This window comes from Salvelinus fontinalis, chromosome 13 (genome assembly GCF_029448725.1).
Source record: "Salvelinus fontinalis isolate EN_2023a chromosome 13, ASM2944872v1, whole genome shotgun sequence".
NCBI lineage: Eukaryota > Metazoa > Chordata > Actinopteri > Salmoniformes > Salmonidae > Salvelinus > Salvelinus fontinalis.
The window spans coordinates 12976128-13037075 of NC_074677.1; the positions used below are offsets into that span (position 1 = coordinate 12976128).

At 43.6% G+C, this 60948-nt stretch overlaps 1 protein-coding gene across 2 annotated transcripts; it reads right to left on the minus strand.

Annotated features, from left to right (window-relative positions):
• Window positions 1–2279: 2279 nt before the first annotated feature.
• Window positions 2280–57495, minus strand: tecta (tectorin alpha). Of its 2 annotated transcripts, none has more exons than XM_055941752.1 (26): window positions 56952–57495; window positions 56364–56637; window positions 47665–47729; window positions 47223–47362; window positions 46776–47063; window positions 46220–46357; window positions 45762–45927; window positions 45248–45660; window positions 44524–45094; window positions 43617–44227; window positions 41010–41580; window positions 40105–40775; window positions 30873–31557; window positions 30275–30474; window positions 23437–23817; window positions 23027–23188; window positions 22766–22890; window positions 21690–21970; window positions 14502–14612; window positions 13229–13431; window positions 10803–10966; window positions 9606–9854; window positions 9276–9438; window positions 8913–8997; window positions 8658–8777; window positions 2280–2972 (listed from the first exon to the last, which is right to left on the minus strand). In XM_055941752.1, exons 3-26 carry the CDS (start codon window positions 47726–47728, stop codon window positions 2809–2811), a joined length of 6726 nt encoding a protein of 2241 aa, XP_055797727.1. In that variant the 5' UTR covers window position 47729; window positions 56364–56637; window positions 56952–57495; the 3' UTR covers window positions 2280–2808. The 2 variants fall into 2 exon arrangements, with proteins under 2 accessions (XP_055797727.1, XP_055797728.1); XM_055941753.1 differs by lacking the exon at window positions 2280–2972 and adding an exon at window positions 4102–6961 and having other exon boundaries at window positions 56952–57494.
• Between the last annotated feature and the right edge of the window lie 3453 nt (window positions 57496–60948).

Genomic DNA, 60948 nt, shown 5'->3' on the forward strand with positions numbered 1-60948 from the left:
TTATCCACTGTGTGTAGTGATCCATTTTGTCTTTCCCACTCCTTATCGGTCCACATCAGCTTATCTTTGTATACCAAGCTGTCATATCGCTTTAGCCCACTATGGGATCTTCCATATCATTGTTAGTAACCAATATCTGCTGTTTGTTTGTTATGCATTTCTGTGATTATTTAGTTAGTAAATAAATGATAAAGCCAATTGGTGTATGGAGGATTCATAGTCTAGACTGGGTTCGTGCAGATAACCAACAATTTACGACGTTTGGAATGAGACTGATGTAAGGTAAAGAATAATTCATTAATAGAAGACTAGTTGATCAGATATTAAAATATCTGAAGAGTTATATTCGGAAAATTATAACTTTGTAATCTGAAGATTTTCCTTGCTGCCCCTACTTCCTAGTTAATTACATTTACATTATTATTTTAATCATATAATAATAACTACAGAGAATTGATTTGATAAAATAACAGTCTTCACATTTAATGATACTAAAGACACGACACCACCAAGACTCTTCCTAGAGCTGGCCGCCTGGCCAAACTGAGCAATCGGGGGAGAAGGGCCTCGGTCAGGGAGGTGACTAAAAACCCGATGGTCACTCTGATAGAGCTCCAGAGTTCCTCTGTGGATATGGGAGAACCTTCCAGAAGGACAACCATCTCTGCAGCACTCCACCAATCAGGCCTTTATGGTAGAATGGCCAGATGACAGTCCGCTTGGAGTTTGCCAAAAGGGACCTAAAGACTCTCCGACCATAAGAAACAAGATTCTCTGGTCTGATGAAACCAACATTGAACTCTTTGGCCTGAATGCCAAGTGTCACGTCTGAAGGAAACCTGGCACCATCCTTTCTGTGAAGCATGGTGGTGGCAGCATCATGTTGTGGGTATGTTTTTCAGCGGCAGGGACTGGGAGTCTAGTCAGGATCGAGGGAAAGATGAACGGAGCAAAGATTCACCTTCTAACCGGACAACGACACTAAGCACACAGCCAAGGCAATGTAGGAGTGGCTTCGGCACAAGTCTCTGGATGTCCCTGAGTGGCCCAGCCAGAGCCTGGACTTGAACCCAATCGAACATCTTTGGAGAGACCTGGAAATAGCTGTGCAGCAACGCTCCCCATCCAACCTGATAGAGCTTGAGAGGATCTGCAGAGAAGAATGGAAGAAACTCCCCCAAATACAGATGTGCCAAGCTTGTAGCGTCATACCCAAGAGGACTTGAGGCTGTAATCGCTGCCAAAGGTGCTTCATCAAAGTACTGAGTAAAGGGTGTGAATACTTATGTAAATGTAATATTTCAGTTTTTTTTACATTCTAAAAACCTGGTTTTGCTTTGCCATTTCGGGTTATTGTTTGTAGATTGATGAGGGGGAAATGTTTTTTATCCATTTTAAAATAAGGCTGTAACGTAACAAAATGTAGAAAAAGTTAAGGGGCTGAATACTTTCTGAAGGCACTGTATTTTTATGAATATCGCTATCAGTATCTCTCTCACTCACCCACCCACTATCACAAATGTGCAATGAGATGGCGGAAGTAGGGCTGTGGCAGATGCGGCCGAACACCCTGGTCTGCTCACTTTGATGTTCAGATTAGGAATAGTGGCCTAACTGAAATCTGTACATGTACTGTAGGCCTATAACCTCTCACATGTATTCTAATATAATAATAACTCCTGCAGAAGTAAGTATATCCTTGTGTAACGGATGTGAAATGGTTAGCTAGTTAGCGGGTAGCGTTTCAATCAGTTACGTCACTTGCTCTGAAACCTAGATGTAGTGTTGCCCCTTGCTCTGCAAGGGCCGTGGCCTTTGTGGAGCGATGGGTAACGATGCTTCGTGGGCGACCGTTGTTGATGTGTGCAGAAGGTCCCTGGTTCGCGCCCGTGTCGGGGCGAGGGGACGGTTTAAAGTTATACTGTTACATTGATGCTGTTGACCCGGATCACTGGTTGCTGCGGAAAAGGAGGAGGTTGAAAGGGGGGTGAGTGTAACGGATGTGAAATGGCTAGCTAGTTAGCGGGTACGCGCTAGTAGCGTTTCAATCAGTTACGTCACTTGCTCTGAAACCTAGATGTAGGGTTTCCCCTTGCTCTGCAAGGGCCGCGGCTTTTGTGGAGCGATGGGTAACGCTGCTTCGTGGGTGTCAGTTGTTGATGTGTGCAGAGGGTCCCTGGTTCGCGCCCATGTCGGGGTGAGGGGACGGTTTAAAGTTATACTGTTACACTTGCAGTAAAATTATACACCAAATGTACATTTTGTCTCAGGAACAGGAGTGGAGAAATATGATTTCTTTATTTCTGCATCCAAGACAAAATGAAATCTTATCAGAAACATGTTTTATCATCTTCACAGCTTTTCATTTCCTTAAAACCGGTCAAACTGATGTAATTTGGACATTTTGCACAGAAAAAATATTTCTGCTGTTATTGCATTTTCACCCCGGTCCCTAAACGTCCTCCCTCAATGAGAGAAGCAGAAATGAAAGAAAACTTTATCAATGTCAACTAGATCCTACTGAGCACCGCTTTATTTAGTATTCTAGGGCAACAAGTTAGATCAGAAAATAAGCTGCATGAAACTAATTATAGGAAAATTGACTAAGAAATAGGCTGCCAAATGTTGGAAACTATATGGCGAAAAATATAAAAACTAGGCAACAAAAAAACGATTCTCCTGCACATCCTGTAGGTCCTGTAGTCATCCGACTGGATGACCAAGTGATGCCGGCTGGACAGGGGAAAGGTGGACACCGTGAGGTACGCCAGACAGGACGGCAAGAGAACTCTACTTTCCCCGTTGGCGTTAACACGCGCCCCCACCAAAGCTCTGGTCCCCGTAGGGGGTAGCCCACAGTGGGCTCGTAGGCACTGTAATGGCCCAGGAGGCTGGAGCCAGGGCTGTACCTGGGGGTGGAGGACACTTGAGACATCCTGGAGAGGAGAGGTCAGCAGGGAGGGATATGCAGACTGGAAGGGAGGAAGGAAACAAGAGCGTCAGTGTATTGGTCCGAGCAAAAGGAGCTGGACCCCCCCTAAAATGTAGACAATAGAGCTGTCAGTTACATTCTAAATCAGATCTGCTGTGTTCAACAAGATGTGTGTAGGATGGACAGAAGGAACACATGCACACTTTACATGCTACACACACACAAATACAAACACATGTGAGGTTGAAGCTCACAGCAGTGTAACTCCTCTCAGCTTACACACACACACAATACCAATTGAAAGAGGAAGTAGAACACAGGCACACTAATGGAGAATGGAACACCTGATCCATTTTTGTGGTAGTCACAAACGTGCACATTTGATAGGCTACATAACTACACGGCTGACAAGGAAATCCATTTGCTGCCAATGGAATTTTTGCTAATGCATAAATCAAAATCAACTCAAACAAACCCCTGTTGTTGTAGTTATGTAATTGCTATAAACATAGTCTGCAGGTTGGGAAGACAGCTGGCCTAGTAGGTGCAATACATTGGAGGGGGTTAAAAAGTATCATAGCATCAGTAGTCTTGTCCACCCATGCTCTTTTACATGGAACCGGGCTTATAGACAGTCGGTAACCAACGTTAGATTTACGCTTAGCCAGTTTCATCATTGCAATAAGCTATTACTGTACAGTAGACTACATAAAGTAGGTTCTCTCTCACCTTCGAAGTCTTCACTTTTCTGCAGTGTCCAAAACGCAAATGCAGCTTCTGCGTCGATGTCAAACCAATATTTATTTTGCGCTTATCTGTATCTGCACATTATATATAACATATTCCACCTTCCATCAAGATATCGGTAAAGTTGCCGTATCCTTAAACTGTGTACATTTCATGCATTTACAGTAGCTAGGTCTAATTTCGTTTTTAAAGTATTTTAGACTTGCTGACGGGATACTCATGCACACGCTCGTCTATAGTCCAAATTCGCGCCTATTTATTGCACAACTATACAACCCCAAATTAGCATGTTAACATTTGTAGCTCTTTCACATTGCCTACGTTTAGCATATTAATTACGTTTATGGTTTTATAAAATCATTGAGGCATGAATGCATGTAGGCTTATATGGAACTTTTGAAGAGACAAAACAGACACAATGGTCAATTATGAGAGCTGTTCAGTTTATTCTTGAAATTGTATTGCTTTTCTAAAATGGGATAATTGCCTCGTCTTGCTGCCTTTTTGGGTCAATTAATTATGAAACTCAATATTGAAATGCCAATTGAAAGTCATACAATATCACAACAAAAAAGCCTGTACTAACAATATGTATACTAAACAAAAACATAAATGCAACATGCAACAATTTAAAATATTTAGAGTTACAGTTCATTAAAGAAAATTTGTCAATTATAGTACATTCATTAGGCTTAATCTATGGATTTCAAATGACTGGGAATACAGATATGCAGCTGTTTGTCACAGATACCTTAATAAATAAATAAAGTAGGGGCGAGGATCAGAAAACCAGTCAGTTTCTGGTGTGACCACCATTTGCCTCATGCAGCGTGAGTTGATCAGGCTGTTGATTGTGGCCTGTGGAATGGTGTCCCACTCCTCTTCAATGGCTGTGCGAAGTAGCTGGACATTGGTAGCTGGACAATGGCTGTGCAAAGTAGCTGGACATTGGCGTGAACTGGAACACACTGTCTTACACGTTGATCCAGAGCATCCCAAACAAGCTCAATGGGTGACAGGTCTGGTGAGTATGCAGGCTATGTAAGAACTGGGACACTTTCAGCGTCCAGAAATTGTGTACAGATCCTTGCAACATTATCATGTTGAAACATGAGGTGATGGCAACAGATGAATGGCACAACAATGGGCCTCAGGATCTCATTTCGCTGTGCATTCCAATTGCCATTGATAAAATGTAATTGTGTTCGTTGTCCATAGCTTATGCCTGCCCATACCCTAACCACACCATGGGGCACTCTGTTCACAACATTGACATCAGCAAACCGCTCGATCACACGATGCCATAGACGTGGTCTGCGGTTGTGAGGCCGGTTGGATATACTGCCAAATTCTCTAAAACGACGTTGGAGGCGGCTTATGGTAGAGAAATTAACATGAAAGTCACTGGCAACACCTCTGGTGGACATTCCTGCAGTCAGCATGCCAATTGCACTCTCCCTCAAAACTTGAGACATCTGTGACATTGTGTTGTGTGACAAAACTGCACATTTTAGAGTGGCCTTTTACTGTCCCCAGCACAAGGTGCACATGTGTAATGATGTTTAATCAGCTTCTTGATATGCCACACCTGTCAGGTGGATGGATTATCTTGGTAAAGGAGAAAAGATCAGTAACAGGGATGTAAACAAATTTGTGCACAAAATTGGAAAGAAATAAGCTTTTTGTGCATATGGAACATTTCTGGGATCTTTTATTTCAGCTCATGAAACACGGGACCGACACTTTACATGTTGCGTTTATATTTTTGTTCAGTATACATTTGTACATAATGAAAATGTTATGAGATACTCCAATATTTTCTAACATAAATTGTTGTTGCTAGCTATATGGAGTGGGATGAGCTTCTTTCTGTGTCATTGTACAAAAACATTGCTTATTTCACATGCTGATAACAGTAGCCTAGGTAGGCGCATTTTGACACAGGTCACATTGCTTTTTTGCTCATAATGATATCGGTCTGGAGAACTGGACCTACATCGGTTTTTACAAAATGTATGTTGTGCACAAAATAAAAACTTTTTGAGAAGTAATTTAACTTCCACAATATTCATTATTTTTCAATCAAATGTTTCTAGGAGTATCATTTTGAACATACAAATTATTTTAGAACTGTTTCTGATTGAGGCTGGTCCATGAGTAGGCAAGCAGAATGGCAGTGTGACATGACCAGTCAAGGCACATCTACCAGCACATTGTATGTTATTGAGGCTCATTCAATATTTTCATAGTAGGGGATAAGGGGCTGAGTGGGGAACAGGTAATCGATTCACATACACAGCCTTATACTTCACACATAAATAATGATAAAATATATTTTTTAATCATTTTGGAAACCAAGCTTTGCCATCAAAGATAAATGTAGGGCAAACTATGCCCTCACCTCTCATAAAAAAAACGCTTTATCTAATACTAACTCACTAAGCTGTTTTTTAAATGAAATATACTGACTTTCTTCTGTCTAGCTAAAGTTTATGTGAGTAAAAATATTCTTTGGGGGGTCTTTTTTCATTGTGATCAAGGGCCTTGTGAGTTGTTGTTGTTGTGATCCAGGGCCTTGTGAGTTGTTGTTGTTGTTGTGATCCAGGGCCTTGTGGTTGTTGTGATCCAGGGCCTTGTGAGTTGTTGTTGTTGTGATCCAGGGCCTTGTGAGTTGTTGTTGTTGTTGTTGTTTTGATCCAGGGCCTTGTGGTTGTTGTTGTTGTGATCCAGGGCCTTGTGAGTTGTTGTTGTTGTGATCCAGGGCCTTGTGAGTTGTTGTTGTTGTTGTTGTGATCCAGGGCCTTGTGGTTGTTGTTGTTGTTGTGATCCAGGGCCTTGTGGTTGTTGTTGTTGTTGTGATCCAGGGCCTTGTGAGTTGTTGTTGTTGTTGTGATCCAGGGCCTTGTGGTTGTTGTTGTTGTTGTTGTGATCCAGGGCCTTGTGAGTTGTTGTTGTTGTTGTGATCCAGGGCCTTGAGTTGTTGTTAAGTCCATCCAGAGGGAAGGGCTTCTTGTCTCTGTGATTGGTTGCTGTGGATGTCTCTGTGACAGTGAGCACGAAGTGTAGCTGTCTGTTCTATATTTGGCTGTTATTTCGTGTTACATTGCTCTCCTCTCCTCTTTTCTTTTTATCTGTCTCTCTCTCTCTCCCTCCTCTCTCTCTGACTGTCCTTCCAGTGTTAGGAGAAGAGAGAAGTGTGTGAGTGAGCATGGAGCACGGAGACCACCGTGCTAAGGGCCAGAGGGAGAATGAGGGGTCGTAGGTCAACGCTGGAGCTGACAGCTGGATGGAGGGAATAAAAAAGAAATGAAGAAGGATGTCTTATGAAGGACAGAATAAAGGGTCAGATGCAGGGGTGAAAGTAAGGTGGTCCAGTACGGCGTCCCAGCAAAATAAATACTGGGGGTACGCCGTACTGGTAAAACATGAGCCTAGCACAATAATTAAAACCAAATGGCAAGAAAACTGGAGGCTATTACACCACTATTTATCATTAGGCTACCACATGTCAGAGGCATGAAAAATGAGTGAATGGACAAGTAAACGGTTGGTATAGTCTACGCCCTAACATGCAATGTGGTTAGACGAGCACACTGACATTTTGCCAAGGAAGAGATGAATTGCCGACACCGAGACGCACGCGGACAGTAGTGGATACATAAATTCTGGCCTAATGACAAAATGTCATTACACTTTGTGGTGTTTGAGTAACAGATGTCTCTTTCCATTCACCACTGCTTGGAGGTTGGATAAATGTTCCTAGTGAATGAACGTGCACGGGTAGCCTAGTAAAGGAGCCTCTTTGAAGTGACAAAAAACATCAAGACTGGTTGTGTTAATGCCACAATAAAATGTAATACATTTAAAGAGTTAAATTATAAATCTTTACGACTAGGCCCACAGAGATCCTACTGAGTTAATAGGGATTCTAAATGTAATTCTATGATTAAGCATGTGCACACATAGGAGGTCCCGTACTTTCACCCCTGGTCAGATGAGAAAGAAGAGAACCCCAGTGCGCCTTTGGACGTAAACATAATGTTTTGGTAGCACTTACTTTACGGTACTGAAATGACCAGGTATTACTTAAAAATAGACGGTAAAATGTTAATAACACAGTATTAATGATTTACGTGCTCGTTTGTTGAGGATTGATTAAAACAAGCACAACTGGTTATCTTTAGGTAACAAGTAGTTACCAATTGTGTTGAATAAGTACCAGAAAGTAACCATTGATACCACATATTTTTCCTAGTAAACACCAAGGTAATACCAGAGGAAAAAGTACTGTAAATACTGTAAAAAAAAAAACGATTGTAAAATATTGAACGAGGAAGTCACGTGCATACTCTTTGTGCTTGTCACACTCAACGTTTACATTTGACATTTTAGTCATTTAGCAGACACAACTTACAGTACTGAGTGCATACATTTTCATATATTTTTTTCTCCCTATACTGGTGCCCCGTGGGAATCAAACCCACAACCCTGGCGTTGCAAGTGCCATGCTCTTCCAACTGAGCTACACAGGACTTCCTCTACACATCACTTACTTGCAAGTACAGTACCTTCAAAATGAAGACAGAGTGTGTGCCCACAGTACAGTGCGTGGGATAAATTCCATTTCAATTCAGTCAACTATAATGGAATTGACCCCAACCTTCGAAGAGTGTATGTGCATTTTTGTTTGCACAATTCCCAAGTTATTCCCAAGTTAGATTTGAGGATTCCCAATTTTGTCGCTTATTCCCTTCTGATTCCAGGAATCTTACAACTGGGATTTCTGGCAAACTTGGGAATTTTGGGAAAGTTACCGGAATTTTGCAACTCCGGTCACACTGTTGAGATGGGATAATATTGTTACGAAGAAGGTTAAAATGATGTGAAATAGTATTTTTTTTTAAACAAAATTACAATACTTAAAAGGCACTTTATTCATAGAATGACCCATATAGCAATGTAAAGGATGTGTGTTTACCTCTACAGCTCTTTCCGTCCCTCTGCAGCATCCCAGTCACACAGCTACACACAGCTCCCATCCCTTTACTGGTGCAGATCTGCTCACAGCCCCCGTTCCCCACCTCACACCAGTCCGACTCTAATATACACAAGTACACACAAAATTGTGAATCGCACACATACTGGTATTTACACAAGTGCATGCATACACTAAGGCGACATGTCTGCATCACATACATGCACGCACACACACTAGGGCAACACTGATCTGTACCTCTCCTTCTGATGGGTCCTACAGTGAGGATCTGCTCCTTGTGATTGCTGTAGTCCGTGTACATCCTCCTGTTGTGGGGACAGTTCTACACACGCACACGCACACACACACACACACACACACACACACACACACACACACACACACACACACACACACACACACACACACACACACACACACACACACACACACACACTTGTATTAAGCTGGCATAACATAGCCATTGTAAGCTTAGCTATTCTAAGCATGCTTCACAACATGTTAGATTTGTTATCATTTGCCGCTTATAAAAACTGGACAAAAATGAAACTGGTTCCGGATTTAATTCAGTGTTCATCTCCATGTTCAGGGTCTCCTCACCACTTTGCAGGCATTGATCTCGTGGTCACACAGTGACACGTCACAGTGGAGGTGGACCTCGTCATAGTCCCCAATGAACTTGAAGACTGTGACGTGGAAGCGGCAGGTGAGGGACACCCCGTTCTCAGCCATGCCTATGGTGTTATCCTTGATGTTGGGACAACTTCATAGATAAAGAAAGAGAAGTTAGTGTGGTCCTTTGTTTTCGTACAATACAACCTAATGTCTGTTCCTAACGTCTGTTCATCCGTTTGTCTGTCATTTGTGCAATTTATAGGGGATAGGGTGCTATTTTGGCTGGAGACATGTGGTATGTTATTTTGAGCCTACCCTCTTTCTATGATGATGTAGCGGAGCCGGTCGCTGCTGTAGCGGGACGGTGTGGCCCAGCACATATTGACGATAAGGATGAGCTGGTTCTCGTCGGCCCCCTCCACAAACACCCCCACGAAGAGGATGTCCCGTGTACTCAGCACCACCTCGCCCTCGCGGTACGGCTGGTGGTACGACGAGTTCTTGTACAGTGCCATCTTAGTGATGAAGTTACCCTCCTGGGTGGGGAGGGTGAGGTTGATCACACTGGGGAAAGGTTTAGGGAGAGAGAGATATAGGAAGGGGGAGAGAAGGTGAGGGATATCATTGAGGGATATCATTGAATAAACTCTATAACAAGTCAGGCAATGGAAAACATTGGTCTTGTGTGGAGCAGTACTTTTCTGTACACGCATGCACGGGCTACACGGAGAAGTATCGCTTGAGACCAACGGAATGCTATAACGTTGCGGATAAAGTTGTAATGACACAATTTCATGTGTACAACATGAACATACAACGAGCATGAGAAAGTATATCACTGGTGGGCAAGTTTCTCCAAACCAAGTGAAATCGTAAAAAAAAAGTGTTTGGACATTTCTATAACATGCCAAATACATTTTTGGGAAAAAAAAGGGGAAAAAAGTGAACTTGTCCTTTAAAGGCCTAGTGCAGTCAAAAACTTGATTTCTAGTGTTTTATATACATTTCCACACTATGAGGTTGGAATAATACTGTGAAATTGTGAAAATGATAATGCCCTTTTAGTATAAAAGCTGTTTAAAAAGACTGTTTAAAAAATTTCAGCCTGTTTTGGTGTGATGGAGTTTTGAGCTACCTGGTGACATCACCAGGTGGTAAATTAGTTAATAGACCAATAAGAAAAAGGGTTCCAAACCTCTCTGCCAATAACAGGTAGTTTTCAGTTTTCCCCTTCCCACTCAGACCACTCCCAGACAGTCCTAGTAAAATTCTTCCTTGAGAAATTAGTCTTTGCCAAGAAGCTATTTTAGTTTTGTTTGACCATTTTAATTGAAAACAATCACAGTAGGGTTGAAAAATTCCGCTAACTCTCCCAAAATTCCCAGGAAGTTATGATTTGAGGATTCCAGATTTCCTGCTTAGATTTCCCTTCTGATTCTTGGAATCTTCCAACTGGGATTTTTGGAAAACCTGGGAATTTGGGGAAAGTTGAGAAAGAGTAGGTCCTCTAACCTGAGCATGGGCCTAAGCACGGTCTCCAGAGATATCTTGAGGTCCAGCTCGTAGGCGCAGGAAAACTCCACGTTGATGGTCTTGTCCCGGGTAATGATGTTGCCAGTGTTGTTCACGCTCTCAATCCACACCGTGTTCTTGTACATGATGTGTGTGCTGTTGGACTGGTAGAAAATATAAATGGCAGATATGCAGGACAATAAACATCACTACAGTAAGTATAGTATGCCTATTGGTCGGGGAAGAGAGTTCATCAGTAACATGGAGCCCTACTGGCCCTTGCGATAGGAGATGACAGGTCTACCCTATTGGCTATACAGTTTCTCACCAATAAAATTAAGTCCTATTGCCCCTTGGGGATGAGTCACAAGCCTACGGCATGTGTTTGCCACCCGTAGGTGGAAGTAGCACTAACCACTGCTCCAGGATCAGATATTTTTCAATCCCCATAATGACTAGTTATGATTAAAGGTAAAATAATCTGACTACAGATCTGTGGCAACCTTTACGATACAGCCACGTGGCCCCTGGTGTTGTTAATGTCCCGTGTGGCTCAGTTGGTAGAGCATGGCGCTTGCAACGCCAGGGTTGTGGGTTCAATTCCCACGGGGGGACCAGGGTTCAATTCCCATGGGGGGACCAGGATGAATATGTATGAACTTTCCCATTTGTAAGTCGCTCTGGATAAGAGCGTCTGCTAAATGACTTAAATGTAAATGTAATGTAGAAGGAGATCACTGATATAGGGTCAGATATACAGTTGAAGTCGGAAGTTTACATACACCTTAGCCAAATACATTTAAACTCAGTTTTTCACAATTCCTGACTTTTAATCCGAGTAAAAATACCCTGTCGTAAGTCAGTTAGGATCACCACTTTATTTTAAGAATGTGAAATGTCAGAATAATAGTAGAGAGAATGACATATTTCAGCTTTTATTTATTTCATCACATTCCCAGTGGGTCCGAAGTTTACATACACTCAATTAGTATTTGTTAGCATTGCCTTTAAATTGTTTAACTTCGGTCAAACATTTCAGGTAGCCTTCCACAAGCTTCCCACAAAAAGTTGGGTGAATTTTGGCCCATTCATCCTGACAGAGCTGGTGTAACTGAGTCAAGTTTATAGGCCTCCTTGCTCGCAAACGCTTTTTCAGTTCTGCCCACAAATTTTCTATAGGATTGAGGTCAGGGCTTTGTGATGGCCACTCCAATACCTTGACTTTGTTCTCCTTATGCCATTTTGCCACAACTTTGGAAGTATGCTTGGGGTCATTGTCCATTTGGAAGACCCATTTGCAACCAAGCTTTAACTTCCTGACTGATGTCTTGAGATGTTGCTTCAATATATCCACATAATTTTCCCGCCTCATGATGCCATCTATTTTGTGAAGTGCACCAGTCCCTCCTGCAGCAAAGCCATCCCACAACATGATGCTGCCACCCCCGTGCTTCACGGTTGGGATGGTGTTCTTCAGCTTGCAAGCCTCCCCCTTTTTCTTCCAAACATAACGATGGTCATTATGGCCAAACAGTTCTATTTCTGTTTCATCAGGACAGAGGACATTTCTCCAAAAAAGTACAATCTTTGTCCCCAGGTGCAGTTGCAAACTGTAGTCTGGCTTTTTTTATGGTGGTTTTGGAGCAGTGGCTTCTTCCTTGCTGAGCGGCCTTTCAGGTTATGTCGATATAGGACTTGCTTTACTGTGGATATAGATACTTTTTGTTTTGCACTTTTCGCACCAAAGTACGTTCATCTCTAGGAGACAGAACGCATCTCCTTTCTGAGCAGTGTGACAGCTGCGTGGTCCCATGGTGTTTATACTTGCGTACTATTGTTTGTACAGATGAACGTGGTACCTTCAGGCCTTTGGAAATTGCTCCCAAGGATGAACCAGACTTGTGGAGGTCTACAATTTCTTTTCTGAGATCTTGGCTGATTTATTTTGATTTTCCCATGATGTCAAGCAAAGAGGCACTGAGTTTGAAGGTAGGCCTTGAAATACATCCACAGGTACACCTCCAATTGACACAAATGATGTCAATTAGCCTATCAGAAGCCTCTAAAGCAATGACATCATTTTAGGGAATTTTCCAAGCTGTTTAAAGGCACAGTCAACTGAGTGTATGTTAACTTCTGACACACTAGAATTGTGATACAGTGAATTATGAGTGAAATAATCTGTCTGTAAACATTTGTTGGAAAAATGACTTGTGTCATGCACAAAGTAGATGTCCTAACCGACTTGCAAAAACTATAGTTTGTTAACAAGTAATTTGTGGAGTGGTTGAAAAACGAGTTTTAATGACTCCAACCTAAGTGTATGTAAACTTCCGACTTCAACTGTATTATCACACCCCTAAAAGGTGTGTGATAAGGTCAGGTTTTAATAATTATCCACTGATCCTAGATCTGTGGTTAATTACCTGTACGATGGAGCCGCAATGGCCCTTGGTGTTGTTGATGTGAAAGGATATGAAGTCCTCTCCCTCAATGCCGGGGCAGTGCTGGTCGTTGATCCTCACGTCCTCGCGCTCAAAGCCCAGCTGGAAGAGCTTACACTTGGAGATGGACACCTCCATCTGGGCGTGCTTACACGTCACCTCTGCCTGGATGATGTCATCCTCGTCTAGTGGGAAAACACAGGGGTTGAGAATCATAAGACTACGGTAGCTAACTTGAATACAGTTGCTAGACTTTGGCTTGGGTCGTGTTCAAACTTGAATCAAATCAAAACTTATTTGTCACATGCGCCGAATACAACAGGTATAGATAGATCTTACAGTGAAATGCTTACTTACAAAACCTTAACCAACAATGCAGTTTTAAGAAAATACCCCCCCAAAAAGTAAGAGATAAGAATAACAAATAATTAAAGAGCAGTAGTAAATAACAATAGCGGGGCTTTATACATGGGGTACCGGTACAGAGTCAATGTACGGGGGCAACGAGTCGAGGTAATTGAGGTAATATGTACATGTAGGTAGAGTTATTAAAGTGACTATGCATAGATAATAACAGAGAGTATCAGCAGCGTAGAATGGGGGGGGGGGGCAATGCAAATAGTTTGGGTAGACATTTGATTAGATGTTCAGGAGTCTTATGGCTTGGGGGTAGAAGCTGTTTAGAAGCGTCTTTGGACCTATACTTGGCGCTCCGGTACTGCTTGCCGTGCGGTAGCAGAGAGAACAGTCTATGACTAGGGTGGCTGGAGTCTGACAATTTTTAGGGCCTTCCTCTTACACCGCCTGGTATAGAGGTCCTGGATGGCAGGAAGCTTGGCCCCGGTGATGTACTGGGCCGTATGTACTACCCTCTGTAGTGTTTTGTGGTCAGAGGCCGAGCAGTTGCCATACCAGGCAGTGATGCAACCGGTCAGGATTCAAGTAGTTCTGTCCTTGAGCTGTTCTTGTCTATTAATATTCTGTATTATGCAGTGTCTCATGTTTTGCGTGGACCCGAGGAAGTGTAGCTGCTGCTTTCCCAACAGCTAATGGGGATCCTAATAAAATACCAAATAGTACTCCCATTTCATGCCTAATGAACACGACCAATGTATTCTTGTAAAAGGTTTGATCAAAATAAGACTGAGCTGGATAAATAAATTATTAAGATTAAAAATAAACAGAGATAAAATATATATTTATCCTGTATAGCCTAACGATTACCACCACCCCCTCCCTCCCTCCACACACTCACCCCCAGCGTTGTTGGGCAGCTCGGGGCAGCCACACAGGTCTCCCCCGTTTTCCTGCTCACACGTGTTGTTGGTGCAGATCTCTCCTGCACACGGGTCGTAGATCCATTCTGCTAAAGATAGATCCAGGCAAAATGTTAGCTGTCACACCACCTCATCCAACCAAGTGTACTGACTGTTAGTCTTGAACATAGGCGGAAATCCCAGGGGGGGCGGGGGGGACACGACCCCCCCATCCTGGAAAAAATATGATTTGTCCCCCCCAATATATCACTGTAAAGATAACTATGTAATTTCAATAATATTAATAATACGCAATGAAAGCACTTGTGCTGATTATAGACACTTAATAGCGCGTTTTTAAGTTTCACAAGATTGCGACCCCCCCACCCTTTGCCTCACAATGGTTTGATCCACTGCCAGTTCTTTAGCTGGCAAGGTAATAGAGGGTTCGTATCTACTGTCCGAAAGGCACTCAATGTACGTAACTGACGTGAGGTAATCCAGTCAATCGCGCCATAGCAATGTATATATTTTTTTAATGTTGCAGGGTTCACACACTAGCTGAATTTGCAGAGCTAGCGCGCAAACTAAAGCAAACATTAACTATCAAGCTAGCTAGTACCTATTCCATTCATGTGGCGTCGTCAAAAATGAAATATTTGCTATCGTCAGTTTATTCCAAGATTAGCATGCAGCTGTAGTGCTTCAAAGTCCCTGTGATAAGGTTAGCGATAAACTGAAGTCCAAACTGAACAGAACTACACTCTCTTATACCATTGTCTTAAATATATTTAATGGTCTCGTTGCAAAAGCTAAATTGTCGCTAGTGAATTTTTTTTTTTCACCTTTATTTAACCAGGTAGCAAAGATTATAGCAAACACCACAGAAACGGAATTGGTGCTCGCTAGCTTTGCAAATTCAGCTTTTGTTGGAAACCTGCCAATATGAAACAAACTATGTTAAAATTTCAAAACGTTGCAGCATGTGTTGTGTAAATGTGTGTGTGTGCAGCTAGACCGGCCAGCCAGCCAGCCAGCCAGGTAGAAACATGTCAGAAAAAAGTTAAAAGACGGACATCAGAGTATTTTTCAGTACACCAAAACGCAAAGTAAGAACTCTAGTAGCCTAATATCTCAAAGACGAGTTGATAAAATGTTCATAAGAAAGAAGTGAAATGCTAATGGAAATGTTTCACAAGGATGTCATTCGGCAGAGCAGGCAACAGATGGCACACAGACAGCAGAGCTGGGGACAGATATGCAGGGACAGATTGGCAGAGACAGGGAGTCTCAGGTAAGTTTGTTGAGTCTTTGTTTGGCAACATTATGAAAGGTTCTCAATTTTTTTGATTTGTAAAATAGGGACATAATTGGAAAATGCCATGGATACCCCCACTCAACTTAAACTGGTGACTAAACTAAGATTTGTTTAAGGTAATGGTATTGCTGTTGTGATTAATTGTGTAGTTTTGGGTACCGGTAGTTAGGAGTACAGCAAACACCTTATTTCTTTTCTAGGAGACAGACTGTGAGTCAGTGAGGGTGGTGAAAGGGAAAGAGCCAAGGAGAGAGACTTCAGAGGACCGTGTCACAGCCACGGCAGGACCAGGTGTCACCCTTGTTGCCAGCAGCACCAGTATAGGGGACAGTGGCACAGCATCGTCCAGTTACCTCAGTGATGGCACAAAACCATATCAGCCACACCCACAATTTATAGAACCGCAAACTCTTGCCAACAGATTGTTGACGTTTCAAGAGAGATGGTTTTGCGATTTTCCCTGGCTACATTATAATCCATCAATAAAAGGAGTGTTGTGTTTTCACTGTAGCCAAGGGTTTTCAAGCCAGCCATCTTTTGGCCGAAGAGCAGATGCTGCCTTCATTAGTGCAGGATTTAGGAACTGGAGAAAAGCCATTGAAAAATTCACAGCACATCAAAACTGCCAAACCCACCACCACTTTGTAACTGTAACAGCACATCAGCTAAATCCAATCAGTGTCCAGTTATCCAGCGCGTGGGGTAAACAGCAGGAGGACGCAAGGCATTGCTTGATGAAAATTGTTAGTTCGGTGCGGCATGTAGTAAGACAGGGACAAGCCTTTAGAGGCCACACGGATGACAGTGGGAATTTATACCAGCTTTTGAAACTCAGGGCAGAAGAGGATGAACCCATTTTACTGAAGTGTTTAACAGAGCGTACCACAATGTACACAGGCCCCAAAGCACAGAATGAAATTCTGAACATCATGGCCAATACAGTCATTCGAGGCATTGCAGCTGAGATTAGGTCTCTTCCGATTGTACAATTTTCAGTAATTTTTGATGGTACTCAAGATGTCTCTGGTGCTGAACAGGAGAGTGTCTGTCTGCGTTATGTTGACCATGACCGTGTCCCTCACAAGGAGTTTATTGGGCTATACAGGGTGTCGGAGACAACAGGCGAGGGCATTGCGAAAGTGGCAACTGATGTGTTGTTGAGGCTCAATTTGCCCATGTCTGGCTTATGTGGGCAGAGTTACGATGGTGCCTCAAACATGGCAGGAAAATACACAGGTGCAAAGGCAATTGTGAAGAGGCAGCAGCCATTAGCCCTCTATGTCCATTGTGGAGCACACTGTGTAAATCTGATTACACAGGCTGCTCAGCCTCCCCACTAGTCCGGGATTCCCTTTCTTGGGTCCATCAGTTAGGTGTCCTATATGGCCAGTCAGGAAAGTTTAAGAGCATGTTTGAATCAATTGCCACGTCCAAAGATACAAATCTGACCACCCTGAAACCCCTATGTCCAACAAAGTGGACTGTGCGGAATACTGCTATTAGAGCTGTGCTAGGGCAGTATGAGCGGGTACTCAGCAGCCTAGAGGAGATGGCAAAAACTGCATCCAAGACAGCTTCAACTGCCGGTGGCTTATTCGAGCACTTCAGCAAAGACAAGACTGTGTTGGGCCTCACACTTGCCTCTGCTGTTCTTGGAGAGCTTGAATGTCTAAACATTTCACTGCAGAAGAAAACTCAGACTGTCTCTGGTATGCAGGCTGCAGTCGAGTGTGTGCGGTCATCTCTTAGGGGCAAGAGAAATGACGAAAGCTACCTTGCACTGTATGAGAAAGCAAAAACTTTGATTGACTCTATTGAATCCATTGAATCCATTGAGACGCACTCAAGATGATTTGCTGGCAAAGCAGTGGATCACTATAGGGCAGAATTTCTTTAAGTGTTGGATGGTGTGGAGGTTCAGTTTGGCGACCGTTTTGACCAGGACAGTCTAAACGTCCTGCAAAAGTTGGAAAGAGCGCTTCTCACGGGGGAGTTGGATGAGTCTCTAGATCAGTACCCTGAGCTGAACATAGATTCTCTTTCAGTGCAGATCCCTCTCTTTCACAACAAATACCCCTGTAGCAGCAGTGGAGAGGCAGCAGAGGTCCTTAGGAGGCTTCCAGTGGAGGTACGGGGGTTGTTTGACCAAGTTGAGGTGCTGATCAGAATTTTGTTTGTGGTGCCAGTGTCTTCATGTGAGGCTGAGAGGAGTTTCAGTGCACTCCGCAGGTTAAAGACTTGGCCACGGGCTAGCATGGGCCAAGAGAGACTTAACGGTGTAGTTGTCTGTAATGTACATAGAGACAGGCTGGACAGTCTCAAGAGGGAAAATATCTGCCAGCAATTTGTTGGATCCATTGAAACCCGCAAACATATGTTCGGTTCTTTTGTTCAGTAGTGTGTATAGCAGTGGTTCTCAACCTTTTTTGGGTACTGGAACCCCTGCATATTTTGAGGCAAGGCAGGCAAGGTTTTCAGCGGTCCTCAGGGACCACCACCCCCTCTATATTATATGTAAACTTACTGGAAACCTTGTGGTACTGACTACATTCATTACACTTTTTTATTTCACGGACACCTTGCAATTAGTCCATGGATCCCTGTTTGAGAACCCCTGGTGTAATTGATAATTGTTCTTTTGTTTAGTAGTTTTCAGTTTTTAGTACATGACAGTACACTTACAAATTATTTATTTCATGTTATTTTATTTAAAATTGCATAATTTGTGTGACATACTTGTCCATAGCTGCTGTTTGAAGAGTTGAGACACTGACTGAAGGATATTTAGTTTGATTTATTTGGGTTTTTCATTGAAGTAGTTATTTTGCTTTTAGAACTGTACTTATTTTAAGCTTTTTGTTCTTGTAAAGATATTGTAGTAGACTCAGGCCAGGTGCACATATTTAATGACTATATAAATGTATCACAAAGTCAAATTAAAAGGTCAATTCTATACGGAGACCAACTTTGTGATGGTTCTCAATGGAGATTCTTTACGATGAGATCACACCATGTTCATTGTATTTATGAAAACTGCTCCCATACAGTGTACAGTACCATTGCCGCCTACTGGCCTTTCTTGATATTGCTGGTTGTAAGTACGAATACCTGCATACATACTGGACTGATAAGGAACACTGCTATAACTATTATTAGTAGTAGTATTATAATGATTTAAACAAGTTGGGACAACCCTTCAGTTAACTACTGTACCTATCAATTATCCAGTAGTAGTAATTATGGTTCCTCAATATACATTTAACATATTACAACGTAGGCTATGTGTTACAGCACTACTTTTGCTGTCCCCCTCAGGAATTGCTCCTGAGAAAATTTCATGTAATTGTCCCCTCCAAGGTTGATATCAGATTTTCGCCCCTGGTCTTGAAGAGCCTAATGCTATGTTTTATAAATGTAACAAACATTTTCCTGCAAACCCCCCAGACATTAACACATGCTCCAAGCTCAAGTTACCTGTATATAAAGTGCCTTCAGTATTAATACCCCTTGACTTATTGCACATTTTGTTGTGTTACAGACGGAATTTAAAATAGATCAAATGTATTTTTATCTCACCCATCTAGACATTATACCCCCATAATGACAAAGTAATTTTTTGACATTTTTGCAAATGTATTGAAAATGAAATAAAGTATTAACACCACTTGGCTATGATGTTCCAAATTGAGCTCAGGTGCATCCAATTTCCTTTGATCGCCTATAGTATGCAAAAAGTCATGTGAAAGACAGACCATAAGGCAAAAGATTCTGTGGTCTGAGGAGAAAAAAATGTTCCTTAACTGTGCACAACTCATTACCTGTCTAACAGTCTAACACCATCCCTACTGTGAAGCGTGGTGGTGGCAGCATCATGCTATGGGGATGCTTTTCAGCAGCAGGGACTGGGAGACTGGTAAGGATAGAGGGTACAATGAATGGAACCAAATACATGCAAATTATTGATGAGATGATGATTCAGAGTGCAAATGACCTTAGACTGGGGCGAAGATTTACACTGAACAAAAAATAAAAAATATAAATACCATGTTTCATGAGATGAAATAAAAGATATCAGAAATGTTCCATATGCACAAAAAAGATTTCTCTCAAATTTTGTGCACAAATATGTTTACATCCCTGTTAGTGAGCATTTCTCCTTTGCCAAGATAATCCATCCACCTGACAGGTGTGGTATATCAAGAACATGATTAAACAGCATGCTCATTACACAGGTGCACCTTGTGCTGGGGACAATAAAAGGCCAATTTAAAATGTGCAGTTTTGTCACACAACACATTCTTTGTTGCCAGAGAATTTTATGTTAATTTCTATACCATAAGCCTCCTCCAAAGTTTTTTTAGAGAATTTGACAGTACATCCAACTCGCCTCACAGCCGCAGACCACTTGTATGGCGTCGTGTGGGCGAGCAGTTTGCTGATGCCAATGTTGAGAACAGAGTGCTCCATGGTTATGGTATGGGCAGGCATAAACTACAGATAATGAACACAATTGCATTTTATTGATGGCAGTTTGAATGCACAGAACTACCGTAACGAGATCCTGAGACCCATTGTCATGCCATTCATCCGCTACCATCACCTCATGTTTGAGCATGAGAATGCATGGCCCCATGTCGCAAGGATCTATATACAATTCCTGGCTGCTGAAAATTTCCCAGTTCTTTCTTGGCCTGCATACTCACCAGACATGTCATCCATTGAGCAGGTTTGGGATTCTCTGGATCGACGTGTACAACAGTGTGTTTCACTGCTACAACAGTACACAGGCCACAATCAACAGCCTGATCAACTCTATTTGAAGGAGATGTAAATGGTGGTCATGCTAGACTGCATGAGGTAAATGGTGGTCACGCTAGATACTGACCGGTTTTCTGATCCACGCTCCTACTTTTTTTACAGGCATCTGTGATCAACAAATGCATATCTGTATTCCCAGTCATGTGAAATCCATAGATTAGGGCCTAATGAATTCATTTCAATAGACTGATTTCCTTATATGAACTGTAACTCTGTAAAAAAAATGAAATTGTTGCATGTTGCATTTATATTTTTGTTTGGTATATGTTCCAACAGGACATTGACCCCAAGCATACAGCCAAAGCAGTCCTAGAGTGGCCCAGCCAAAGCCCAGACTTGAATCCCATTGAATATCTGTGGAAAGACTTGAAGATTGCTGTTCACTGCCGCTCCCCATCTAATTTAACAGAGTTTGAGAAAATCTACAAGGAAGAATGGGAGAAAATCCCTAAATCCAGATGTGCAAAGCTGATACAGACATACCCAAGACGACTCAAAGCCGTAATCGCTGCCAAAGGTGCTTCTACAAAGTATTGTCTCAGGGGTGTGAATACCTATGGAAATTAGATTTTTCTATATTTTATTTTAAATACATTTGCTAACATTTCTAAAAACATGTTTTCAATTTGCTATTTGTGTAGGTGGGTGAGATTCATTTTGAATTCAGGCTGTAACAACAAAATGTAGAATAAGTTAAGGGGTTTGAATAGCTTCTGAAGGCACTGTAGCTCAAGTTTGAAACAATGAAAGCCATTGCACAATATGTTTGTCTGTTACATCGCCCATTGGTAGCATGTACAGTTTAGTAGGAACAATAATGGTCCAAGGACTTACCCCTGCAGAACTCTTAGAGGGAAAACATTTTTTCAAAGCTATAGAACTGTCTTCAAGGTCCACATTTTAATTTTAGTTTCTTAGAGTGTTCTAAATATTATTTTATCAAACTGCACAAATTGGTACCTATTCACCCTCGTGCCTCCCTTTGTAACCCTCCTCCAGAAAGCCATTCTTTCACCATGCCCCCATGACCGTCCCCATCCCGTGCCCTTACAGCAGTTCTCCTGCGCAATCCATTTTGTGGTGAGCGTGCCCAGGGAGCGGCAGGCCTCGCCGTAGGCAGCGAGTGAGCCGCACACCTGGGCCTTGCGGTGGTTGTAGCAGCCGTCCAGGTAGCAGGACTGGTAGAATGGCCTGGGGTCCAGCAGGCCGTGGCAGGGCTGGAAGAAGCCCTTCATTTGGGTGAGCTTCTGGCACCCCTCCTCGCCCTGGAGGCCAAGCACGGCCGTGTTCTCACACGACTGGGCCAGTGCCACGTACTGGGTCTCGTCACAGCTGGGGAGAGGGAGAAGAGATGGGAGGTAGAGGTTGAGATGGGAAGGTCCATCCACGCTTTTGAATGCACAAATCTGTTTCAACTAGCACCACAAGGGGCCTCCCGGGTGGCGCAGTGGTCTAGGGCACTGCATCGCAGTGCTAACTGCGCCACCAGAGTCTCTGGGTTCGCGCCCAGGCTCTGTCGCAGCCGGCCGCGACCGGGAGGTCCGTGGGGCGACGCACAATTGGCATAGCGTCGTCCGGGGTAGGGAGGGTTTGGCCGGTAGGGATATCCTTGTCTCATCGCGCTCCAGCGATTCCTGTGGTGGGCCGGGCGCAGTGTGCGCCAATCAAGGGGGCCAGGTACACGGTGTTTCCTCCGACACATTGGTGCGGCTGGCTTCCGGGTTGGAGGCGCGCTGTGTTAAGAAGCAGTACGGCTGGTTGGGTTGTGCTTCGGAGGACGCATGGCTTTCGACCTTCGCCTCTCCCGTGCCCGTACGGGAGTTGTAGCGATGAGACAAGGTAGTAATTACTAGCGATTGGATACCACGAAAATTGGGGAGAAAATGGGATAAAATTTAAAATAATAAAAAAATAATAATAAAAAAACTAGCACCACAACATTCTCCAGAAATCCTAGAAGATTCTGGACACTGCCAAATAACCAGCAAACAAGTTTATAAACAGCTTGGAGGAAGCAACAAAAACCTAGGTGTGATGAGCAAAAACATTTTTAAAAATGTTACTGTCAATTTAACGACTGTCTATCTCTTCCATGTCACCACTTCCCATGCCTCCTCTCCTATTCACCTGTTCTGCATGCCATTGGTCTTCCAGCTCTGGGCCAGCTCCAGGGCGCTGATGGCTGGCTTCCCGCGGGAGGTGATGTAGTCGTCAGTGGGGTCTCCGTTGAAGTTGCCACAAAGGCCACACACCTGAATAATAATAATACGTTGCTCTTTTATAGCTCTCACAGTTATTTTCTTAAACCAAAAGACGCTTTACAATAACCATATAATGCATTACATAAAGCTTATATAATGCTCTACAACCATAAGGAAAACAACAAACCTTGTTTTGCAGCCGCTGGCCCATGGTGATACTAAGCGTGTTGAAGCGGTTGTAGCGCACCTGGATGTCCTGTGGTGTGTCGATGACCAGGAAGCCCTCCGACGTGGAGACGCGTGTCATTAAACCCGTGACGAATGGCACCGATACGGGCGTGCCGTTCACCTGGTTAGGAGGAGGATGAAAAAGCGGAGATTCATGCGCGCATTGACGTGGTGAGACTTTAAGTACACATACAAAAATAACTATACACATAACTCACCATCTAACTTCAAACTAATACAAACACACACATTTCACATGCATTCTTTTCATAATAAACATTATCAAGTGATGCTAATACTCATCCATCCATTTATTAATTAATCTATTAATCTATCCACCATCCATCTCCATCACTCTTTTCTCCTCACTTTCACAGTGCTCCCGGAGATCAGTATATTCTCCTCGTTGATATAGAGGTATGCGTGGGAGATGGTGGTGAGGTTGGGCGTGCTCCACTTGTCGAAGTTTGCGATGAGCTGGAAGGAGAGGTCAGGTAACTTGTGGCAGTTGGTGGACAGCACGAAGGAGCAGGAGGCAGGCAGGCGCAAGGACGCCCCGTCAAAGGTCCTGAAAACGCCACCGCCGGATGCCACGCAGTGCTGTGAGCGCCGGGCAAAGCAGCCGCGCACACCGTGGTGCAGGGCACACTCCTCCTCGGCCTTGCAGCGGCGCGGGTCGCACTGGATGAGGTTGCGGCCGATGCACTGGCAGCGCTTGGTGCAGTCGCCATTCCAGAACAGTTGTTTGGGCTGGCGAAGAGAAACACAAGTTATGACAATACAGTGCCTTCAGAAAGTATTCATACCCCTTGACTTTTCCTAAATGTTTTGTGTTACAACCTGAATTTAAAATGGATTACTTTAAAAATGTATATATATCTACACATAATACCCCATAATGACAAAGTGAAAACATGTTTTTAGAAATGTTTTCAAATGTATTGAATATGAAATACAGAAATATCTCATTTACCCCTGAGTCAATACTTTGTAGAAGCACCTTTGGCAGCGATTACAGCTGTGAGTCTTTATGGGTAAGTCTCCAAGAGCTTTCCACACCTGGATTGTGCAACAGTTGCCCATTATTCTTTTCAAAATTCTTCAAGCTCTGTCAAATTGGTTGTTAATCATTGCTAGACAACCATTTTCAGGTCTTGCCATAGATTATGAAGTAGATTTAAGTCAAAACTGTAACTTGGTCATGCAGGAACATTCACTGTCTTCTTGGTAAGCAACTACAGCGTAGATTTGGTCTTGTGTTTTATGTTATTGTCCTGCTGGAAGATGAATTTATCTCCCAGTGTCTGGTGGAAAGCAGACTGAACCAGGTTTTCCTCTAGGATTTTGACTGTGCTTAGTTCCATTCTGTTTCTTTATCCTGAAAAACTCCCCAGTCCTTAATGATTACAAGCATACCCATAACATGATGCAGCCACCACTATGCTTGAAAATATGGAGAGTGGTACTCAGTAATGCGGCAGGTAGCCTAGTGGTTAGAGCATTGGACTAGTAAACAAAAGGTTTCAAGATCAAATCTTCAAGCTAACAAGGTACAAATATGTCGTTCTGCCCCTGAACAGGGCAGTTAACCTACTGTTCCTTGGCCATCATTGAAAATAAGAATTTGTTCTTAACTAACTTGTCTAGTTAAATAAAGGTAAAATAAAAATAAAAAAATGCTTTTTATTGTATTTGCCCCAAACATAACACTTTGTATTCAGGACAAAAAGTGAATTGCTTTGCCACATTTATTTGCATTATTAGTGCCTTGCTGCAAACAGGATACATGTTTTGGAATATTTGTATTCTGTACAGCCTTCCTTATTTTCAATTAGGTTAGTATTGTGGAGTAACTACAATGTTGTTGGTCCATCCTCAGTTTTCTCCTATCACAGGCATTAAACTCTGTAACTATTTTAAAGTCACCATTGGCCTCATGGTGAAATCCTTGAACGGTTTCCATCCTCTCCGGCAACTGAGTTAGGAAGGACGCCTGTGTTTTTGTAGTGACTGGGTTTATTGATACACCATCCAAAGTGTAATTAATAAATTCACCATGCTCAAACGGATATTCAATGTCTGCTTTTTTTTTACCCATCTACCAATAGGTGCCCTTCTTTGTGAGGCATTGGAAAACCTCCCTTGTCTTGTGGTTGAATCTGTGTTTGAAATTTACTGCTCGACTGAGGGACCTTATAGATAATTGTATGTGTAGGGTACAGAGATGAAGGAGTCATTCAAAAATCATGTTAGACATTATTATTATTGCACACAGAGTGAGTCCATGCAAATTATTATGTGAGTTGTTAAGCACATTTTTACTCCTGAACTTATTTAGGCTTGCCATAACAAAGGGGTTGAATACTTATTGACTCAAGAAATTCAGCTTTTAATTTTTAATAAAGGTATAAACACTCAACTTTGACATTATGGAGTATTGCATGTAGGTCAGTGACACAAAATCTAAATGTAATCAATTTTAAATTCAGGCTGTAACACAAAAATATTTGGTAAAAGGCAAGGGATGTGAATAGTTTCTGAAAGCAGTGTATGTGCAGTTTTAATGTTTCAATATTTAAACCTCTAGGTGAGGATTTCAAAGGCCATTCCATTCCATAATGTTCAGTTCACACAACAGACGATTAATTGCATTAAGTAGTGTCTGTGTACTCTCACCAAACATAATTGAAATCTCAAGCTAACTACCCAGCATACTGGGAGCGTTCCCAGAACATTAGCTAAGATTCCCATTAAGCTCTAGTTGGGGTTTTATCTAACATTAAGATGATAACATCCCCAAAACATTCTAATGTTTTTGATGAAAAAACAAAATAAAAATGTTTTAAATAAGATATCCTTGAAATGTTCTCCTGACATTCACTAAAATGTTGTGCACATCTGTAACAACTACCACAGAACCTTGCCCCAAAGTTCTCATTAGGTTTCCAAGAAGTGTAAAAACAATCTACCAGTAACATTTTCCCAGCCAACCAAAATTTGTTCTGTGAAAGTTTCCAGCAAATTTTCTCAAAACACAAAAACTGTTTAGTCATGATGATGATCATAATGTTTTTATAAAACATTCTCCTTATGTTGCAATAACTTTCCCAGAACACATTTAGTCTGTTCCTTAAAGGTTCCTGATTTTTCATTAGGTTGTGGGAAGAGTCTGTTGGGAACATTGTGGGGACATCACAAAAGATATGTTCCCAAAACACAAAAAACTGTTGAGTTGTGCAGATTATACAATGTTTTGTTTAGGGTGCAAAAAAACATTCACGTGGTGTTAAAAGAATGTTCCAAGACCAAATGTTTTATGTTCTTTAAAAGTTCGTAAAACATTTCTTTAGGTTGTGGGAACATTGTGGGGATATGACAAGAGATAGTTTTAGTGTTATGGGAACCTATCCAGATGTGCTGACATAAACATTATGTTTGTATCAGTGTGCACAAAATACGAATTTAATGTTGCAAAAATGTTGACAGAAAAGCCTTTGAGTTATTTAAAGGTTCTCAAAACATTTAATAACAGTGTGTTATAAGAGATTTACAGTTTGGGAACAGTACATTATAAGAGATGTGCTTTGTTGTGGTAACATTCCTAAAAATTAAAGCTAGGGTACACAGAACATTCCTATAAGAATGATGACATAACACCTAGTCTGGACCAAATAAAGACATCCTCTCTTTCAGTAGAGTATATCTGTGCCTCAACTTCACTGTTGTTTTGTTTTTAAAGAAACATGGCTAAAAAAATATGTGGGATTGGACCTGCAATGTTAGGATCTCCAACCAGATCATTAACCCTCTTCACCACCAGTGGCCTTGCAGGATTTTTTCAGTCTATCAGGACACAGAACACATTTTATGAGTTATTCAAATGTTCCCATTCTCTTCATATGCTGTGTACTGTAACACTGCATAGTATGCTTTTTCTCTTTACTATTGTATATTATTTTTTATTTATTTATTTTTTATTTTAATTTTACCCCCTATTTCGTAGTATCCAATTGTTAGTAGTTACTATCTTGTCTCATCGCTACAACTCCCGTATGGGCTCGGGAGAGACGAAGGTCGAAAGCCACGCGTCCTCCGAAACACAACCCAACCAAGCCGCACTGCTGATTAACACAGCGCGCATCCAACCCGGAAGCCAGCCCCACAGACAAGGATATCCCTACCGGCCAAACCCTCCCTAACCCGGACGACGCTAGGCCAATTGTGTGTCGCCCCATGGACCTCCCGGTCGCGGCCGGCTGCGACAGAGCCTGGGCTCGAACCCAGAGTCTCTGGTGGCACAGCTAGCACTGGGGTGCAGTGCCCAAACCACTGCACCACCCGGGAGGCCCTGCTATTGTATTTTTTGTTGTGTTCACAATTTAAATTGAAAACATTAACAGTATAGTACACTGCTCAAAAAAATAAAGGGAACACTTAAACAACACAATGTAACTCCAAGTCAATCACACTTCTGTGAAATCAAACTGTCCACTTAGGAAGCAACACTGATTGACAAAAAATTTCACATGCTGTTGTGCAAATGGAATAGACAAAAGGTGGAAATTATAGGCAATTAGCAAGACACCCCCAAAAAAGGAGTGATTCTGCAGGTGGTGATCACAGACCACTTCTCAGTTCCTATGCTTCCTGGCTGATGTTTTGGTCACTTTTGAATGCTGGCGGTGCTCTCACTCTAGTGGTAGCATGAGACGGAGTCTACAACCCACACAAGTGGCTCAGGTAGTGCAGTTCATCCAGGATGGCACATCAATGCGAGCTGTGGCAAAAAGGTTTGCTGTGTCTGTCAGCGTAGTGTCCAGAGCATGGAGGCGCTACCAGGAGACAGGCCAGTACATCAGGAGACGTGGAGGAGGCTGTAGGAGGGCAACAACCCAGCAGCAGGACCACTACCTCCGCCTTTGTGCAAGGAGGTGCACTGCCAGCGCCCTGCAAAATGACCTCCAGCAGGCCACAAATGTGCATGTGTCTGCTCAAACGGTCAGAAACAGACTCCATGAGGGTGGTATGAGGGCCCGACGTCCACAGGTGGGGGTTGTGCTTACAGCCCAACACCGTGCACGACATTTGGCATTTGCCAGAGAACACCAAGATTGGCAAATTCGCCACTGGCGCCCTGTGCTCTTCACAGATGAAAGCAGGTTCACACTGAGCACATGTGACAGACGTGACAGAGTCTGGAGACGCCGTGGAGAACGTTCTGCTGCCTGCAACATCCTCCAGCATGACCGGTTTGGCGATGGGTCAGTCATGGTGTGGGGTGGCATTTCTTTGTGGGGCCGCACAGCCTTCCATGTGCTCGCCAGAGGTAGCCTGACTGCCAATAGGTACCGAGATGAGATCCTCAGACCCCTTGTGAGACCATATGCTGACACATGCATATTTGTGGCCTGCTGGAGGTCATTTTGCAGGGCGCTGGTAGTGCTCCTCCTTGCACAAAGGCGGAGATAGCAGTCCTGCTGCTGGGTTGTTGCCCTCCTACAGCCTCCTCCACGTCTCCTGATGTACTGGCCTGTCTCCTGGTAGCGTTTCCATGCTCTGGACACTACGCTGACAGACACAGCAATCCTTTTTGCCACAGCTCGCATTGATGTGCCATCCTGGATGAACTGCACTATGCTACCACTAGAGTGAGAGCACCGCAAGCATTCAAAAGTGACCAAAACATCAGCCAGGAAGCATAGGAACTGAGAAGTGATCTGTGATTACCACCTGCAGAATCACTCCTTTTTTGGGGGTGTCTTGCTAATTGCCTATAATTTCCACCTTTTGTCTATTCCATTTGCACAACAGCATGTGAAATTTATTGTCAATCAGTGTTGCTTCCTAAGTGGACAGTTTGATTTCACAGAAGTGTGATTGACTTGGAGTTACATTGTGTTGTTTAAGTGTTCCCTTTATTTTTTTGAGCAGTGTACTTAATTGTTACCCAAAAATTATTTGATATTGAGATTAACACAGCTGCATTGGACCTTTAAATCAATAAAAGATTATTGAATTGAACATCGATATGTTTTTATATATTTCAGAATGGCTATTGCTTTTATAAGAAAAGGTCCAATTATTTTCTTATTTAGTTTGATGGTTTGGAGCCTGTATTTAAGAAGCATATGAATTCACAATAATTCAAGTTACTTAAAGGAAGCTCAATCAAACTCAAATCCAATTTTATAATACTTTCAACACGGGATGAAGAAAGAAAATCATCAAATACAGTGTTACAAGTACACAGCATGTGAAGAGGATGGGAACATTTTAATAACAAAAAAATGATGTTCTATGTCCCGATTGACCATATTAGACTGAAAGAACACTGCAATACAGATATCCAAGTGGTGCAGAGAGTTAACCCAATGAGTCCCACTATAATGCCAGCATGATTTAGGACTTCTAACCCCTTTTATACATTGTGTATACTACAGACTACAGACGATCGTGTGTACTACAGTTTGAGCTACAGACTTCTGGGTTATACTATTGGATTTGTCTATTTTGTCTGCATCCGTAGATATCAACCATTAGTCTGTGTGATTAACAGGGGCTGCTAGAGTGGTCTTTGTGACACAAGGGCAGATACCGAAGGGGCCAGGCCAGGTCTTTTACTTTTACAAAAACATCTGTAGAGTCCGAATGGTTTGAGATACAAACTATTAAAAGCTATCTAGGAAAAGTTGAGACTCTCACGAACATGTATAGAAATACAGCCGGTATGATGCATTTTGCGTCATATGATGTGGTAGTTTTCGTCATATGATGCAAAATGCATCATACGGCTGAATTTCTGTATTTTGAAAGTTATGTCTTGAAAACTTGGTTGCTGGCATGCAAAACATGTTGGGACTATATCAAGGAAACAAATACCAAAATACAGTTTTGGGGTGGAATTTTTCTTTAAACATTGTATGAATCCCATCACAACTGAGCATATTTTGTTTTTTTAGTAACCTCTCTCTTGTAATATACCCACACTGTTCCCATAAACAAATTAAATGTTCTGGGAACACTTAAAAGAAACATTCTATAAACATCCGCACAACTGGACAGGTTTTGTGTTATGAGAACATTTGCCGTGACCTAACGTATGTTCTGGGAACATTCACAGAACCAATTTTTGTTTGCTGTTACCATGTCAGGTGAACTGTATATGATTGTCTGTGGAGAGAGACTACTGTCTGTGTGATTGACTCACCTCATAGTACTTGCCGTCCGTGTAGCAGCCACAGTTCTGGGGCAGGATGCAGCCTTTGCCGTTGAGGACGTAGCCCTGGTCACACTGACAGCCCTCCACACAGTCCTGGGTGCACTCCCTCTGGCCTCGTGCTGGGGCACACTGCGGCTGGCACACTGACATGCAGCCAGAGTAGTGGCTGTTGGCTGGGCACGTCAGCACTGAGGAAGGAGACAAATAATCATGTCCTCAGCGAAGATGTGGGTTAAGTCCAAAATGGCACCCTATTTCTTATGTACAGTAGTGCACTAGACAGACATGATAAACCTTTTTCAATTACCTGGCACTGGTACTCTGGACAAATTACAAGTCTGGGTGCATTTAGTGGATGGTAGACGCAGAATAGATATGAACAAAATATTAGTTAGCTGTTCATGTGACAATGTATGTCATTGTATAGGAGGGGTTACATAAAGCTCCTGCTTGTGATTCATCTCTTCCTTAATAATATGACTGAAAACTCCATGTAACATTTGTGAAAGTATAAGTTATTATTATCTAGTAGGCTATTTCTATTGAAGTGTAGTCCCATGTGAGCCTCAATTATTATTGTGCTCACCACAGGGCGTGTCACTTCTCCAGCCTAACACGCGCACCCCCTGGGTCTGGCATGTGCTGGTGTAGATCTGCAGCCAGTTGCAAATAGTTTCTGGGGCGCCCTGGTCCAGGCACGTGTCCTGCAGACAGCTCTGGTAAAAGAACGCTGGCGACACCTTGCTGTGACAGCGTGCAAACACACCACCGCGGTCCGCGATCAGCCCGCACAGACGCACTGCCTCGGGCTCCACAAATACGTACAGCCCGTCACCCAGGTGGAATCGGATTCCCGTGTAGCCCCCGCCTTCAACATTGATGCCTCCTCCCTCGACATTTTGTGCCCCACCTTCCACGTTGACATCCGTGACAAGGAGAGGGGCGTCGACGGCGCCGAGGCCTCTCTCGACCAATCCGCAACGTGGGCACGAGTCGCCGCAGCCTACCTGGCAGAAGGTGTCCCGATCGGCCCAGGCCATGCCCCAGTCGTTGGTGGTGAAGGTGGGCGGAGACGAGAGTGGCATGCCCTGGCACAGGCCACAGGTTGCGTTGTAGAGGCGTCTGGGCAGCGTGAGCAGGAGCAGGGTGTTCCAGTCAAAGGCTACCTTCAGGCCAAAGTCCGTCTCCAACACCAGCTGCATGCCGAAGGTGAAGATGTGGACCTTCCCTGGTCCCAGCTTCAGAGGCAGGTATAGACGCTCCTTATTCACCTAGGAGATAACATGAGAGAGAGTCATGGCTGTGTGTCTGTGTGTGCAGGGACGCTGTATAGGGGGGGAAAGTTAAGATGATTCTAAGGGCCTGTGACTGACAGGGGCCCTGAAAAATTATTAGAACATGAGGTTAATAATTTAATATAGATTTTTTTTTACCTATCATCATTAATATAATATTTTATTTACAATGTACTAATAAAACGAACGGTTTCTTTTTCTTTTCTTGTTTTTGGCTAAAAGTAAACATCCAGAGAGCCTCTGTTTACATGAAGTGGTTGGGTCCTGCCACCAAACCGGGCGGGAACGGTACTTGCTAGCAGTGAGCTGCGAGTGAGGAATATCATGTCTCGCTTCCGAAAGAAAAATCTGGCTTCCAAAAACAAAAAGAAAGACAGGAGAGAGAAAAGGGCGACAACATGTTTAGTTTTTTATTTTATTTTATTTATTTTTACAGGGACAGTGCACATTAATCAACGTTTCAGTAAAAATTCCGGTTTTAGCCAGCCAGCTCATTTTCAACCGCAGTCTATGGGCAGGTTATAATGTGTCACCCAATTTTTCACAAAGGAAGGTGGGTGTAGTCCGTGAGTGGTGGAAATTAACCTGTTAGCTTAGTCCATAGTGAAATATGCTACTTTTGCTCCCCTAACATTAGTTACTTAATATTTTCACAGAAAAGTGAATGTTTACATATCGCTCCTCTTTTAGTCACATTTAAACAATGCAGGCAAACCTTTAGCAAGCTAGTCATACTAAATCAGGAATGCTGGCCTTCTAGGCAGAGTTCCTCTGTCCAGTGTCTGTGTTCTTTTGCCCATCTTAATCTTTACTTTTTATTGGCCAGTCTGAGATATGGCTTTTTCTTTGCAACTCTGCCTAGAATGCCAGCATCCCAGAGTCGGCTCTTCGCTGTAGACGTTGAGACTGGTGTTTTGGGGGTACTATTTAATGAAGCTGCCAGTTGAGCACTTGTGAGGCGTCTGTTTCTCAAACTAGACACTCTAATGTATTTGTCCTCTTGCTCAGTTCTGCACCGGGGCCTCCCACTCCTCTTTCTATTCTGGTTAAAGCCAGTTCGCGCTGTTCTGTGAAGGGAGTAGTACATAGCGTTGTACTTGATCTTCAGTTTCTTGGAAATTTCTCGCATGGAATAGCCTTCAATTCATAGAACAAGAATAGACTGAAGAGTTTCAGAAGAAAGTCTTTGTTCCTAGCCATTTTGAGCCTGTTATCGAACACACAAATGGTGATGCTGCAGATACACAACTAGTCTAAAGAAGGCCAGTTTTATTGCTTCTTTAATCAGCAGAACAGTTTTCAGCTGTGCTAACATAATTGCAAAACAGTTTTCTAATGATCAATAAGCCTTTTAAAATGATAAACTTGGAATAGCTAACACAACTTGCCATTGGAAAACAGGAGTGATGGTTGCTGATAATGGGCCTCTGTACGCTTATGTAGATTTTCCATTAATAATCTGGCGTTTCTACCTACAATAGTCATTTACAACATTAAAAATGTCTACACTGTATTTCTGATCAATTTGATGTTATTTTAATGGATAAAAAAAATTTGCTTTTCAAAAACAAGGACATTTCTAAGTGACTCCAAACTTTTGAACGGTAGTGTACACACACACACACACACACACACACACACACACACACACACACACACACACACACACACACACACACACACACACACACACACACACACACACACACACACACACACACACACACAGTCAAAAGTTTGGACACACCTACTCTTTCAAGGGTTTTTATTTATTTGTACTATTTTCTACATTAACAGTGAAGACATAAAAACTATGAAATAACACATATAGAATCATGTAGTAACCAAACAAGTGTTAAACAATCAAAATATATTTCATATTTGAGATTCTTCAAATAGCCACCCTTTGCCTTGATGACAGCTTTGCACACTCTTGCCATTCTCTCAACCAGCTTCACTTATTATAATTTTCCAACAGTCTCGAAGGAGTTCACAAATATGCTGAGCACTTGTTGGCTGCTTTTGCTTCATCTGCGGTCCAAATCATCCCAAACCATCTCAATTGGGTTGAGGTCGGGGGATTGTGGAGGCCAGGTCCTCTGATGCAGCACTCCATCACTCTCCTTCTTGGTCAAATAGCCTTTACACAGCCTGGAGGTGTGTTGGGTTATTGTCCTGTTGAAAAACAAATGATAGTCCCACTAAGCGCAAGCCAGATGGAATGAAGTACATTTGAAGTCAGAGGTTTACATACACCATAGCCAAATACATTTAAACCAGAGTTTTTCACAATTCCTGATATTTAATCATAGTAAAAATTCCCTGTCTTAGGTCAGTTAGGATCACCACTTTATTTTAAGAATGTGAAATTGTCACGACTTCTCCCGAAGTCGTTGCCTCTCCTTATTCGGGCGGTGTTCGGCGGTCGACGTCACCGGTCTTCTAGCCATCATCGATCCATTTTTCATTTTCCATTGGTTTTGTCTTGTCTTCCCACACACCTGTTTTCAATCCCATCCATTACCTCTTGTGTATTTAACCCTCTGTTTCCCCTCATGTCTTTGTCAGAGATTGTTTTATGTCAAGTGTTGTTTCTTGATGTATAGGTGCGCGACGGGTCCTCGTACCCATGTTTATTTTATGTATGTACATTTTCGTGTTTGGAGCATGTTAAGTGGACATTTATTAAAAGTCTCAATTTAAACTCCGTTTAACTCTCCTGCGCCTGACTTCCCTGCCACCTATACACACGACTCTGACAGAAATGTCAGAATAATATTTATTTCAGCTTTTATTTCTTTCATCACATTCCCAGTGGGTCAGAAGTGTACATGTACTCAATTAGTATTTTGTAGCATTGCCTTTAAATTGTTTAACTTGGGTCAAACATGTCGGGTAGCCTTCCACAAGCTTCCCACAATAAGTTGGGTGAATTTTGGACCATTCCCCCTGACAGAGCTGGTGTAACTGAGTCCGGTTTGTAAGCCTCCTTGCTCGCACACGCTTTTTCAGTTCTGCCCATACTTTTTCTATAGGATTGAGGTCAGGGCTTTGTGATGGCCATTCCAATACCTTGACGTTGTTGTCCTTAAGTCATTTTGCCACAACTTTGGAAGTATTTGCTTGGGGTCATTGTCCATTTGGAAGACCCATTTGCAACCAAGCTTTAACTTCCTGACGGATGTCTTGAGATGTTGCTTCTATATATCTACATAATTTTCCTGCCTCATGATGCCATCTATTTTGTGAAGTGCACCAGTCCCTCCTGCAGCAAAGCACCCCCACAACATGATGCTTCATGTTTGGGATGGTGTTCTTCGGCATTCAAGCCTCCCACTTTTTCCTCCAAATATAACGATGGTCATTACGGCCAAACAGTTCTATTTTTGTTTCATCAGACCAGAGAACATTTCTCCAAAAAGTACAATCTTTGTCCCCATGTGCAGTTTCAAACCGTAGTCTGGCTTTTTGTTTATGGCGGTTTTGGAGCAGTGGCTTCTTCCTTGCTCAGCGGCCTTTCAGGTTATGTCGATATAGGACTTATTTACTGTGGATATAGATACTTTTGTACTTGTTTCCTAAAGTATCTTCACAAGGTCCTTTGCTGTTGTTCTGCACTTTTCACACCAAAGTACATTCATTTCTAGGAGACAGAACGCGTCTCCTTCCTGAGCGGTATGACGGCTGCGTGGTCCCATGGTGTTAATACTTGCATACTATTGTTTGTACAGATGAACGTGGTACCTTCAGGCGTTTGGAAATTGATCCCAAGGATGAACCAGACATGTGGAGGTCTACAATTATTTTCTGAGGTCTTGACTGATTTCTTTTCATTTTCCCATGATGTCAAGCAAAGAGGCACTTAGTTTGAAGGTAGGCCTTGAAATATATCCACAGGTACACCTCCAATTGACTCAAATCATGTCAATTTGCCTATTAGAAGCATCTAAAGCCATGACCTAATTTTCTGGAATTTTTCCAAGCTGTTTAAAGGCACAGTCAACTTAGTGTATGTTAACTTCTGACCCACTGGAATTGTGATACAGTGAAATAATCTGTTCGTAAACAATTGTTGGAAAAAGTACTTGTGTCATGCACAAAGTAGATGTCCTAACCGGCTTGCCAAAACTATAGTTTGTTCCCAAGAAATTGTGGAATGGCTGAAAAACGAGTTTTAATGACTCCAACCTAAGTGTATGTAAACTTCCGACTTCAGCTGCATCACTGCAGAATGCTGTGGTAGCCATGCGGTTAAGCTTGCCTTGAATTCTAAATAAGTCACTGACAGTGTTACCAGCAAAGCACACTCACACCTCCTCCTCCATGCAGAGATCATCCGTTCACCAACTCTGCGTCTCACAAAGACACAGCGGAAATTTGGACTCAGACCAAATGGACAGAATTCCACCGGTCAAATATTCATTGCTCATGTTTCTTGGCCCAAGCAAATCTCTTATTATTGGTGTCCTTTAGTAGAGGGTTCTTTGCACCAATTCGACCATGAAGGCCTGATTCACAGTCTCTTCTGAACAGTTAATGTTGAGATGTGTCTGTTACTGGAACTTTGTAAAGCATTTATTTGGGCTGCAAGTTCTGAGGCTGGTAACTCTAATGAACTTATCCTCTGCAGCAGAGGTAATTCTGGGTCTTCCTTTTCCTGTGATGGTCCTCATGACAGCCAGTTTTATTTTTTATATTTATTTCACCTTTATATAACCAGGTAGGCTAGTTGATAACAAGTTCTCATTTACAACTGCGACCTGGCCAAGATAAAGCACAGCAGATTGACACATACAACAACACAGAGTTACACATGGAATAAACAAACATACAGTCAATAATACAGTAGATTTTTTTTTTTTATAAATAAATAAATACATTTTAAAAAGTCTATATACAGTGTGTGCAAATTAGGTAAGATAAGGGAGGTAAGGCAATAAATAGGCCATGGTGGCGAAGTAATTACAATATAGCAATTAAACACTGGAATGGTAGATGTGCAAAGGAGCAAGATAAATAAATAAATACAGTATGGGGGTGAGGTAGTTGGATGGGCTGTTTACAGATGGGCTATGTAAAGGTGCAGTGATCTGTGATCTGCTCTGACAGCTGATGCTTAAAGCTAGTAAAGGAAATATGAGTCTCCAGCTTCAGTGATTTTTGCAGTTCGTTCCAGTCATTGGCAGCAGAGAACTGGAAGGAAAGACGGCCAAAGGAGGAATTGGCTTTGGGGGTGACCAGTGAGATATACCTGCTGGAGCGCGTGCTACAGGTGGGTGCTGCTATGGTGACCAGTGAGCTGAGATAAGGCGGGCTTTACCTAGCAGAGACTTGTAGATGACCTGGAGCCAGTGGGTTGGCGACGGGTATGAAGCGAGGGCCAGCGAACGAGAGCGTACAGGTCGCAGTGGTGGGTAGTATGTGGGGCTTTGGTGACAAAACAGATGGCACTGTGATAGACTGCATCCAATTTGTTGAGTAGAGTGTTAGAGGCTATTTTATAAATGACATCGCCGAAGTCGAGGATCGGTAGGACGGTCAGTTTTACGAGGGTATGTTTGGCAGCATGAGTGAAGGAGGCTTTGTTGCGAAATAGGAAGCCAATTCTAGATTTAATTTTGGATTGGAGATGCTTAATGTGAGTCTGGAAGGAGAGTTCACAGTCTAACCAGACACCTAGGTGTTTGTAGTTGTCCACATATTCTAAGTCAGAACCGTCCAGAGTAGTGATGCTGGACGGGCGGGTTGGTGCGGGCTGTGATTGGTTGAAGAGCATGCATTTAGTTTTACTTGCATTTAAGAGCAGTTGGAGGCCACGGAAGGAGAGTTGTATGGCATTGAAGCTCGTCTGGAGGTTAGTTAACACAGTGTCCAAAGAAAGGCCGGAAGTATACAGAATGGTGTCGTCTGCGTAGAGGTGGATCAGAGAATCACCAGTAGCAAGAGCGACATCATTGATATATACAGAGAAGAGAGTCGGCCCGAGAATTGAAACCTGTGGCACCCCCATAGAGACTGCCAGACGTCCGGACAACAGGCCCTCCGATTTGACACACTGAACTCTATCAGAGAAGTAGTTGGTGAACCAGGCGAGGCAATCATTTGAGAAACCAAGGCTGTTGAGTCTGCCAATAAGAATGTGGTGATTGACAGAGTCGAAAGCCTTGGCCAGGTCGATGAATATGGCTGCAAAGTAATGTCACTTATCGATGGCGGTTATGATATCGTTTTGGACCTCGAAATGATCGGTAATCTGTTTGTTAACTTGGCTTTCGAAGACCTTAGAAAGGCAGGGTAGGATAGATATAGGTCTGTAGCAGTTTGGGTCTAGAGTGTCTCCCCCTTTGAAGAGGGGGATGACCGCTGCAGATTTCCAATCTTTGGGAATCTCAGATGATACGAAAGAGAGGTTGAACAGGCTGGTAACCGGGGTTGCAACAATTTCGGGCAGATCATTTTAGAAAGAGAGGGTCCAGATTGTCTAGCCCAGCTGATTTGTAGGGGTCTAGATTTTGCAGCTCTTTCAGAACATCAGCTATCTGGATTTTGGTGAAGGATAAATGGGGGACGCTTGGGCGAGTTGCTGTGGGGAGTGCAGGGCTGTTGACAGGGGTAGGGGTACCTAGGTGGAAAGCATGACCAGCCGTAGAAAAATGCTTATTGAAATTCTCAATTATAGTGGATTTATCGGTGGTGACAGTGTTTCCTTGCCTCAGTGCAGTGGGAAGCTGGGAGGAGGTGCTCTTATTCTCCATGGACTTTACAGTGTCCCAGAACTTTTTTGAGTTTGTGCTACAGGATGCAAATTTCTGCTAGAAAAAGCTAGCCTTAGCTTTCCTAACTACCTGAGTTTCATCATAGCGCTTGATGGTTTTTGCGACTGCACTTGAAGAAACGTTCAAAGTTCTTGAAATTTTCCGGATTGACTGAATTTCATGTCTTAAAGTAATGATGGACTGTCGTTTCTCTTTGCTTATTTAAGCTGTTCTTGCCATAATATGGATGTGATCTTTTACCAAATAGGGCGTTCTTCTGTATACGACACCTATCTTGTCGCAACACAACTGATTGGCTCAAAATGAATTAAGAAGGAAATAAATTCCACAAATTAACTTTTAACAAGACACACCTGTTAATTGAAATGCATTCCAGGTGACTACCTCATGAAGCTGGTTGAGAGAATGCTAAGAGTGTGCAAAGCTGTCAGGGCAAACTGTCTGATTTATTTAGAATTCAAGGCACACTTAACCAGCATGGCTACAACAGCATTCTGTAGCGATACGCCATTACATCTTGTTTGTGCTTAATGGGACTATCATTTGTTTTTCAACAGGACAATGACCCAACACACCTCCAGGCTGTGTAAGGACTATTTGACCAATAAGGAGAGTGATGGAGTGCTGTATCAGATGACCTGGCCTCCACAGTCCCCTGACCTCAACCCAATTGAGATGGTTTGGGATGAGTCGGACCGCAGAGTGAAGGAAAAGCAGCCAACAAGTGCTCAGCATATGTGGGAACTCCTTCAAGACTGTTGGAAAAGCATTCCAGGTGAAGCTGGTTGAGAGAATGTCAAGAGTGTGTAAAGCTGTCATCAAGGCAAAGGGTGGCTATTTGTAGAATCTCAAATCTCAAATATATTTTTATTTGTTTATCACTTTTTGGGTTATTACATGATTCCATATGTGTTATTTCATAGTTTTGATGTCTTCACAATTATTCTACAATGTAGAAAATAGTAAAAAATAAAGAAAAACCCTAGAATGAGCCGGTGTCCAAACTTTGACTGGTACTGTATGTGTATATATATATTTTTTTGTTTTGTTTAACAGGACAAATATAATGGGGCACGTGCCCTTGTGCCCCCTATGGTCATGATGCCTCTGTATGTCTGTTTGTTTGTATTTGTTTGTTTGTGTGTGTGTGTGTGTGTGTGTGTGTGTTATATCTAGTGGGTGTAAGTGTGAGTATAGGAACAAGTGTGTGTATTGTGGTTTTTCTCAGATCTTTGGGTTGGTTTGTGAACCCTTTCCAAATGTCGCTCAGGTCAGCCGTTCCTCTGAGCCCAATCCAGCCCGATAAAAGATGTTGATTGAAATAAGATCCACCCTGAGCCAATCAAAGAGGAATTCACTCTTTGCTCCGTTATTCTATAGGCTTGATTAGCAAATAACTCTCCCTTACACGTCCAACCACTGTGACCTTCACAATACATCAGTCACATTTGAAGGATGAATACGCACTGAAATTAAGACATAATAAGAACACATTTCCCCTGTCACTTTTCAGTTGGATTCTCTGAAAGGCATTGGTAGGATTATTGGCATGTTCCCATTACTTACCACAGATGTTTCTTACTAATAAAGTCTAGCAAGATTGACTGTGCCTAAGAGTTTTCACACTACTGATTCAAACCAAACCAAGCTTTACTGAGCATTTCACAAAGGGCAATGTGATATATCAGAGCCAGTACAGTTTGGTTCAGGATGGAGAGGTAGTGTGAAAAGGGTATAATCCACTCACCGTGATGGTGTGTTTGTAGCTCCGAGACACCTCAATCTCATAGCCGTAGACCTCCAAGACGAACCCTCTCACCCAGATGGCCTGCCCTGTGTCCCTCTCCTCGTTCCGGGCTGACAGCTTGAAGTGAGGGAAGGTGGCGCTGCTGCTCGTCCCAGGCTGGGTGGCGGGGCTCTGATCCCCATCATCCTCCCCCACCACCCCGCCGTTGCACGCCGTCGTAGCCAGCCTCAAGGTACAGCTGCTCTGTAGCTCGAAGGGCACACCACCGAACGGAAGAAAGTGGCTGTAACCGGCGGCAACGCATAGCGCCTCGGTGTGCGGCTGACAGAAGTAGAGGCCCTCAAGGCCCTCCTGGCAGTACTCGCCCTCCCCGCATGGTGCCAGCGTGCAGTAGACGCTGTTGTCCGAGCCGTTGCAGTAGCAGCGCTCTTTGCACTCCCAGTCGGTCCAGAAGGTTTGGTTGGTGGTCAGCTGCCGGCTGCCAAGGTCGAGGCAGCCGCAGTCACTGCGTGCCACGCACTGGCCATTGCGCAGCGCAAAGCCCTCCTCGCACTGGCAACCCTCCTGGCAAGGCAGTGGGCACGGCTCGTCGGGCTCGTCAAGGCCGGCGCAGGTCAGCTGGCATGCGCTAGTGCACTCATCAAAGTGACTGTTCTCCGGACAGGGCAAGGCTGTAGGAAGGAGAGAGAGAGAAAGGTGGGGGAGAGAGATGAGAAAGAAAGTGGGATGGTGAAAGAAAGAGAGAAAAGTAGAGAGATAAAGACAGATGTTGAACAGAGACAGAAACAAGAGAAAGGGAAATTCAGAATTAGCAGATTCAATGCGTGGTTCATAAATGAAAAATACATGGTTAGTCAATTACTCAACAACATTCCAAGGTGGTGGTGGTGGGGGGACTAACTCACGGCAATTGGTAGCACTCCTCCAGGCGGCAAGGCCCACCTGGGCGTCCTGACAGGCTGAGGCATACGCCTGCAGCGAAGAGCAGAGCGCCGAGCGGTTTCCCTCACGCACGCACATGTTGTACAGGCAGTTCCGGAAGAACGGCGAGGGGTTGACGGCACCATGGCACGCCAGGAAGGAGCTGTTCCCCGGGTCGTTGATGTTGCCACACATCCATGGGCTCTGGTAGAGCCGCAGGTCCGTGCACATGCGGTACAGGTCGTCGCAATCGCCGTTACATGTCAGGTCGTCAGCGATGGCCCGCCAGCCTTCGGTAAAGAGTTCGGGGGATTCGGCCAGACGGCCGTTGGGTAGACGGAGGTCGTCGCTGGCATTTCCGTTGAAGAGGCCGCACAAGCCACAGGTGGCGTTGTAAAAGAGGGTAGAGAGGGAGATGTTGAGGAAGCCCTGGCGGGTGTAGCGGACTAGGACCAATCCGCTGGACTCCACCACGGTGGCGTTGCCCGGGGCGCGGTAGATCATCAGGGTCTCCAGAGGATGGATATAAGGTAGTAATACCGGTTCACCGTTCAGCTGGGAATTAGAGACATCATAACATTGTGTCACAGACTGGTAATAGCAGGGAAAATTCATTTGAATTCTATCACTTTTTGACAGCATCCCTTTTGATTTAAACAAGATTTTCCATACATGTTTGCCCATGGAAGAAGTGGTCAGGAAGTTACTTATTGGACCTGAATGCAAAAACATTCAGGAGATAAAGGTGCTCAAAGTTGAACCATTTTGCATATCCCACCATACCTTGAGACAACCATGTCTTTATCAGTGGAAAAGATACATGGTTGAGTTTGATATCATTTAAAAGTTTACAAAATGGGTTTGTCAAACTATTATATAATAATTTATTTCAAGTATATATATATGTGTGTATATACACTGCTCAAAAAAATAAAGGGAACACTTAAACAACACAATGTAACTCCAAGTCAATCACACTTCTGTGAAATCAAACTGTCCACTTAGGAAGCAACACTGATTGACAAAAAATTTCACATGCTGTTGTGCAAATGGAATAGACAAAAGGTGGAAATTATAGGCAATTAGCAAGACACCCCCAAAAAAGGAGTGATTCTGCAGGTGGTGATCACAGACCACTTCTCAGTTCCTATGCTTCCTGGCTGATGTTTTGGTCATTTTTGAATGCTGGCGGTGCTTTCACTCTAGTGGTAGCATGAGACGGAGTCTACAACCCACACAAGTGGCTCAGGTAGTGCAGTTCATCCAGGATGGCACATCAATGCGAGCTGTGGCAAAAAGGTTTGCTGTGTCTGTCAGCGTAGTGTCCAGAGCATGGAGGCGCTACCAGGAGACAGGCCAGTACATCAGGAGACGTGGAGGAGGCCGTAGGAGGGCAACAACCCAGCAGCAGGACCGCTACCTCCGCCTTTGTGCAAGGAGGTGCACTGCCAGCGCCCTGCAAAATGACCTCCAGCAGGCCACAAATGTGCATGTGTCTGCTCAAACAGTCAGAAACAGACTCCATGAGGGTAGTATGAGGGCCCGACGTCCACAGGTGGGGGTTGTGCTTACAGCCCAACACCGTGCAGGACATTTGGCTTTTGCCAGAGAACACCAAGATTGGCAAATTCGCCGATGTGTGGACCTCCAACCATCTTTGTGGTACCATTTGAAAGTTGAAATGTAAATGTTATTAACATTTTTGTAAATGACACCCATCCTGAGCATGACACCCATATTCAAGAGCTTGTTGAGAGCAACTGATGGCGAGCACAACACAAGGTGATGATGTAAAATGAAGTGTAAGCTACAACATATGCGAATATGAAAACTCTAGTTCATGCATTTTTAGATAATTGATGTTAAAGGTAAAAAAAAAGACAAAAAACATGTCCAAGAAAAATGATCAAATAGTTTGACAACCCTGTTTGTAAGCTTTTAAATCAATCTCAACCGTTTATCTTTTCCAGTGATGACGACATGACATGGTGGGGTATAAAAAATAGGTCAACTTTGAGCACCTTTATCTCCAATATGTCCCTTTCTGAGCACTTCTACCATTGGCAAATATGTATGGAAGGTTGCATTCAAATCAAAATGGGTGCTGCCAAAAAGCGATTTAATTCAAATAGATTTACCCAGCAGCAACATTCAATCACTGTAATGTAGTGTTGGGATATACATATTCCAGCTAAATTACTTTGAGCATGAGAAAGGTATCTCATGATGACATTAGACTTTCAGGGCCAGTTTCCCAGACTCATATTTAGCCTACCCCTGGTGTAAAATTATGTTAAATGGAGTTTCTCCACTGGAAGTGATTCTTAGTCCAGAAGTAAAGTTAGCCTAGGTCTGGAAAACCGACCGGCAACGAGGCCCACAATACTGATGCTTTCTGAATACATTTTCAACAGAATCTTTATAGATCTCTTTATCTGTCTGGAGACTCATACGTTTTCTCTCAATCATAAGACTGAGGTAGTACCAAAATAGCCTGGTCCCATACTGTATGTTTTGCATGACAATGAACAAACACAGAGAAAAGTTGGCGATAGCACAAACAGACTGGAGCACCAGGCTAAAATACTGACCTTCACTGTGTCAAAGTCCGATCCACCCATCTGGGCCTCCAGGTTGGCCACCCTGACCACCACGGGCCTCATCCAGGCCGGACCCTTGTTCACCAACCGCCGGCCCATCTTCACCTCCACAACCGACACGTTGGCCGGCGTCGGCCCGCACGACCTCAGCAGGTAGTAGGAGCTGTCGTCCGGAAAGAGCATGGAGGCCCCGTCGAAGGAGGCCGTCACAGCGTTCTGGCCCAGAGAACACACTCCCTCCCTGCGGGGGTAACAACCCAACAGGCCGACCTCCGCCACACACACCTCGCCTTCTCTACACGAGTCGTTGAAGCAGGAGACTTCGCCGTTGGCCCCACAGACACAGCGCAGGGTACACTCTCTGGCCTCGCCAGTGGGGCCCGCCCAGAAAGTGTCGTTGAGGGGGTAGTATAGGCCGTCACGCTCGCAGCCGCAGTCCTGCCGCCAGACACAGCGGCTGCCACTCAGCACGTAGCCCGGGTCGCACTGGCAGCCCTCGGTGCAGGGGTGGGCACAATACAGGTGAGCGGTGAGGTCTGAGCAGGAGGCCGGGCAGGCACTGGTGCACACCTGGTAGTGGCTGGACTCAGGGCATGTCAGGGCTGGCAGCAAATCAAAGGAGAAAGAGGATGTTATAATACAAATTATATTAATGAAACATTGTTATGCTGTTATGTGTTAAATGATTACTACTGTAAGTTGTATTATGATATTGTGGGGGCAAAGAAAGAATGAGAGATAAAGACAGCTGTTGGAGTAAGCAATATTAACCACATCTAACAGAAACAGCAAGTTACATCTTTATTTTAGGGATAAGTAGCTATGAGTCCCTTTCATGTCCAAACAAAACCATTCCTACCCCGACATATAGATACATGTGGGACAGAAGAGCACCTACCACAGAAGGTGCGTGATCTCCAGGGTCGTATGGTGACCCCCAGGGCTTGGCAGGCTAAGGCATAGGCCTGGATGGCCTGACACAGGGTGGTAATGTTGTCCCTGTTGCTGCACATGTCGTAGACACAACTATAGACGAAGGCCGTGGGGTCCACCACTGCCCTGCAGTCCCTGAAAGGCCCGTCTGTCTTGTTGATGAGTCCACAGTAGTCCGGGCGGAAGTAGAACGCCTCGGTCAACGGGTCACAGATACTGCAGTTCTGGGCGCAGCCATCCGTGCAGCGCCAGTCAGCGTCCTCTGCTCGCCAGCTGCCACCTAGCTCCACCACGCTCTCGGCCAGCGAGCCGTCGGGCAGCACGGGGTCGTCGGCAGGGTCGTCGTTATAGTTACCACACAGGCCGCATGTGTTGTTGAAGTAGGAGCTGGGCAGGGAGATAGAGGCATAGTGCTGCCCGTCGTAAGACACCAGGAGGCCAAAGTCGGTCTCCAGGGCGACAGCAACACCTGACTGGTACACCCTGACCGCACCCAGCTGGAGTTGGACTGGCAGTGTCTTTACCAGCCCATCCACCTGGAAAAGAAAGAGCTAGTAGATTCAGGGCGGATTATGGAGTTTAGTACCACGTAAACACAATATTCGATAACCAATAGAGCGGTACACAGAATCTGCTGGTCTTACCTGTCAAACTACGTGATCAGAACACTGTTATGTACCTAGCCTCACCTGTACAGTGCCCTGGCTGCCCTTAGGCAGGGTGACGCGGTGGCCGTACACCTCCACAGTAACGTCCCTCAACCAGGATACGGAGGCCACGCCGCGGTTCTCGTTCTTTGCCTCCACGCTGAAGAAGGGCAGGCCGGCCACCTCCCAGCATGGCCGTGCAAGCAAATAGGAGCAGGTGCCCTGGAAGTGGTAGAGGAAGCCGTCAAAGGTATGGTAGTGTGGGTCACCGAAAACCACGCAGGTGCTGGTGCGCGTGGGCTGGCAGTAGAAGGCACCCTCCTGCTGCTCGCATGTTTCCAGCTGGCCGCATGGCGCCTCCTGGCAGAGCACCTCGTTGTCCATGTCTAGGCAGCGGCACCGCTGGGAGCACTGGTCAGACAGCCAGAAGATCTCGCCGCGGCGATAGAACCGCCCTAGGAGAAGATATGGACATTCCTAATAACTATGGGGTCTTCCCGAACCTAGATATTGGTCCAGTGTGTCAAGTCTTTGTTATGTTCCACTTCATACTCACCATTGTAACTGCAGCCATTGGCTGGGTCTATCAGGGCAGTGTCTATACGGAAGACCCAGCGGCCAGGCAGGTTAACATTGGTCGTCTGCTCGATTTCAACCACATCATTGGAGCGGGACCCAGGCAGGTTGAGAAAGTGACCAATGTCTCCTCCATTAAAACCTGACTGGAAATGGGAGAGATGGGGAAAGGCAAGCAAGGAGGTTATCACTTACTTAGAGGTGGGAGGCATCAAGATTGGTCTGCTGTATTTGAGCTATATCTGGGGGGTTGGCCTTCTGTGTTTTAGAGGTCATAGGTGGGACTTCATGATTGGTCTGATATGGTTTTAGGGGAGGTATGTGGGACATCATGGTTGGTTGGTTGGTTTGATGTGTTTTAGGGGTGGTACATAGGGAAATGTGATCGGTTTGATGTGTGCCGTTGGTGGTATATGTAGGTTATCATGATTGGACTACCTGTGCTGTGGTTCCACCTAAACCAGTCAGAGGGTCTCCTCCACTTGCAGTGCCTGTGCTCCAGTTGATCTCTCCATAGTTGAACATGGAAAAGCATGACAGACCATCTGATATCAATACAGCCTGAAACGTGTTAACCTATAGAGAGGTGAGAATATGCAGGCATAGTAAGTTCAATATGAGCCCAAAGAGAGAGAAAAGAAAAACACTGAGTGAGACTAAACAAAGATTCACCACCTGGCAGAACGGACCTTTTAACCTAAGCAAATAACCACCTATTAGACTAAACAAATACTTACCTAGAGGTTCAATGACATTTCTATTTGAGGCAACAACATATGAACATTTACCTTCAGTTCTGGCTAAAGATCACAGACACACATGATTTTTTACATTTCTTCAGGGATAAATGGTAATGTCAGTGGCCATCATCAACTAAGGCCACATACTGTAGAACACCAATTCAGGTACCATCTCCTTTCTTGTGCGTGTGCCTAAAGGTGTTTTGAGTGTGGAGCATAATAATCCCTGTGATTAGTGATTGTGGTTATTTTACCGGGGTGGTCTGACTGCCTCCGTAGAAGGTGACCTGGTGCCAGGTTGCGATGAAGACCCAGGTGGCTGTGAAGGTGGGCATGTTCTTGAAGTACTTGCGGATGTCTCGTGAGGCCCGCTCCAGTAACTCTGGGTCTGCGCTCTCGCGGTAGTACACATCTCCGCGGATGCCGTTGTGCACGTCTGCCCATAGTGGGGCGATGAAGGATCTGCTGTCACTCAGGGGGAAGGCCTCGGGGGTGAACTGGCTCACCTGCACGTTGAAGGAGATCACACCGTTGTTGTTGACCTGCAGAGATTGAGAGGGAGGCACGGTCCCGATTGATGTGTTGATGAACAGATTTATGATAAAAAAAACAATTAATGGTTAGGTGAATGATATGGTGGATTAACATTTCTCTGAGATATTTGCCGTTATTGAAGGAAAGAAGGGTATATAGGAGCTTACATAGATTGAGCGATAGGGGTTATTAAAGAAAATGAATGGCATGAGTATAATTATTTCAGTGGAACTTCCATCATCCATCTTGGGTGTCTCCAGATCTCGGTGGACGGGCCCATAGGGGTACATGATCTCTTGAGAAAGAGCTGAAGGAAGAAGGAGGGAGACAATTGTAACAGATCTAGCAAAGAAGGGAGAACAACTGGTCAAATTTTTAGATAGACTACTCATGTCATCTGAGACATTTAGGAGAATTCAATCAAGATAATATCAATGTCTTGCTTGTTTAACCAGAAAGAAAGGGAAAATAACTTATGCCTTCTAAACATACTGAACTTTCACTCTTTCATAACGGTCTATAAGACAGTGGTCCTTGAGTAATTTGCTCTGATACCTCTATATAAGATACAGAAAACATGTGAATCAGAATGGGATCCACGTCACTCACCTTCTCTCTGAGTAAAGAAGCTAAAGAGGTGGAACAGAATGACTGGAGTGCCTGGCCTGAGCATCCTAGATGGAGGAAAGAGAAAGAGGGGATTGAAGTAAGTCCACTGGGGACAATGAGAGTGAGAATAGTTAATTCAGGACAAAGCATTTAACGAGAGTTATTCAGGAAGGGCTTGTTAATTGAGTTTTTCAGATTCTTCCATAGCCATATGTAACAGTTTAACTTTAGTCCGTCCCCTCGCCCCGACCCGGGCGCAAACCAGGGACCCTCTGCACACATCAACAACTGACACCCACGAAGCATCGTTACCCATCGCTCCACAAAGGCCGCGGCCCTTGCAGAGCAAGGGGAACCACTATTTCAAGGTCTCAAAGCGAGTGAAGTAACCGATTTGAAACGCTATTAGCGCGCACCACCGCTAACTAGCTAGCCATTTCACATCCGTTACACATAGACCCCCAAAACCTCATGAACAACAGCGCCAGCAACTAGAACCCTATGTCTTTTAGGAGGCTGATACCAAAGAAGGGTAAAAATTACTCACAGAGACAACTTCTCATAAACAAGAGCATTTAATAAGAGCACTGGGGAGCAAGGGAGTACCGGCCAGCCGGTCGACGACGACGACACGTAACTTCTTTAAAATCAGTCTCCCATGTCTCCCTTGGGAGGTCCCCCCTATCCCCGTTAAAGGAGCCCTGAAAAGGCCCCATTATGCATTCAGGAACAATGTGTCAGGATCACATTCGCCTTGTGGTCCCGTGTGAGTGGACCACGGTGGGGCTGTGCCCTCTCAAAGCCATGGACCCTGCGGCCCAACCCAAGCCTCTCCGCCTCAGAGTCTCCTTGATGGGAGCTGGGCCTGGGAGCTCATTACCACGTCTGTTTGGGAGCCATGTCTTGTTGGCTAAAGAGAGGGGAGCGTAAACAGTGGAGCCCTAATGGCTTTAATTGAGCAGGCTTGAATTGCTAGGGTTCTTACTGTGGCCCTCTGGGGTTGCGTCGGTGCCTGGCTTGGCCCGCTTCCCATTGCCAAACCAGAATGTACAGCCAAGTCCATCCAAGGGAAAATTCCTGATATAATTCAATTCAACATTTGATTGAATGGTAGCTGCATGTTGATTCAATGGTTGTCGTCAATTGAATGTAAAAACACCATTTAACGTTGTGTCCACTCTGATTTGTGTATGTAAGACGCTTGGAGAAAGTCCCAAAGGGGACTTCATTACTGATTTGAAAAACCAAAACTCAAGGTACTTTTTTTGCATAGGTGTTTTTTTAATTGCCTTTGAAAGTGATCACAGAAAATAGCATGTTTTATTCATAATGGACAATGTTAATTGATATCCATGCCCGTTGTTCTACATAATCCAAATTAAGCGTTGGTAGATATAATTTAAAAAACATTCATTTATAAAACTAGATCTATGTAAATTTGAATTTAATGTATTAGTTAATGTGGCTCTTGACCTTTTTGCTTAGAATGAGAGATACAGTATCATATGCAACATTCTGGGCACAAACTGGTTGAACCAACATTGTTTCGAAGTAATTTTACAACATATTGTGACGTGGACTCCCAGTATTTAAGTAAGAGCATCTTCAGTATGTCACAAAAATAATATTGTCCAATATTGTCCACCCCCATTTGCCATGTCTTGAAATATGCAGATGGGTGGATTAAAAGTCCATTTACATTGTCAAACTTCTGACATCCAACTTTCTAACTCTGCCTTTAACTTTTGGACTTGATAGCACTCACAGAAGTGATTATTTATTGAGTTATTGTTAGTTTTACACTTAAGACATGACTCTGACATTGTTGTTTCTTAATTAAAGCATTTGTATCTTTAAAAATTATAAACTGGTTTGGCGTGTACTCATTTTGTGAGGGCTGTGTGTTGTTTACCAGGTTTATTTGGCATAAAATAGTTTGCTTTCTTTGAGTTTAACCTGAAGTTGTTGGCTCTCTTCAAAAGTAAATATCATATTCCTGTTTAAGTTCAGAAACTGTATTATCTTCTTTACCGTGTAAAGATTTGTTATATTTTTTCTAAGATAGAAATTAAATACAAATAAATCACTAACTCAGATTTAACTTTTGGAGTGTAGGAGATTATCATTCCCCTAAAGGATACCTTAAAAGCATCCCAAATTATGTCGGGGGTCAGCTTTTCTGCAAAATGTATTTTTGTTTTCATTTACATATTTAATACCTTTTGGGTCTTGAAGATGCAATCTGTTCATTCTCCATATTCTGTCACTAAGTGTATTTTCTGTGGGTACAATTAAGCATGATACAGGATAATGATCCAATATCACTATACAGTGCATTCAGAAAGTATTCAGACCCCTTGACTTTTTACACGGATGATCAACGGAAACAGAATGAACGTGAGCTCACTTTCGAGTCTTATATCAAAGGGTCTGAATACTTACGTAAATAAGGTATTTCTGTTCATTTTTTTTTTATAGATTAGCAACAATTCTAAAAGCCTGTTTTTGCTTTGTCATTATGGGGTAATGTGTGTAGATTACTGAGAGAGAGAAAATGTGGAAAAAGTCAAGGGGTCTGCAAATTTTCCGAAGGCACCGTATCATGTATTTTAAAACCCAGTATATTGTTGAGTGCATTTTTGTAAATCAAAATGTAGCCAATTCTTGAATAGCTTTCCTTACTTTGAGACAAAATGGAGTAGTCTTTTGTAGTTGGGAATAATAATCTGCAGGTATCCTGTAAAATATTTGAAGAGATGAAAATGTTCAGCCTCTTTGGAGGTTCCTTGAATTTCACTTTTTTTATTGCCATATCTGTCTAACTTGCTAAAGGTTTGATCACATGCTAAAATAATAGTTCCAGTCTGGGGTTGATCTAATATAGCTTGAATTATATCTAAAAACACCAGGTTTGCACCTGGGAGGAAATATTTCCTCATGTAAGGTACAATTCAAATTAGAAAATGTCCTTCTTGGTATGTATGCTGGGATATACAGTAATGGAAAAAGGTGTATTCCTATTTATCAGAATGCCTACACCTCTGCTGTTAATACAGTAGGTGGCAGCACAGGCCACTCCAACAAGATTCTCTTTAAATTTTACATTTATCCTTTTTGAGGTTTAGCTCTTGCATAAAAATCACATCTACTGACAATCTCTTTAAATATTCAAGAACCTTATGCTTTTTTTGCCATCATGAAGCCTGTGCACATTCTATGTAATCAGTTGGATTTTGTTGGTGTTTACTTGTATAGAATCAAAGTTAACCATGTTTGTTCGGTCTCTCATTGAAGAACCAGATAAAACATTTTAGCAGACAATTCATATGAGGGCGGTGGAAATCCCATAGATATGGAAGACTCATAGTATGAATACATGGTATACATGGTATACCTTCACAATTCTGGTTCATCCTTGGGAGCAATTTCCAAACACCTGAAGGTACCACGTTCATCTGTACAAACAATAGTACGCAAGTATAAACACCATGAGACCACGCAACCGTCATACCGCTCAGGAAGGAGACACGTTCTGTCTCTTAGAGATGAACGTACTTTGGTGTGAAAAGTGCGAATCAATCCCAGAACAACAGCAAAGGACCTTGTAAAGATGCTGGAGTAAACAGGTACAAAAGTATCTATATCCACAGTAAATGAGTCCTATATCGACATAACCTGAAAGGCCGCTCAGCAAGGAAGAAGCCACCGCTCAAGAACCGCCATAAAAAAAAGCCAGACTACGGTTTGCAACTGCACATGGGGACAAATATCGACTTTTTGGAGAAATGTTCTCTGGTCTGATGAAACAAAAATAGAACTGTTTGGCCATAATGACCATTATTATGTTTGGGGGGGGGGAAAGGGGGAGGCTTGCAAGCTGAAGAACACTATCCCAACCGTGAAGCACGTGGGTGGCAGCATCATGTTGTGGGGGTGCTTTGCTGCAAGAGGGACTGGTGCACTTCACAAAATAGATGGGATCAAGAGGAAGGAAAATTATGTGGATATATTGAAGCAACATCTCAAGACATCAGTCAGGAAGTTAAAGCTTGGTCGCAAATAGGTCTTCCAAATGGACAATGACCCCAAGCATACTTCCAAAGTTGTGGCAAAATGGCATAAGGACAACAAAGTCAAGGTATTGGAGTGGCCATCACAAAGCCCTGACCTCAATCCTATAGAAAATTTGTGGGCAGAACTGAAAAATCGTGTGCGAGCATGGAGGCCTACAAACCTGACTCAGTTACACCAGCTCTGTCAGGAGGAACGGGCCAAAATTCACCTAACTTATTGTGCAAAGCTTGTGGAAGGCTACCCGAAACGTTTGACCCAAGTTAAACAATTTAAAGGCAATGCTACCAAATACTAATTGAGTGTATGTAAACTTCTGACCCACTGGGAATGTGATTAAATAAATAAAAGCTGAAATACATCACTCGCTCTACTATTATTCTGACATTTCACATTCTTAAAATAAAGTGGTGATCCTAACTGACCTACGACAGGGAATTTTTACTCTGATTAAATGTCAGGAATTGTGAAAAACTGAGTTTAAATGTATTTGGCTAAGGTGTATGTAAACTTCCGACTTCAACTGTAAGTATTGCTTTATGTAATTTGTGTTCTTGTTAAATGTTTGCTCAGCCTACATGTTCATACGTTTTATATACAGTGGGGCAAAAAAGTATTTAGTCAGCCACCAATTGTGCAAGTTCTCCTAATTAAAAAGATGAGAGAGGCCTGTAATTTTCATCATAGGTACACTTCAACTATGACAGACAAAATGAGGAAAAAAAATCCAGAAAATCACATTGTAGGATTTGAATTTATTTGAAAATTATGGTGTAAAATAAGTATTTGGTCACCTACAAACAAGCAAGATTTCTGGCTCTCACAGAACTGTTTTTAAGAGGCTCCTCTGTCCTCCACTCATTACCTGTATTAATGGCACCTGTTTGAACTTGTTATCAGTATAAAAGGCACCTGTCCACAACCTCAAACAGTCACACTCCAAACTCCACTATGGCCAAGACCAAAGAGCTGTCAAAGGACACCAGAAACAAAATTGTAGACCTGCACCAGGCTGGGAAGACTGAATCTGCAATAGGTAAGCAGCTTGGTTTGAAGAAATCAACTGTGGGAGCAATTATTAGGAAATGGAAGACATACAAGACCACTGATAATCTCCCTCGATCTGGGGCTCCACACAAGATCTCACCCCGTGGGGTCAAAATGATCACAAGAATGGTGAGCAAAAATCCCAGAACCACACGGGGGGACCTAGTGAATGACCTGCAGAGAGCTGGGACCAAAGTAACAAAGCCTACCATCAGTAACACACTACGCCGCCAGGGACTCAAATCCTGCAGTGCCAGACGTGTCCCCCTGCTCAAGCCAGTACATGTCCAGGCCCGTCTGAAGTTTGCTAATGAGCATTTGGATGATCCAGAAGAAGATTGGGAGAATGTCATATGGTCAGATGAAACCAAAATATAACTTTTTGGTAAAAACTCAACTCGTCGTGTTTGGAGGACAAAGAATGCTGAGTTGCATCCAAAGAACACCATACCTACTGTGAAGCATGGGGGTGGATCATGCTTTGGGGCTGTTTTTCTGCAAAGGGACCAGGACGACTGATCCGTGTAAAGGAAAGAATGAATGGGGCCATGTGTCGTGAGATTTTGAGTGAAAACCTCACGACACATCAGCAAGGGCATTGAAGATGAAACGTGGCTGGGTCTTTCAGCATGACAATGATCCCAAACACACCGCCCGGGCAACGAAGGAGTGGCTTCGTAAGAAGCATTTCAAGGTCCCGGAGTGGCCTAGCCAGTCTCCAGATCTCAACCCCATAGAAAATCTTTGGAGGGAGTTGAAAGTCTGTGTTGCCCAGCAACAGCCCCAAAACATCACTGCTCTAGAGGAGATCTGCATGGAGGAATGGGCCAAAATACCAGCAACAGTGTGTGAAAACCTTGTGAGGACTTACAGAAAACGTTTGACCTCTGTCATTGCCAACAAAGGGTATATAACAAAGTATTGAAATAAACTTTTGTTATTGACCACCATAATTTGCAAATAATATCATTAAAAATCCTACAATGTGATTTTCTGGATTTTTTTTCTCATTTTGTCTGTCATAGTTGAAGTGTACCTATGATGAAAATTACAGGCCTCTCTCATCTTTTTAATTGGGAGAACTTGCACAATTGGTGGCTGACTAAATACTTTTTTGCCCCACTGTATATAAAACGTATGAACATGTAGGCTGAGCAAACATTTAACAAGAACACAAATTACATAAAGCAATACTTACAGTTGAAGTCGGAAGTTTACATACACCTTAGCCAAATACATTTAAACTCAGTTTTTCACAATTCCTGACATTTAATCAGAGTAAAAATTCCCTGTCGTAGGTCAGTTAGGATCACCACTTTATTTTAAGAATGTGAAATGTCAGAATAATAGTAGAGCGAGTGATCTACGTGAGAAGAGTGGGTCCACCGAGAGACTGGGGTGAGATGAGTGGAGGCACCACCAGCTATCGAAGTCATTCCAAAGGGTAGGTTTAACAAGGCAAATTAAATGTTACCATACTTTATTAGTCTCATATCATCAATGATACTATTTATGAGGCCTTTATAGCATTTGCAAAGTCATCAACAGCTTTCATTTCAATTGAAAACAGACAATACATATAGGCCTAGAGTTTCAAGCTTTGGTTGATTTCAAATGTTATCTTCAAGTAAATCATTAATATGTTGGATTCACGTCTCCATCTCAACCAAAAATGTAAGTTTAGTCCTTAAATGTAGTCCAATTCTTTAACTTAGATTTTTGGTTGAGATGGAGACATGAATCTAACATCAATTATTAATTTGTAGACAGACTTGATATTGAATTGTGTTTGGTTGTGAACACAACCAATTACCAACATTTGAAGGAGATTAATCTTCTGCTTGGATAGTTCCATCTGTGCCAGTGACTTAGTCTTGCTTTAATTCCATCTTGTCAACAAATAAATAATTGATATGTTGGATATCCTTTAAAATGTTGATATTTGGTTGCGTTTTCAACCAAACAGAAATCAATATTCAGTTAATCTACAAATTAATAATTGATGTTGGATTCACATAAAAAGTTAAGGCTATCTTACAAACTAATGTAACAGTATTTATTCAACATTAAAATGAGTAACACATCCATGGCCACATTTTGAGTTAAGCCTACAGTAACTTCTTATGTAATAATAATCAAGATAGCATGCAGGTCGCTGGTCTGTGGAGATCTTCACAACTGCTATAATAATATGCGCAGAATCTCAAACAGCTTGGATCACTTGCATTATGTACTTTTAATGCAATCTCAACTGCAATTCAGGTCATTTAGTTGTGCTATGAGATGAAGCACAGTGATAAAATGTATTTCCATTTTAACTTTGTTGTGCTTTTAAATGGTTGAAAGCCCAGTGATAACACAATGGGATTTCAACAAACTTCTGACCTGTCTTTTTGAGTGGGTGAATTAAGGTTGAAATCTCATTGAACAATGTCTCAACCAAATATTACCCAAATGTCCATGTTGAAATGATGTGGTGTGCCCAGTTATCCTCAATGTTTTCTCTGGGGAATGTGATGTGAATGAAGTATGTCTCTCCCAAATCTTCACTGTCATCTCTTTAATGCGTGTACAGTATTCAGCCTGATGGTAAATTGTGTTCAGGTGTGCCAAGGTTAGTGGACCCTGGTGAGAGGGGATCATCGTTCAGTCATCGCCCCGTCGTCATGCTTTGTCAACACAGAGATTACCACAACTGCTATTTTCACTCCTTCAGTTCCCCCCACGCTATCTGACAGACATTTACTCCATAATGTTCCAACAGAACAATGGAGATAAAGCCCGGGAATGCACTCAGGGACTGCACTTTCAAAAAAAGAGCTCTTCTAATGGTGTAAACACAACCTCTCTGGGCTCACACTCCAGTGCCCTAAACTTCTGACTGTATCAGGAGGAGTTTACTCTAGCTGCAACTAATAGAACAAAAACAATTGTAGGAGTATCCAAATCATGAAATAATACAGCTAGCAGAACATTCAAATATAGCATAATTGTTGCCATGTATCTGAAGACACAAGTAGATTAGGGACTGTTGGCTAATGTTACTTAAATTAAATTAAAACGACAGACTGGTTAACTTCTAAACACACATCTTCATTAGCACATACTTGTCAAGTCAAACTATATTGCCAGATGCTCAGCAGTAGGCAATGTTATAACATTGAACATATAATCTTAATACAGTATTAACTAATGAAAGAAAGGCATTACATTATTCCAAGACCAAATGCCAAGGATAGCTCCGTCATCTTCCCTGTGAGACATCACCATACACATGCTCATTAAGCAATATGACGTCCTCTATACACTCATGTCCATATTTCCTAAGAGCTGAAATGGGTGAAATGCCCTGATACCTTAAATGCTGTATACACCATGTCTATCAGTAACAGGGATTATCCACCATGTTACACACTCCTGTATTATCTTCAAAAAGCTATGAGATGCCAAGGGTAAACAAGTACAAACACACACCTATCCAGGAGTCAGATTCAGGTGCACCTTACCTGTCCACTAGTTGGTGATGCACCTGCTGGAGTGAAAGAGAGATAGAGGAAGAGGTAGATAGATTGACCACTCACCTGCTTTCAGAAGATGGACATTTAACTCCTCACCACTCTCACCAGGCTGCCTCCAGTACACAGCTGTGTTCCATCCAGCTGGGAACATCCACAGAGTTTAAAAGAAGTGAGGAGAGGACTGGAGAAAGACTGAGGGGTGGTGGTTGTTGTGGTGATGGTGGTGGGAGGGGAGGAGGGGGGTGGACATCCAAACAGAGGAGCACTTCTCGTCCACTTCCAGCAGGATTAACGGTACTGTAATAATGGGAGTCCCAGAAAACAGCAGAATCCTCGCCTAGGGCATCCAATGGATTTCAAAAGGAGCAGGGAGAAAGAGAATACTTGAATGAGAGGAGCAGAGAAAGTGTAAGCCCCTGCCGAAGCTCTGGAAGGAACTTCACTAAAAGAGGCAGGTGCAAATTTTACCGGGGATAGTGTTCAACATAATCAGAAATCAGTGTTTGGGGAAAGGGGAAAGTGGGGAGGGGGACTGAGAGTGCAGAAAGAGGGAGAGAGAGTGTGTAGAAAGTGAGGGAGAGAGCAAATAAGAGATCCTGTAAATGAGGGAGGAAAGACTACACAAGCAAAGGCAAAATATTGAAACTAGACCTTATTTCCCTCCAAGCATGGAAGGCAAAACGGTTTAAACAAATAGGATTTTGGACATAAATGTCCGCCCCTTGGATTGGGCCCTGATCACCCCCATCAGCCCTGTCGACGGGGTCTGTCTATGTATGGCTAAAGCTTTCTACCGGAGTGACTCCGACCCAGCCAAAGCAGCCCAGTCTCACTCTGGGTTATTTTATGGACACAAAGAGAGAGAGAGAAACACACAGACTAAAACCCTGCTTTTTCAAGACCTTGGGTAGTTTGAGTTACAGAATTAACATGAGTCACTTAGAACACACTGTGTGCTTCTCTTTAATTAGGGACGGCCTCATTTACAGGGACACACAGCGCACCTCATTTCCATAGATCCTGGAGAGATTAGGCATAAGGGAAATGGTAGGTGGATGCGTGCTGATAGGGTCTGGGAAGGAGAGGGGAGTCAGTCAGGTCTTTGTTGTAAGGGGGACAGTGGAGGTAACTGGAGAGGTGGGAGCAGGATGTGTGAAAGGCTGCAGGACTGAGGGTCGACCCGGGGCTCCCATTGACCAGTGTAGGGGCTCTCTGTGGAGGATTCTTTTACACCTCCCATGCCTTGTTGTGTAAAATGCACATACTCTTAACCAACCTGTGAAAGAGAGCGACACACAAAAGGGGACAAAAAACAACATGATCCCAGTGGGCCTGCCGGGACCGGGATCCTCCTGTGCTAGCGGTCAGTGTTTTGGGAAATGTCGAGGACAAGGAGAAGTGGGAGAAATTGAGATGGGGACGATAGGCCTGATTTTCACTTGAACCCTCTCTCTCTCGCATGGACTCACTCACACTCTCATCTGCCCAAACAAAATTCTTTAGACAACAAGGACATGATAGTGAGAGGATAATGGTCGCTCCCTCTCCATTTAGCTCACTGGGAATGGGGACAGTGTTGTATAATCAAATTGGTTGTTACATACTGAGCTCAGCTGAGGTGACACTGCATATTTGCCCCATGTAAGGTGTGTACACATCTATGCCGAAATGGAGGACAGGAGGGCATAGATATTTCCAGGAACATAGTCTTGCTAAGGAGGTTGACCTATAACTAAATGGTCTGATTGTCGTTTCAATTGTAAAAAAGTTGAGAAAATAAAACAGTCATGGTTGAAACGGACTGATCCAGTTACCTCAATAAGTAAAAAAGCATTACATCAACCGTTTATGTGGGACCACAGTGACAGGTGAGAACAAAGTCGGGCGTATCAAACATCAGAAGTTCTGGAGAGCCCATCAAGCTTGACCCCCCCCCCCCCTCCCCCCCCAAAAATAATCCATGGAATGGATTCTGGGTGAGCTCAGCGCAAGTCACCCAATCCCCAGAGGGGGCCACTCCATATCAACACTCTAACCTCCCCCTATGCCCAGCAGTTGGCCTTGCCCTCCTCTCCTCTTCTTTCCTCCACAATGTAGAACCTCCTTGTGGTAACCCAAATCCACCTTCCCTAAAGACTCCTTCTCCTGGGCACACAATGGGCTCCGTTCAGCCCAAACTGCCCTTGGTCCAGCTCCATAATGCAATGGGGGAGATCAGGATACCGCCTGCCCGGCCAGGTCTTAGATACGGGACAAGGGCGTGAAGAGGTAACGCAACAACTCACCCCCCACCACCTCCCAACCTCGGCGTGACCCTGCATTAGCGGGGCAGCCTCGTTTTCACAGCCTGGTAACCCCATCACCAGCCTGTTTGTCTCCAGAAGCCTAGACTTCCTTCTGTGGAGGAACTGGAACTGGTGGGCCTGGTGCTCCAGTCAGAGAAGGCCCAGGCCAAGGAGAGCTCAGCCCAAACCCCTGCCTGGTGACAGAGCTTCTGCTGGGGCTGGAAGTTGGGATTTAGAGCCGGCCAGCTGAATTGGCTTAGGGAGGTCGTGATGGCATCAGCCAAATGTGTCTCATGTGGTTCACAGTCACACCATGCTTGGAGGATGGGGAGTGAGGGGAGGAGGAGCTTTCGGCACCTCCAGGCTGGGTGACACCAATTAAGCCTGATTATTTTGCAGCGACCCAGGCGGTTGTGGGACTGGCTCCAGTTGGAAGACTTGAGCTTCGTGGTGGTGACTGCAGTAGTTGGCTTTTTCAGTACTCCCACAAAACAGCAGGTCAGGAAAGCAATACTTCCGATCAGTCAAAACTATAAATTATGACTTACCTAAAGCCAGTGGATCATAATCAAATGGCCACCCAGACTATTTGCAATGCCCCCCTCCTTTTACACCGCTGCTACTCTCTGTTGTTATTATCTATGCATAGCCACTTTAATAACTCTACCTACATGTACACTTTACCTCAACTAACCAGTGCCCCCGCACATTGACTCTGTATCGGTATCCCCCTGTATATAGTTTTGCTATTGTTATTTTACTGCTGCTCTTTAATTACTTGTTACTTTTATTTCTTATTCGTATTTTTATTGAAACTGCATTGTTGGTTAGGGGCTCGTAAGTAAGTATTTCACTGTAAGGTCTAAACCTGTTGTATTCGGCGCATGTGACTAATACAATTTGATAGGTCTTGCAGACACGGCTCAACAAGAATAGTTAGAAAGACACCAGCCAACAAGAGTGCATACATCATTTGCATCAGGAACCGACAACTCAATTTACAAAGGTGAGAGGCCAACGAGAATGCACCTGAGGAGGAAGGTTTCCCATTTCGATAGAAGGGAATAAGGTATGACGTGACATGATACATGTCTGTGAATATCCTCAGATGCCACAGAGTTGTCAAGTCACACCCAGACCTGTATAACCTCTATCCCACTAAATGTGGACCCATTTGGGATATGAGAAGCACCTCTGAGCCTAATCTGAAGTCCCTAATGGGTCTTGAGTTCCAGTTGACACCCTTCACCGGGATAGTGTTGCACTGGAGTTGCCTTGAGAAGGGGTCTTGTGGTGGTGGACATAGCTATACCACTCATAGGCTCCGGATTAAATACATTTTGGTGGGAAGTGAAGGATGGGAGTAGAGAGGGGAATCCCCAGAAACCCAACACCTGACACCTATGGAATGGAAACATAGCTGCAGCTTAAACATGAATGCAGGAGAGAACCTAGGTTTGTGGAATGGACCTGACGAGTCTACCTTACCGAGCCCACAAGGCTACTGCAGCCTATGAAATGGAGCTGCATTGGCTGGATTTGAAGCAGGCAGCGTTTACAAAATCGTCAGTGGAAGTGCTTACATCGTATCGTCTGAGAATTCTAGATTGGAAAGCAGTCGTGGTCATCCCCCTCTTCAAAAGGAGGAGACACTCTAGACCCAAACTGTTACAGACCTATATCCATCCTGCCCTGCCTTTATAAAGTCTTCGAAAGCCAAGTTAACAAACAGATCACCGACCATTTTGAATCCCACCGTACCTTATCCGCTATGCAATCCAGTTTCCGAGCTGGTCATGGGTGCACCTCAGCCACACTCAAGGTCCAAAACGATATCATAACCGCCATCGATAAAAGACAGTACTGTGCAGCCGTCTTCATCGACCTGACCAAGGCTTTCGACTCTGTCAATCACAACATTCTTATCGGCAGACTCAACAGCCTTGGTTTCTCTAATGACTGCATCGCCTGGTTCACCAACTACTTCTCAGATAGAGTTCAGTATGTCAAATCGGAGGGCCTGTTGTCCGGACGTCTGGCAGTCTCTATGGGGGTGCCACAGGTTTCAATTCTTGGGCCGACTCTCTTCTCTGTATATATCAATGATATCGCTCTTGCTGCGAGTGACTCTTTGATCAATCTCTATGCAGACGACACCATTCTGTAAACATCTGGCCCTTCTTTGGACACTGTGTTAACTAACCTCCAAACGAGCTTCAATGCCATACAACACTCCTTCCATGGCCTCCAACTGCTCTTAAATGCTAGTAAAACTAAATGCATGCTCTTCAACCGATCGCTGCCCGCACCTGCCCGCCCGACTAGCTTCACTACTCTGGACAGTTCTGACTTAGAATAGGTGG

Excerpts from the sequence above, each read along its gene's own strand:
- tecta (XM_055941752.1), bottom strand. The coding sequence starts at position 47,728 with ATGCTCAGGCCAGGCACTCCAGTCATTCTGTTCCACCTCTTTAGCTTC. Across the intron at positions 46,358-46,775 it reads GAGGCAGTCAGACCACCCCG|GTTAACACGTTTCAGGCTGT; the intron begins GTAAAATAACCA and ends ACCTCTCTATAG. Across the intron at positions 8,998-9,275 it reads AGATCAATGCCTGCAAAGTG|AACTGTCCCCACAACAGGAG; the intron begins GTGAGGAGACCC and ends GTGCGTGTGTAG.